A 72,089-nucleotide genomic window follows, 5' to 3' on the forward strand; every position below is an offset into this window, starting at 1 on the left:
GTTGTGCAGTCCGGGATATAGCCAGAACTCAGGCCCAAAGCAGGGCAGTGTGCTTGAGCAATAAGTTGGGCCTTTCTGAGTCTCCATGCTCTCCTTTGTGAAATGCAATCAAAACAGGGCTCACCTCACAGATCAGCCGGGCGTGAAACTCACTGCAGACTCAGAATAAGCCTAGCTAGCAAGGAGTCTGCGAGAAGCTAGGGCTCCTGTTTCCTCTGCAGATAAAGTCAGCTTCCTGGGACAGTGAGATAGGAAACTGGAGGACCAATTGATGCTCAAGACAGCACTTTGTCTCATAGAATATGAAAGAACTGAAACTCAGGGCAGGGGGCAGGGCAGGATTCTTTCAAGTTCACATTGAATTACATCCCCAGTCATGTTGAGAATATCTCTCACAGCGTGTCCATTGTGTCCATGCTCTCTGTTGTTACTATTAATGTCTCTTACTGTCCATACATGACTACCTCTTAGTGTCCATACATGACTCTTCAGTTCCTTCTCAAATTTTCCATAAGGGTACACCAGTCTTCCAAGAACCTGTCTTTTCTACATATCTTTCTCCCTCTACCATCTGAGGACATGTCCCACAGCATCATAGACCACACCTCTTGATGCTAGCTGCATTCTTGCATTCATTATGGTACATTCATTATCTATCTATCTATCTATCTATCTATCTATCTATCTACTTACCATCTATCTGTCTTCTATCTAATCCATCTGTCTGTCTGTCTGTCTGTCTGTCTGTCTGTCTGTCTGTCTCTCTCTCTCTCTCTCTCTCTCTCTGTGTGTGTGTGTGTGTGTGTGTGTGTGTGTGTGTGTGTGTGTGCATGTGCCATAGCATGAGTATGAAAGTCAGAGGATAACTTGGGGGAGTCAGTTCTCTTCTTCCATCATATGGGGTTCTGCAGATCAAATTCAGGTCATCAGGTTTGCCATCAGACACCTTTACCTGCTGAGCCAGCTTGCCATAACAATGCACATGGAGCCATGCACACACACAAGTAAACAGAATTTGTAGAGTATGTCACAGGCTTCCAGGCAAGGCAAGATTAGGATGAGGAGAGAATCGGGAAGTAAGAATGAGTGGAATGAAGACTACAGAAGGATGGGGAAGCTGTGAGGCCATGGATGGTGCTGAAGACAACAGGATTGTCCGTGGAATGATGAGTCTGAGCAGATGGTCCCATGCTTTCTGAGTCTTCGCTGCTGTGCTAAGAATCTCTTTCACATTAGCATAGCTTGGTGAGTGATCACTATGGAAAGGAGCCCAAGACATGGTAAAGGACACGAAGCAGAAAAAGACACCTTGGGGTAAGATAATCAGTCAGACAGGAAACCCTGAACCATGGTGCAGAAGGTAAGGGGAAACTCTCGGATAAAGGGCCTCCTGCGCTAATTTTAGTGCATGCTGAAATACTGTTCTTTAGAAGTGACTTAGACTCAGGCTTGTCCAGTGTCCAGAACTAGGTGACTCAAGGCTCATGCATAAGTTGTTTCTTTGCATCTGTCAGTCATATTGAAACCCTGCCCCAAGCCACATCATGATGCTAGTGCTTAGAGAGCATCCAAGGCTTAGAGGCTCAGGTTTTTGAGGTGGGTCAATTCTAATCTATGTCATCTCTGACTGTGAAGCTGCATGGTGCTTATTAATCTGAAATTTGACTCTTATATACTAATTGGAAAAAATAAAAGTCCATCTGCATTTTTCATGAGGAATAATCTAACCCATTACAGTATGTATGATTGCTACTACTGCTGTTATTATTTGAGTTTTATGTTTTTGATAGAGGGTCTCACTGTGTAACTCTGTCTATCCGTAAACTGTGCCTCCCAAGAATTTAGGTCACTTATGATTTTTATCCTTCCTATGTTCATGTTTCAAACAGGTAGTAGAAGCCCATCTTGCAGATATTGTCTGTACCTGATATTTTTGCTTCTCTATTTGTATAGCACAGACAGACCCTTGCTCCTTCTCTGTGAGGCCTTGGCAAAGCTGTCAGTGTTGTTCTCCTGGCCACCTCCATGCCTGAGCAGTACCATCTCTCAGAAAGAATGAATAGGGATTTTTTTTTAAAGGAAACTCTAAGGCCCATTTCCATGATTCTAATAGAAGCTTTTGGTGACTGATGGTGTGCTGATTACTTGTATGTCAACCTGACATAAGCTCTTTGCCATCTTGGAAGAGTGGACCCCAGTTGAGAAAATGTCCCTGGCAAATTGACCCGTGGGCAAGACTGCAATGCATTTTCTTAGTTAATAGTTGATATGGAGGGCCAAGCCTATTGTGGATGGTGCCACCCATGAACAGATGGCTGTGGGATAAACGAGAAAATAAGCTAAGCAAGCCACAGGTAGCAGTGCAGTAAGCAGCACTCCTTCATACCGTCTACATCAGGATCCTGCCTCTAGGTTCCTGCCCTGCTTGGGTCCCAAGCCCGACTTCTCCCAGTGCTGTATTGTTACCTAGAAATGTAAGATGATTGACATATCACAGCAATAGAAACTGCAACTAAGACAATAGGAAAGGACTTATCCTATCTGAGTAAGATACTTGAGGCCAAACCAAGTATGACACCATGGTACAGAGATTTTCTGACGGGCACTTGCTCTCCTTAGCTCTTGGAATATCTATTGTCTAGGACAGGAGGAAGAGACCTAGAGTTGTGAAGGAGGCTGGAGGGGCATTTCCAACTCAGGAGCAAGTGAAGACAGAGAACTGGCTATGTGAGGTGGGCACTAAATGCCAGCAGCCTCCAGTCTCTTCTCATACATCCTTTTGGGAACAAAGGTATTGTCACCTTAGTGCGAGCCTGGCATTTTCATTCTCTGGGGCTTCTATTTTCATCTGTGAAACATAGTTTTTTCCCAAGGTTGATGTGATGTACATGCTTCCAAATGATGCCTGGGGATGCTGTTATATAACTCTAAACTCATATGTGCTGGAGTAGTGAAGGCAAATTGTTACTGTTTGAGTCTTGCTTCCCTTCCAAAATTCATGTTGAGACTGAACTCAAAATACGTCAGTATTGGAAAGTGTGGCTTTGGGGATATGACTGAGTTTTGAAGGCCAGGACATTGTGAATGGAATCAGGTGGCCTTAGGAAACAAAGACTTGACAGAGGGAGGTCAAGCCCCTTCTCCCTTGTGTGAAGATGTAGCCCTCCTCCACTCTGAAGGTCACAGGATTACAGGAGCCATATTAGAAACAGAGCAGAAACCATGCTGTGCCTTTCACTGCCCACCATTTAGAATTGTGGAAAATAAATTCACATTTTTATGAATCACCCATATTGTTGTATTTGGTTATAGCAGCACAGGCAGAATAAGACACCATTGAAGTTCCTTTTGTCATTCCACAATTACTTGATATCATCTTGTGAAAAATAACTCCTAGGCAGCAGTTATCCTTGTCACAGTTCATCCATTTAGACATGCTGCAATAAGCTCTACTTACAGAGATACTACTGGGTTTAAGTTGGAGAGAGTGTAGAAGTATTGCAAAGCACTCTGGGGTTGACCAGTTATCTGAACTCCAGCTTCTATTTATCAAGTGTTGAGTTGGATGATAAAGTTCGAAGAACAAAGAAAGGCTTTCTGAGCTCATGATGTTGGCCCAGTCTACAGCACCTCCAACAGTAGGCTTGAACAAGATTCCTGTGGCTCTGACTTAAAATAAGTGTTGAGATGATGTGAACACCCCCAGTGTACTTTCCAGAACCTCAGTCTCATGTACTTAGTACCAACCTGAATCATCCTCATCAAGGTACCACAAGTTAGGATGTTAGTCATCTTGTTTCATGAGGAGAGATGAAGTGTGTGGCCCACCATTCATATATGACAGAGTCAAGACACTCTTTTTAGACCCTGGATCTGTGTACATTGTTCCAAGTTGCCAACAACAATGGGCCGGCAGTGATATTCTTCAGTCCTCTGGGGCTGATGTTTTGACTGAAGGGCCCCAAGACTGGCATAGTCCATTAGGTTGTAAGGTCTGTGCCTTCTCTCATGGCTCCCCAGTGGTACTGCAGAAAAAGGGAGCTTGAAGGAATCACTGTTCGTCTTCTCAGCATCCACTGGTGTTCTGTAAAAAGTGACCCATGGGAAAGGTGTCAGGGCCCTATCAGCATTCTTTTCCTACCATGCCTTTCTGGTACCTTGCTTGCCATCTACCTCTTTTTAACCTGGATCTAGCTCCTGGGGCATGAAAAAAGAAGACTCTGAGGGGCCTAAGCACAAGAGCTTCCTTCTAACACTGAAGATGGTATTTTGTTTCTCCTAGGCATCAAATGCCTCCAAAATGTGGTATCTCTTCTACTTCTTTCTTTCCACTTTCATCTATCTATCTTCTATCATCTATCTATCTATCTATCATCTATCTATCTATCTATCTATCTATCTATCTATCTTCTATCATCTATCTATCTATCTATCTATCTATCTATCTATCTATCTATCTATCTAATCTATTTATCATATATCTATTGTCATGTATCATCTATTTATCATCTATCTATCATCTATTATGTTTTTTTTCAAGGTAGAGTTTCTCTGTGTAGCCTTAGCTGTTCTGGACTCATTTGGAGACCAGGCTGGCCTCAAACTCACAAAGATTTATCTGCCTCTACCTCCCAAGTGCTGGGATTCTAGGCTTGCACCAGCACACCTGGCTATCATCTATCTTTCTATCACTTATTCCAGTTTCTTTTTAACCACCTCAGTCCATCCATCCATTCATCCAACCATTCATGTCCCTTAAATTTTGACTTCAAGAATCAAACTGTGCAATAAAGCATGTGAATCAACACATACACTTAAAGTTTAAAGCAAAGTTGCCTGTTATGATGGCTCATGCCTTTAACCCCAGCACTTGGAAGGCAAAGGCAGGTGGATCCCAGGGTTGGAGGCCAGCCTGATGTACAGATTGAGTTCCAGCACTGCAGTATTACACTAAGAAACCCTATCTCAAAAACCAAAACAACAACAACAATAACAACACCCACTCATCCCCAATTAAAAAAAAAGTCAGTATTTCCAGTGAACAAGTAAATTGGATTTGGTGGATGAGTTTGACAGCAAGGAAGAGCCAATAAAATTTCCATAAAACAGACATATTAAATTTCAACTCCAGCATTTTGAGAGAGAAGAATTGACATAGTCACTCAGTTCTGCAGAACCACAGCCTAATGGATAGCCCTGCACTCACATGGCACGTGACAATGATTAGTCCAACCCGAGGTGTGCTTTAGCTATAAAATACAAGGACAATATTTTAAAAGTGAGTTATTTCAGCAAAGTGTTCACATGGACTAAATGTTGAAATGTTCTATGTTTGCTGAATTGAGTGACATGAAATATGCTTCTTAAAAATAATTTCACCCTTTCTTCCTGTACTCCTAACATTGTTGCTTCTAGAAACTTTAAAACAGCACACAAGAGTCTCATTGTATTCCTATTGGACATGTATTCTTCAGAAAAACCATGCTCTGGAATAATATAAGTGGATGACAACATTTTTAGATGCCTCTCTATAATGTCACAGTGATGGAAGGTTTTAAATTTTCTTTCCAAATTTATCATAGCAGGGTCCCTAATTCTACAAGTGGAGAAACTTTGGATAAGAGACAGAGCCTAATGCCTATATTTGTGCCCTTTTTGAATTCTATAATGGTTCCAGAAAGTTCCAATATGACTCACTGAGTCTTGAAAAATGAAGGCTATTAACCTCTTTCTAATTTCCACAAAGATCAAACAAAGACTTTCCTTGAAGGTTGCAAGCGTTTGTGCTCCAAGACTGTCTAACATTTGACAACTATGGAGAAGCCCCCTCCTTTCATGCATCAGAAAGAGTGTGTAAGGTCAGTGAAGAGGACTGGCTAAGAGGCAACAGAGTGGGGCCAGGGTCCCATTCTAAGGGCTAACTTTTTGAGTGGTTGTATAAATTCTCCTCCCCAATTAAGGGTCTATAAGAAGATAACACCAAGTTCCTCTAACTACAGGGTCCCTTATGGTGTTATTGTTTGTATTCCCCTCCAATTCAGATATTGCTGTGATATACTCTAAGGTGGTAGTATTTATGAGTGATTATGTCATGAAGTTAGAGGCCTCATAAATAGGTTAGCACTATTACAAAAGAGGATGCCAAAAGATGCCTCATTTCTTCAACCACATGATGTGGCAGTAAAGAGCCACTTATAAGCCAGAACGGGCCACCAGACACTAAATCTGGTGATATCTGGCTTATGGACTTCTCACTCCCTGGAACTCCGAGATATAAATTTCTGTGTTTTTTTTTTATAAGTCACCCAGTGTACTGTATTTTGTTACAGCATTCCAAACAGACTAAGATAATCTTTAAGTCACATTTTTTTTTCTGATGGAGACATTCTATAATTTATTACCTCTTGTCTCCTCGGGCTGTTTGGAAGGTTGACTTTAATTAGCACACCACTTTTATGTCACAGAGTGTGGCACATGATGCAAATGGGAACTGGCGTCAAAAACTGTCCCTTCCACAGATGACAGTGATGACACTGAGAGTGCAAGTTCATGGGATGAGTGTGTCAGGTTAATGCACAAGTTGTCCAGGTTCACCTTCAGGATGCCACTGAAAAACACTTTCTTTTAATGTGGTAAAACACACACAACATAAAATGTGTTATGTTAGCCATATCATGTGTACACTTCCCTAGTGTTAGGTACATTTACCTCATGAAACCATCTCCAGAACATTTGATAATCTCCAAAGGAAACTCTGTGATCACAAATACTGCTGCTCTGTCCTTCCCTCACCACATCTCCGTTGAGTCTCCGTTCCGTTTTCTGTTTCTATAAATGGTGCACATTTTAAGTAGAATTAGTTGTACAGCAGTATATTAATTCCTTCCTTTGTTGCTGAGACAGGATACATGACAAAGTCAACTTGAGAAAAGAAGGGCTATTTTTTTGACTCACAGAGTCCGTCATTATAGGAAAGATGTGGGGGAAAGGAGTGGTTCTGCTGTGGTGGCAGGAATGTGAGGAGGATAGTTATTGCTCTCATAGGATGATGCAGAGAGGTGGATGTGGCTCAATCACAGACTCTCTGTTTTACAGTCAATCTGGGGCCCCAGCCCAATCAGTGAGCTACCCACATTCAAAGAAGGTCTTTTCCCCCTCAGGCAAACATCTCTGGAAACATCCTCACAAACATGCCTATATGTCCTACTGCTGTGTGATAGTATTCTTAGAGAGACATGAAAAATTAAAGGGAACTGACAACTGAAGAAAGGAAAAGTACAGACAGTACCAAAATCAAACTTGGTAAATCAGTGAGTTTTAATGAGGTTACTTGCAGAAGTATGGATGAGGAGTTACTTATAGAAGCAGAAATGACTCAAAGTCAGCCACAGCAGCAAATCCCACTCCAGCATGAGTGACAGCTCAAAACACTAGAATCACAAGCCGGTTTCTGCTTCTTCCAGGTTGCTGAGTACGTCTCTGGAGTTTCTTTGCAACGTACCTTGTCTGAGAGGGAGTCTTAGCAGCTTTTATTGTTTACTTACTCTTGGTGAGGGAGGGGTCTAATGAATCTGATCAGTTTCATGGACTTGGGGAAGCTATTTTGAGTTGCTTCCTTGTTGTTTTAATGGAGCTTCTCTGTAGGATGAAGGGTTTCACCTCTCCTAGTACATTCTGTTGTTTCACTTCCCTGTAAACAGGATAGCCTAACATATCCCAGCATTTCACTTCCCTTTGCATCCTTTATCTTCAGAAGTTAACCTCCAAGATGCCAGGAGGGTATTGTACTGCAGCACCTGGATGCTGCTGAATCCTATCCCCATCAACACCTATTATTTCAGGAATGTCCTCAGGGTACACTGATGTTATAACATGTCTCAGAACTTCCTTCCTTTCAAAGCTGGATGAGACCACATCCTATTGATATGTTGTCATTTTGTTTATCCATCCCAATGTTGATAGACACTTGGGCTGGATCCACCTTTTGGCTAATGTGATTAATGCTGCCGTAGACACAGGTTAACAAGCATATGCTTTAGCCATCACATTCTATTTATTTGTATTATACCAGAAGCATGATGGATGGATCATGTAGAAACTTGTGCTAACTTTTTCAAGAACTACCACACTGCTTTCCATAGCAACCATGCCATCCTAGATTACCACTGCCAGTGTCCTGAGTCTTCAGTTTCAGCACATCCTAGACAATACTTGTTCATGGTTCCTGTTTGAACATGGGGTGAAGGAGAAACTCTATTAATAGACTCTTTAGCAAGTGATATTTTCTTCATGATGACTACCTAAGTAGGCACCACAGAGGTCATCCGGGCCACTTGGAATGACCAATGCCCAGAGCCACATGCAAGAAAAAAAGACAGGCTGAAGTCTGGAGTCTCCACAAGTTTTCTAAGGACAGGTAAGTACCTGTTTCTGTTGCTTCACACAGTTTCAAGGCAACTGGGAAACAGACGATCTTTCCCTCAAAGGCGGCTCTTTCTGCAGTCTTCCATTTGAGAAAATGGCAACCTCAGTTGTTCAGTAGAGACTTGCATATTTGCCTAAAAACACAACCATAATCCGTTAACGACCCTTGTCAGCTCTGCCTTGAGCATCTATCTAGAAAATGATGCTTTCTCATGTCTTCTTTCATGCCTGCCAGGTCTTACTCTCCATTGATTGGTTTGCCCTAGGGGGACAGAGCGAGCCTCTGAAAAGCAAAGGCCTCTTGCTTTCTCAGATTTTCAGATTCTCTACAGCTGCCCATCTACTCAAGGTGAATCTATGTACACAGAGAGAGTCCTCACCATTCCAAGTTTCTCCTCCCAGGCCTGGTGACAATGTAGTTTCTCTTATTTCTTCTAGTGCTATCAATCACACTGCTTCATGGCCTGCATAGTGTCTGATTCCCTCCAGGGATGTTCCTTTCCTTGTATGGCTTTCTCCCCGGCATCTCTATCCTAGTGTGCCCCACTAGGGTGGGTCATTCCCACCTCACTCTATTAGACAGCACCACTCTTTACCTTGTTGAGCTGGCTTGTTCATTTGCATTAGTTTCCCCAAGGCTGTGGTAACAGCTACCACAAACTTAGTAACTTAAAGCAATAGAATATGTCCCTTTAAATTTGTTATGGAGGCCTGAAGTTGGCATCAAGATGGTAGCAGAGTTGTGCACCCTCTTGTGCAAGATCTTGGAAAAAATATTTGTGGTTTTGGTTGCCCCTGACACCCCTGAATTCATGAGTGCATCACTGGAGACCTGCCTGGGTCTTTATGGGGACTTTTCATGTCACTGGATCTTTTTGAATTGTAATTTCATTAAGGTTCACCAAAATCCACAATGACCTCATCTTGAGATTACCTTAATTATACCACAAACACCTTATGCTACAATCTCTCTCTCTCTCTCTCTCTCTCTCTCTCTCTCTCTCTCTCTCTCTCTTTCTCAAATTAAGTTTGTTTTATATAATCTCTTAAATTTCTAACTCCCACCACAAGGATGTGGGCTCCAGCAGCCAAGAACTTTGAGTCAACATGTCACTACTGTGGTTCTCTGTGGAATCTGAGAGATAACAGGGGCTCCACTCCCACACATGGGCTGAAAGACAATGCCGGTTGACTGTCAGCCTGTTTCCTGGATTTCCGCAGGGAACATTGTGTCAGCAGCTCCTCTCTGGGCTGATAACTCCTTAGGAACTAAATGCCCTACTCTAGGGCACCATCCCTGGAGAACCCATGGAAGCCCCTGGATCTGTTACAATATTTAAGTTGGCCAGTGGACAGAGCCTGGACAGCTCCTACTGTAGACTATTCAACAAACAAATCGTTTGCTCCTCTGACTGGCCTGAGACTCACTGCGTGGTCATGGAAGTGATGACAAATCACTTCTTGGCTTTTTTTTTTTTCACTGTGTAGCAGGATTGGTTATTTATTGATTTATTGTTTAAGAATTTAAAATGCTAGATAAATATGGAAACATAATGCATTTTCACTGGAAAAACAACAACAACAAGAATTTAAATGATAAAATATAAAAAAAGAAAAACTGTCTTTGTAACTGCATGAGTTACGGGTACTCATTTTTGGCTTAGTCTCTTCAGTTTTCTATGCCATGTGAACCTTGAGATTACCATCCATAGTCAATGTCAAATAATGCTCTTTTCCCCCTTAGTATTAGACAGTGGGAATGCTCTTCATCAGTAAAGGCTGTTAATAGGCAGAATTTATGCAGTGCTTACAATGAATGTATAGGTGCAGAGCCAAGCCCTCCACTCAATTTACCTTTTTAATTTTCATGACAGCTTCCTGTGGTTTGAAGGGAGGAATCTGAAGCAAGATAACCCAGTATTCCTCAGGGCTCCATCCTCCTGATCTGTGTGGGTTTGGGCAACATGGATGTATTGGTGTTTTGTGGATTCTGTGTATAACAAATGACCATGAACTTGGTGGCTTGAAAGAATGATTCTCTCACAGTTCTGGGACCAGAAGCTAGAAGTTAAATGCTTGATGAGCCAGGATCCAAGAGGAGAGAGGTCCTTCAAACTTATGGGTGTTGATGTCAGTTCTTCGTCTTTCTCAGCTCATGTATGCCTCTCCTCAGTTCCTGGCACCATCTATCCAGAGGCTTCATTAATGACATCAGCTACTAGGTCTGTGGACTGCCATACTCTGTCATGCCTAGCACGACACGGCTATAACCACTTGTATCTGCAAATACCTTATTTGAAAATAACACCTCTGTCTAAGACTCTAGCTGAGCACGGCATTTGGGGGAAGACACGGGAGTCTTTGTGGTTCACCTCCTGTTTGTCAAGTCAGGCACCAGAGCTTGTCTCATTCAGAGTGCTGGGCAAGGAAAGGAAGAGGGTATATGTTGTGCCTATAGCAGGAACAGGCCTAGCACATTGCAGTCCTCAGGGTGTGTGTGTGGGGGGTGCTAGAACAACAACGCAGTTTATAATGATCTCTATAAGCTCAGAGAGCTATGTGTCAGAATACCTCATCCTAGGGTGATTGAGTCAGCACAGATGGCAGGTCCTGGCGGAATTCTCCAGGTCTAGATCCTTATTGGATAAATCCTAAGAGGTTGTCAAGAGGAGTTACTTGCATGACAGTTGGGGCTGAGAACGTCCCCTAGCCTTAGTCTGCAGCGATGTGGCTTTGAGTGACTGCGGTGGTCAATGTGGATTGTCAGCAATCTAGAAGCACCCAGGAGAGAAGCTGCTGCACACACACCTGGGAGGGCCTATCAGGGTTAGGTTATGAGATGGGAGAATCCACCTTAAAAGTGGGTAATGCCATTCCCTGAGTTGGGCTCCTAGACCCAGTCAAAGAGAGAAAGCAAACAAAACACCAGAATCCATGCATGCATGCATCCATCTATCCATCCATCCATCCATGCATCCTTCTCTGCTTCCTGGCTGTGGATGCAATGTGACCAACTGCCACCAGAATGTCCTCACCTTGATGGGCTGTGCCCTCCATTTGTGTACCAGAATAAACCCTTCATCCCTGAAATTGCTCTTGTCAGGATTCTTATAGCAAGGAGGAACATAACTAATACAGTGACTTACTTAAGGTCCTGAGGCCTCTGTGCTCAGCTCTCACACCACATAACCACCCCCATCTCCTGGTGATACTGTGATGCTGTCTGCAATCTGTCTGTTGCCCTTAGAACAACAGGTAGGATACAACACTCAGAAATGGTAGCTGAATTGACTTTTTGGTTTATATCCATTCTTCAGATTCAATGGGTCTACTTGCTTGTTTGCGGGAATAACTGTCATTTATCATATTATAGAAGTCATGTGTGCGTATGAGCACAGCTGGGATAGATAAGGGAAAGAGACAATATTAATCGCCCATGTGAACTCACAGGCATAAACTCCATTAACTACCCTTCCTGTGTTGCATGTGTTCAGATATGCTGCATAAGCATGCATAAAGTTTTATGTGAATGAGGTGTTGAGATACGTCTCCACTTAGCTGTGAGCTATATATACTTTGTATGGTTTTGTGGAAATACTATTTGTCATAGTCGTGGGACATTTTAGCAAGTGGCTGCACAATGGGCTAGTGAGTCAGCTCTTTATGTTCCAGAGGCTTTGCCATATCATCTTTGTGGTTTTTTTTTTTTGACAATGCATGTATTTCTATACTTGTGAAGTGTGTCTATGTCACCATGACAGGGCCACTTCAGCATCTAGCTCAGTGACAACAGAAGAGAGTGGTTACATCACAAAGAGAATCCTCAGAAAGGTCCCAGGACAGAGCACTCCTCTATTGGGGATCAAATTCTGAACACATGTTTTGTGAGTACATTCAAATCGTTATGCCAGGACTCCCATCATTAGTGGGGCTTGGATATTGAGGAATACATAGTGAAAGTTTAAAAAAAAACTTCTCCTCCGTGCTCTCATTGGAGAGACATCTGTCACAACCATGCTTTCATGGCTGGCTTCTTTTGTTAATCTCTGAGCCTTTTCAGGGAGGTATTTGTTTTCTTTAGTCTAGACTCCTGTACTCAACAAGGAAAGAATGCAATAAAGAGTTATGTTGGCTGAGTTGAGCAAGTAGAGAGATTAATGATAGCACATCAAGCCACAGCTGCTTGACCTGCCACAGCCTTCCAACCGTTATGTACTAAAGATCTCATGTTTGCTGCCACTGCATGGATTACACAGTGTGCTGGCATGCATCACCAAAGAAGCTGATTTAAAGGGTGGTGATGAGAGTTCATAAGGGGAGTAAGTTCCCTTTCATGTGTTCCCACTTCCTGGATCTTACAGGTCCTGGCAGCCTTGTGCTAGCAGTATACATTTTGAGTTTTGAGTATTGGTTGTATATTAGAGATTTGGGGTGAACCTGAACATTTTTGAAAAACACTCCCTTCTTGGTTTATTTCTATCTTGTGGTCTCAATAAGCTTTTTTTTCTTATTACAGAGTGAAGAATTTTAATCAGTGATGAGTGTGGTTCTAATAGCCTTTCTTAGATTCTTTGTTGATTTTTTAAAAAAAAAAAACTAGGATTGAGGATTTATTTTGGTAAAGAGACATTTTCATCATTTATCTTGGTCTTTTCATTTGAGATTTTTCTTGTTACAGAGTCTTGATCACAGAGAAGTTCAGTAGAGTACACACTTTTATTTTTTAATTTCTCATAGTTAATGTTTTAGTCTACCTGGAGGTCATTTGATATTTTCAAAGTGAGAATCAAAGTTGAATTTTTCTCCCACATATTAAAAAAAATCAGTCTTCCAATTTCCATTTATACTTTTCACACCACACACACACACACACACACACACACACACACACACACACACATACACACACACACACAGACACTTCTGCCTTAGGTCTTAAATATGATAGGGAAATTCCTGGGTATCTTTTTACTTTTGCTGGTAGCAGATCTGGCAATTACTATCTATTTTACGGACAAGACCATAAAAAAATAAGAAAGCAAATCAATTTCTATGTATTCACCTGGCTTGTTAGAGAATAGCTAAAAGGACAGCCTGTATCTATAGATTCCTGAAGAAGTGCTGATCCATCAATCCTGTGATACTTTATCCTTTCTTTTATAAGACAATGCAGTCAGCAATATCACCATTACCATTTCTGTCTTTCATTTAGATTTCTGTTGGGACCCAGTAACCACAAGTAGCTATTGAGTGCTTGATGTTGTTAGTACAAACGGCAATATATCCCGAGCATCAAATATATGGGAATTGCAAGAATTAGGATGCAAAACATCTCATGGACAGTTTCTGAGTAATTACCTATTTAAATTAGAATGCATTGGCTATATCAAGTGAAAGTCATTATTAACTTTTATATTTCCTTTTATACGTGGCTTCTAGAAAATTAAATTTAAAAGGACCTATGTGACTTCATTTTGCTGTGGCTGTATCATTTTCTTGAGAGCTAGGTGATTAACTCTCCATGGGCACCTGCTTTATTTTTATTCTCTTTTTTCTCAACACTTTATCTTAGCAATTAGCCCATTTCCTAAGCCATAGAAGATGCTCCCTAGACATATGTTAAGGACGGACTGTAAGTAATTGCATGGACCCACAAATCACAAGACCTTCTAAAAGGTTGTGATCCTCAAGCTATGGCACCCAAGCAATTTCTTTCTCTTGGTTTTTAATGGGATTAGTTAGGACACAAGGATAGAACCCAAATGGACTGTTCATGATTTCAGCCATAGCAGTGGCCTGTTGGAGAGTGGTAATGTTCTCATTCTACCAGTGGGGAAACCTGCTTCTAATGGTGCTTGACTGAGCACAGACAGACCTTGGGTTTCCACTAGTGTCATGGCATCCTTTTCTCTTCCCCTTCCTCCTTCTTCCCTTCTTGATCCTGGTCTTAGCATTGTGGTTAGAAATTATGACTTAGCAGGTGGCCTGGGCTTGTGTCTTCTCTTCCTACTTCCAACTCTCTGCTCATGAAAAAGCCCCTTGCTTCCCTCTTCCAACTCTCTACTCCTCACCTCCCTCATCTAGAGTCTGCCTTGCCGCTGGTGTAGTGGAGATGGTTAAGAGTGTGTTCTGGGATATTCTTTATCCCCTCTGGCAGTTCCAGGGCTCCCAGCGCTCATTCCAATCGCAAACCCTGCTTACTCTTCCCTGTTTCTTCCTTCTCCTCCTGGGCTCCTCACATTGGCTATCTCTGGTTATAGTGACAGAAAGTAGCCTGGGAGGAGACCTGAGCCTATTGGCTGAAGCGAAGGCTAGAGAGATAGGTAGAATCTTGAGTAGTCATTTATTAACCCTAGGCTCTCCAGGCAGCCTTGTAGTATTATGTTTTGTAAAATGGGGCAAAAAAATTCAAGTGACTATCCTTTATCCAAGACTCCAAATTCTGAAGTGCCACCAAACTGGGAACTTTCTGAGCATCAGGTGCTACAACAAGAGATAATTCTACACCTCAGCAGGCTAGAAACAGAGAAAAAAGAAGGCACACTAAATTTACTATATACATAGTTACCCACAGCCTATGGAGATAAAGCGAACATGACACATGAAGGAGTCTTATGTTTAGACTTGGGTCTTTTCTCCAAGACACCTCTGTTTATATAGGCAGACACTTCTAAGTTCAAAATCCAAAAATTCCTCTGGACCGAAGCAATTTTCATAATGAACACTCTGATAACGCTTTACTCTTTGAAGTCACTTGAGAGTCAAGTGATAACACATGTGTCAGTCTTCTTTGTAAATTCCAAAATACTAAAATAAATGAAGAAGGAAGATAACAGACATGCACACATTTTATCCACATGTCTAATGAGACACAATTCAAATTTGGCCAGGGGAAAGTGAGGGTGGCTGTGTCTAAGCAGATGCCTTATTCATTTTTAAGGTATAGTGTAGAAGGATGGCTACCAAGGACTTGGGGCAGGGGAGTTATTGCTTAAAAGGATACTGATGAAAGGTTCTGCAGACAGCTGACAATGTTGATGCTGATGAATTGAGCATTTAAGATTGAATGAAGTAGGGGTTGGGGATGTGGCTCAGCTGGTAGAGTGCTTGCCTAGTATTCAGAAAGCCCTGGGTTCAACCCCCAGCCAGTACCACACAGATGGTGTACAGTGGCACATGTGTTCAATTCCAGCACTCAGAAGGCAGATAGGTAGAGTATCAGAAGTTCACTGTCATCCTCAGCTAGGTAGCTAGTTAGGGGACAGCCAAGGAAACTAAGACCCTGTCACAAAGCCACAAAGGAGCAATGCTAAAATGGCAAATGTTCTATTCTGTGTGCTTTGACAGATTTAAAATATAAAAGTGAAAAGATGGGAGAAAACACCCAGCACAGAACCCTCCCATTTACTTGTAGATATAGGAAGGGAATAAAGAACCTGTGACCCCTGCCAGGGCCACATTTACTTTATGGGAGGTGGGAAAAGGCAAGTGACAAGGCTTTGAGGAATAATTAAATTAAAGATACATAAACTAAGGAGAATCTACATTTTAGATTCCTGGATGCTCTGCCTGCCTGTCAGGGCAAGGTGATGGATCTGCCTCAGGCAGAGGGTGAAGCTAAAGTGGGAGGTAGGCACCGGAGGCAAGGGGCCATGGAGCCAGGTGACAGCAAGGCATGCCAGGAGTAGCAGCAGACATAGAGCATGATGACAAGGAATTGGTCCCAGGATGAGATTGGCACCGTTGGGTCGCAGGGCCCTATGAGTCATCCCTGCACCAAGGGTGCAAGGGAGCTGATGAAGGGATGGGAACCGGAGTGCCATGTTTAAGTCAGCCTCCCTGACGGCTCACTGTGACAGCTGCGTGAAGCATGGGTGAGGACCACACAAGCAAGAACACCAGCAGTGGTAAATGGGCCAAGCGGACAGACAAGGTGTCGAAGATGTCTGGGTTGCCTTGTGAACGTCTTAGTGGGTGGGGGAATTAAATGTTTTCTTCCCAGACGTGTAGGTGGGTGACGATGCTTGGGTGGCCGGTGGGTGGATGCATGGGTTGATGCATAGATATTTCTGTGAGTCTCCATGCATTTAAGTACGTTGCTCATGCCCAGATGTTCAAACTCTGTCCCTGAAAAGTGTCTCAAACCCTCTGTACTGCCTCCTTCCAGGATCCCTCTTTCAGGTTCCCATGGCATCCTGTAATTTCCTCCTTTTGAAGCACTCTATTAAAATTGTCGGATTGCGTCTCTGTCTCTGTACACTTTAATAAAGGAGGGGCCACCTCTTTCTTCCTGGTACTCTAAGTATCTGGCTTATAGTAAGTTTTAAGGCCTTGAGTGTTGATGGACTGGTTACATTAAAACAACCCCAAACCTCTACATATTCTCCTGATGATAAGGCCTGTGGGAGTGGCCTGCTGGGGTAACTACCCTGTTCCTGAGTTTTCCCACCAATACAAATTTTCTTAAAGGGCCAGATACAAAAGTGTCTGAACAGACCCTTGTCCTAAGAGACTTCTCTGGTCTGCAAGACTGCGAGTTACATCATTCTTAGTGCTTCTGCAGTATATGTTTGCAGGAGAAAACACTTCTCAGGGTTTGAGGACTTGGCTCACTCACTCACACTGTCCTTCACTGTTCATTCATTCACTCACAAATCCTTTTAACAATATCTTATATTATGCTCTGCCCACAGGCCTCCAAGTGTTGGTGTATTGATTCTAGACACTGTTCTAGACTAGTAGAGGGAGATGATGACATTCTGGGAGTTGTAGTTCTTCCCTGGAGGTCTGCTTGCAGCTCTGCAGTCTTTCTTCTTGCTTCTGAAGACCTAGGCTAGAGAGAGCTGTCATCACTGAGCTGTAGGAGAGAGCACCCCACCACAGCCAGAGGAGGCTGCTCTGGAAAGTTAGTGATTGGGAGAGTCTACAGCCATCTGCTGAGTGTATCTTAAGATAGGAGATGTGAACTTTAGACTCAATTTAACTTTCTTGTATTTTAAGGGTAAATTGCTTAAAAACATCATTTTCTTTCAGTGCATTGTTCATACATGTATATAAACCATGGAGTCATATTAATATATTCATGTATATATCAATATGTACACACACACACACACACACACACACACACACACACAAACACGACTATTTTATCAGTACCTAAGAATGAAGAGCCAACATTTTCTGAAGCAAGGCTATGACCTGGACTCTTTTTAGTCTGAATTTGAGCTAGGATGCTAATTGGCTGTGGGCCCTCAGGGTAGTTTCATAACTCTCCTAATCATCTTTTCTCCTTTTACAGGGAGAAGCCCCATAACTTCATGGCTTTCTGTGAGAATTATATGAGATTGTGAACACTCTTGGGTACCAACAGGCACTTACTTGAGTAATACCAGTTTTGGCATGTGACCATGAAACAATGGTAGAACTCAGCTTCAGGATTCCAACAAGGAAAAAAAAAAAAGAAGGAAGGAAGGAAGGACATATTTCACCTTCAGATCAGAACGGCTCTACCTCTCAAACCTTGGGATATCCCCAACCTGGTTCTCCTGACGTTTTGTTTCACGGTGTTCGTTGTTCCAGTCCTGTTTTTACTCCACTGCAGTGACTCCCAGCCCTATGCTACCTCAAAGCTGCTGAACCTGGATCACACCAAAAGCCCTAGCTAGGCCTGGATAGATGAGTGAGGCAGCAGCTGTGCCTTGAATCCCAGGGCTGCACTCTGTGCAATGCACAGATTACTTGAGTTCCCAGGGGTGCTGTTTAAGGAGTCTTGGTTCCCTGCAAGGCCTGTGCTGCCAGCTATATGGGTTACCACCACCTGTGCACACACTGTTCTCTGTGAGAATGCCATAACCGGAAGCTGTTTAACCTTCCTGTGTAGAAGACCTGGCCTACCAGCAACACTCAGGCCTGAGCCTGGCATACAACAGGGAGGCCAGATAATTGCAACTTACTGCTTAAACTGAGTCTTTAAGGAGATAGTTCTGGAAGTCTCGACTCACTTCTGATGCTGTTATTGTACACAGGCTGCTGCTGTGAGAGAGGAGAGAGAGAAGGCTGGGGGAGCATCAGGAATTCCAATTAGTTCTGGGCTTAGAGATGACTGAACTATTTGGCCCATGATGTGTTGACATGAAGCTGTTTGTGTAGTTCTCCTGTGGGAATTCCAAGTGGCTCATTTTCTGTCCCTCATTAGAGTCCTGTGCTGGGAAACTGGGGCCTCTCTAGGGCAGACGTGGTGAAATACGCCTGAGTGTGTATACCTGAGTGCATGGTGTGGGGTAGGAAGGATCTATGCATTTTAAAGCTATCTGGATTGTTTGCAATATAAACAAACTCTAGTTTGATTAGTTAAGGGAAAAGGGTGGACTTACTGGAAAGCCCACAACTAGCTCAAGCAAAACTAGAGTACTCCAAGTGCTGAAGTAACCCGGGAAACATGAACAGCAGTTGTTCAGGGGCTCAAGGTGGTAATGTGGACAAAGATACTCTTTCAAGTGCCAGATGGTAAACATTTCCCACTTAGATAGCCTTATTTAACTCAGACCTTGCTGTACCAGAGGTGCAAGATAAGACACAAGATAAGTGAATATGGTAGTGTCCAGTAAAACTTTATTTACAAAACAAATACTGGAGGGATCTGGTGTTCAGGTAATGGATGTGGCTCAAGACTGTAGAGAAGTTGCTAGAAAAGATCTAGGAGACCTTCTAAACAGTCCCCTCCTGCTCTTCCTCTGTCCCTTCTCAGGACTTTACTTCCTTACAAGGATGATTATGACTGGAGACAGATAAATAGTGCTCCATTTGCTACCCCAGGTCTATGCCAGTCAGTTCGCTGACTTGTCACTGTTCTGAGTACCACAGTGAGTTATAATGTGACCTCCATCCTTCTTTCTGATACCTTGTTCTTCCTCTAACTTTTTCATGACCAACATCAAGTAATCTCAAATTTTGATCAACTCAGGACCTGGGAATTCCTCAGGACCTGAGTGAGAGTAAACTGTCTCCAAGTCCCCAGAAAACCCATAGCCCAGGGCCAGAGGGGAAGGTAAAAATGAAACCAACTAATATAACCATGATGCCATGTGGGACAACCAACCAATGTAACCATGATGCCATGTGGTGCAACCAACCAAGATAACCACAATGCCATATGGTACAACCAACCAACATAACCGTGATGCCACGTGGTACAACATAACTATGATGCCATGTGGGACAACCAACCTATGTACCCATAATGCCATGTGGTACAACCAACCAATATAACCACAAGGCCATGTGGTGCAACCAACATAACCATGATGTCAAGTGGTACACCTCATATGGAGTAGGAGGACAAGATGTGCCTGAGGCAGAAAAGGTGGCTCAGGCCTGGAATAAGAGCTCCTGACTCTGTCTGAGGCAATCTGGAGTGAAGTGAAGTGTGATCAAGGCAGGGATAGACACCTGCAACATCACAGAGCATGGAAGCCTCTGGTGCATTCAGTAACAATTTCATTGCTTCATGTAAGATCTGGACACTTAGAGATAGGCCTAGAGTGATGCCCTTGTGGGTCTCAGCAGTTGGAATCATGAAGGTTCTGGAGCGGCTGACTTTGGTAGATCGCGGTTGTTGTAGAGGTAGAGATCTGGCCTTTTCAGGATGTTCTTCTTATGTCCTGGAGATGCCCTCGGTCATTGCCCTCGGTCATCACTGTGTATGGATTCTGTCTAAGGCCAGATTTATATAAAAGAGTTTCATGTTCCAACAGTAGATCAAGAACTTGTGTGTGTCACCTTGGGCAAGTCAGTTGACGTCCATGAATTCAGTTAACACACATGTACAAGGGACGACTCAAATCTAACTCTGAGAGTCATTATCCTGCCAGAATGCATGGGTGAGGAAAATGTGGCACACATTAGGTGTGCAACAGACATAGGCATGGGAATTGATGGTCACTTACATTGATACTCACTTGGGATATTAGGAGGACTTTGACCATTTATAGATATTGACAGGGAAATGGGGAAGAGCTAGAACTTCTCCAGCTGTGAGGTTCATACACACTTGCCATGTAGACTAAAGTTTGAATAAAATTAAAGTTTGCCCCAGATGTGGATGGGGCGCCATGAGAGAAAGAAGGAATCCTTTTGTGCAGCACCACCTTCCTGTCAGGTGTGCCTGGAGCATTTTTTAAAAAATAACGCATGCAGGGCTACTTAAACTGGTCATGTGCTCACAAGGGTGAACTCTGGAGGTGGAACAGAGTCCCCAGTTTGTTTTCCTAGCTTCTAGCTATGTGTGCCTGTACCCTGCTTTCCAGCAGCAGCAGCAGCAGCAGCAGCAGCAGCAGCAGCAGCAGCAGCAGCAGCAGCAGCAGCAAGTTTTTAAGGTAATGTCTTAGACTCTCTAATCCCTGTTGTCCTCCCCTGCAAGGTGGGGACAATAAAGGTGTAGGTGGCATTTTGAAAAGCAAGTAACTGGCTTAATTAGTTCACAAGCTTTTCACAGCCTTAGCATGGATCCTGGCACCTAGGACCTGAAATAGGCTCATTGTTATAATCATGATTTTCAGTATCATCCATGCACACATTTTATTCCTTTTGATGGATATCAACTGGCCACATAACAGGTTCTAGGGGAAAAGTCATCAAGGAGACAAACCTCTGGGTTCATCTGTGAGGGGATTTCTCAACTAGATTAACCAAGGTGAGATGACCCACTCCAAATCTGCATGGGACCATCCTACAAACTGGGGTCCTGGACTGGATAGGAAGGAGAGAGTGGGCTGAGGACTAGTAGTTTTCTTTCCCTGCTTCCTGACGTCAGATACAAGGTCAGCTGGCTCATGTTTCCACTGCTGTGCTTTCCCCACCCCGATGGACTGAACCCTTCACACTGTGAGCCAATATAAGCCTGTTTCTGTAAATTGCATTTTTAGGTATTTTGTCCTAGCAATGAGAAAAGTCATTAATCTACTCCTCAAATAGCATTTATCCTCATCTCCGTTTTGCAGATGGTAAAACCGAGGCAAATGGAAAAAGCAATCGTACTCTTCCCTAAGTCCCTTGTGAAGTATACGGAGCTGAGTTTCAACAGTGAATTCTCAGGCTTAGGGCTGGACCTCTTGTAAAACTTCACTTTTCTCTGCATAGGTCACACATTCCTTTTGGCCTATTTGTTCCTAGGAATTTGAGCATAGGTCTGATGTTGTGGATATACAGAGCTTTTGAGCCTCTCCAGTGCTCTGTCTTCCCATAATGAGGTCTCTGTCAATTGTGAACTCCTGACCCAGTCTCCTGGATGGGAGCGTGTGCGATTGTTCTGACGGGCTAGGATCTGGGCAGGACATATCAATTTGGGCAGCAGGTCAGTGGTCAATCACAATGTAAAACAAAGACAGCGGGGCGGCCTCATGCCTGGAGATTTCTGGAAGCTAGCCAGCCCTTCTTCCCAATAAGACACTCAAATTCTCAGTGTGCAGCCTCCATCACACATTGCATGTGACGGTCAGCAGGTCCTAATTACAACTGGTTCTGGTTAGTTCTCATAGGACCTATTAAGGCCTTTGTATGCTGGCTCCCTGGGGATGTTCTCTGCCTTTGGAAATAACATGGAGAAAGGCTTTTTTTCTTGACCCTTCCTGGGGCACATCCTTCCTGCCAAGACTCATTTCTCCATCAGTGGTTGCTTTAAAAGTCTTTAAAAATTTCTCTAAAAATTAGTACTTGTCATTGGAGTGCAGGGTCTGCATGGAGTGTGCTTGATTTCTCCAATAGGCATTAAGCCTGGGGCCCAGGCATCTGTTTCTCTTTGGGGAGTATTTGCTGGCAAATGGACCTTCTCTTCAGTAAGTATTCACTGGTAGAAACCCTGCCAAATTATCCTTGTGGTCTCTGAGGCTTTAATTGGAAGTTTATGGAGTTCAACACATACCGTCTCCGAGGTTAAATATGTGTTGATTTAGCATTTACCTCTTACTGGCCAAAGCTTTGCTTTAGCTGCCATCTCAATAACTGCACATGGTTTGGGGCTATCTACACGGCATGGTTCTTGACAAAACTATGATTCCATCCAGTCCTGAGAGTCAGTTTTCACTGCAGGGGTTATCAGCATCTCTTTTGGCCAGATGCAGGATCGGAGCTAAGAATGATTCAGTCATTTACTCAAGGCCACACTGTTGTGACACATGCAGAATGGGAAATGATGACTTTTGGATGCCAAAGCTCTTCTCACTGTGTGCTTTGTTTTATGCATTTAGTCCAAACCCACTTACTGGGTTTGGGAGAGAAACCACCAATAAGCAATCCTGCAGAGTGATAACTGCTCAGCAGGAGATCAGAACAGGGCAAACAAGGCTCAAAGGAGGCCAGGCATGGAAAACTTCTGGGGAGGGCATTCCAGCAGCCCCTGTCCAAACTTGACATATTCATTTTGATCCAGAAATTTGATGCCTAGATAATTTACTCCAAAATACATTAGCACATATGTAAGTCAACCGTGTGTTCAAGGCTGTTTGCTTTATCAAGGAACTAGCCAAGAAATGGAAAGAATGCAGACATCAACCAGCCAGTAGAGAACCCTGAAGAACAGTCCTCCACAGCTGTTAAACAAGGTAAAACAATTTGTAAACAAATAGGTCACAGGTCAACTAAGTGGCCAATCAACTGATAAACAGGTAGTTGGGAATTTGAAATGACATCAAAGATGTTTTATTAGCTAAGAAAGCAACTTGTAGAGCAATACACTTAGTGTGTGTTGTTTTTTAAAAAATTAAAAAGATCAAAGACCACTTACCTTCATAGGCCACCATTAGGAAGGACTACATGAGATGGACCAGTTACTTCTGGGAACATCTGGGATGGATGGTGGTCAATCAGCTGAATTCTTCCTGTAGCAGGAGTGAGAATGAAATTTGACTAAGAAAAGGGAGGGAGCCAAATGATAACAAAGGACTCTTAGCTTCCCTGAAGAGGGTGCCCCTGGTACCCAGGCCAGCAAGAAGACAAATCTAAGCATGAAAAACTGAAAGAAGACCAGTGTGGAAGAACTGGGGGAGAAGAAGCAGCGTGGATAGGCCTAGAGATGTCACTCCCAGAGTTTGGATTTTCTTTTTGCAGATTCTAAAGGGTTCGCTGGTAAATATTCTTTGGTAAGGAATGACTGATCCGCCCCCGTTCCAGGTCAATAGGATGAGAGGCATATCTAGGAATACAGGTGCTTCTGAATGTCTGCAGCTTGGTCCACTGCCATGTCTTGGTCCGGTCAGATCTGTTAGAGCAGGAATGTACCAATCTTTCAGTCTGGAACCACAGACTGACATCTCAGAGTATTTGCTGGCTCGTTTCCATGCCTCATGCCCCCATCACCTTGAATGAAGATGTAGGTGGCCTGGGAGAGAAAACACCTTGTGTAGCACACACAGGGTTGGTACAAGTTGAATGGTAGTTCAAGGATGATGAGAGGGCATTGAAATACTCTGCCAGGGAAAATAAGGATTAAGAAAGAAGAGAGGTGGAGTAGAAACTGGATTTAGAAGTCATTGCACTCATCACTTGTGTGGTGGTTTTAGTAAGGATGGCCCCCATAGGCCCATATATTTGAATCCTATAGTGGAGTGGCAGCATCTAAGAAGGATTAAGAGGTGTGGCTTTGTTGGGGTAGGTGTGGCTTTGTTGGAGGAAGTATGTCACTGGGGATGGCCTTTAAGGTCTAAAAGCCCATATCAGGCTTAGTATCTCCATCACCCTCTCTGCCTGTGGATCAGAATGTAGCACTATCCGCTACTGGTTCATTACCTTCCTACATATCACCATGCTCCCCACCATGGTGATAATGGACTAAGCCTCTGAAACTGTAAGCAAGTCCTCAATTAAATGCTTTCTTTTATGAGTTGCCTTGGTCATAGTATCTCTTCATAGCAATGGAACAATACCTAAGACAACTTGAGAGAGGAAGATGGCTCAAATGGGATACAGAGGCTAAGGTGATGGAAATACAGAGGGTTTAAATGGATTTGGAGCTAGGCACCAACCCTGCTAAAAGACCGAGCACATGAGGTCTACAAAAGGGATAATTCCATGCCTTCTACTCTTTTGACTTGAGCGATGGCATTGGATGTCACTGTGAAAAACATTGGGAAAGAAGATTGGGTTGGAGGATAAATGGACAGTTCCCTCTTACTGATGATAGCTTTGAAACTCCTATTGAAATCACAGTGGGATGGTGAACGACATTTGTTTATCATTTGAGGGAACAATGAGAAATAGGGATTAGGTTGCTGTGAATAATCAGACAATATTTATAACCATAGCACCAGGGAAGAGAGAGTTTGTTTTGTAGAAGCAAGGAGTCTCCAACTTTCCCAAGTCATAGAGAAGGGAATGTGGGAGAGCCACAGTGTCTCAGGAGTATTGTATCACTAACGTCAAGGAAAACAATGGAGACCTGTTGAGATGCAAGAACACAAGGTGTCCAATCCATGAGGACAGAAGCTGTAGGCCAGGGTATTGAAAAGATAGAAATAAAACACATATGGCTCTGCTGTGGTAACTGATGTGAACTGGTCTTAAATATTCCATAGTTTCTTGCTAACCCAGGACTGTATTCTATCTCTGACTTTCTATGTGACATTTAATAGATCTCTGATCTTCAGGCCAATGAGTTTTTTCTTTTCTTTTCTTAATTTTAATGCCTTGTCTCTGTCTTTGTTACTGTTCTATTGCTGTAAGGAGATGCCATCACTGCCAGGTCCAAAGGAAACTCCATCTCCCTAAATTAAATTGTGATGGTCAAAAGCCAGCATTCCTCAAGTACTCATGAAGCGAGTTCTCATTCTCCTCTACCAAAGGTGCCGTTTCCCTGGCAAAAGGGACAAGTGGCTGCCTGCGGTGTCTATTCTTCAGCATCACAAGGTACCTGTCAGACATTTCAGAGCCCATGCTGGTATCCTGGCTCATTTTACTCCTCACCCCCAAACTTCTCTGGCTCACATGCTTCCCTCCCCTCGGTGTCCCTATGTTCTGGTTTGCTGTTCTGTGAAGCTGTCATTCAAACCAAGCTGAGTCTGCACAGATGGAGCTCTCAGCCAGGCCCATCATAGCCTCACCAGGGTCCAGATGACTTCTCAGCAACAGCAGACTCAGAATTTATCTTGCTCTGCCCAGCTCAGGCCCACAGGTCTGCCTAGCTCACTGCAGACACATGAGCCTAGTCCATGTTCCTCATAATGTGGCTTTTTTAAATGCTACTTTCTGCTCACTGAACAGATTTGATGGGAAAAGCCCTTCCCACTAAGCGGTTCCCTACATATTAAGTAAGTCTGTTGCTGCAGCTCAGAAGATTTAGATCTGTGTTGGCTGTACTCTACAATAAAATAGGTTCAGGGACACTTACTTGCTTTAAAATATGTTTTTTTAAAAAAACTAATTAGGAATTTTAAATACACACACATACCCCCACACATAATGTATTTTGGTCACATTAATTCCCTGCTCTTTGCCCCAACTCTTCCCCCATCTGTCCCCTAACCCCTCCGGTACCCTCCCCAACCCTCCCTCCCAACTTCAAGTCCTCTTTTTCCTTTTGTGCATGACTCACCAAGTCCAATCTATGCTAGTCCTAGGTGCATGGGTGTAAGATCATCACTGAACATGTTCAACCCTCTGGAGGGCATACCCTTAAAGAAAACCGATTCCTTCTCCTCCTCAGGCAGCTATCAAGTGTCAGAAGCACCTCTGCTAGTAGAGGCTCAGGAGCTCCTTCATCCTCCATCCTACTGTTGACTGGCTTGATCTTGCCTAGGCAACCCCATTTGCTGTGAGGTCACAAGGGCAGTGGTCTTGTCAAGTCTAGAAAAGACACTGTTTCCACACATTAACCGATGAATGGATGCAGAAAATGTGGTAGCACACACACCAGTATACCAGCCACCTGGGACAAAAGAATGAAATCCTCTTATTTATGGAGTCTTGGGGGCGAGGCAGGCACAGAATGACAAGAACTATAAGATCATCCTCCTGTGGATTGAAAAACAGCTGATTTCAGAGATGCTGAGAGAAGAGTGTTAATGACCAGAGGCTGGGGAGAGTATAGGTAGGGAAGCAACAGAGAGTGGACGAGGGGATTCTAAGCTACAGCGGAACAGGAGTTAGATGCTGTGCTGCAGCTTCTAAAAAGCTACAAGAGGCAGGATAGATGATTAAAGGGGTATATAAAAGTGCTTGTCACCAAGGCAGATAACCTGAGTTCAGTTCCTGGGTCCCACATGGGAGACAGAGAGAACTGATTCCCATAACTGTTTTCTGTCTTCCACACATATACTGTGTGATGGAAACATCTGTGTTTTCAGGATTTGGGTGGATGATCGGTGGAGGAGCCTGGGGAGGGGGAATACCAAAATAGTCCAATGGCTTGTCTATCCCTCGGCTTTATGCCAGGGTAAACTGAGGCTCTGTACTCTATGGACAGCCTGAATGGATGAGTAGGGACAAGGGCACCTCTAGCACCCTGCTTTTGGTGAGTGGTAATTTGACTCAGAACCTTCCCCGCTTTGATTCCCAGCCATAAGAAAAGGTTCCTCCCAATTTCCAAATCAGAGTGTTATTCTTCTGGTTTTAAAGTAGAATGAGTTTCTTGAAGAAAAATTAAGCCTGTGAAGCACCACTGCCATTGAGATTAGGGACCAACCCGATGCTTGGGGGACCAATTTGGTTACTGAGGCAGGCCCAGGGTCCTGTACCATCTAGTCTATCAAGAGAAGGTGAGGTGTCTAGGCCAGAAGTGAGGAACCCAAACTCCCAGAAGATCTCAGGGGACAAACAAAGCCTATGGGAGTCAGAGGGCATAAGCCTCAGTGAGGGCTAAAGATAACAAAAAGGGACAGTCTGGGGTCTAGGAACAATTGTCCAGATCCTCATAGTCCTGAGAGCATGAATCTGAGATAGCCCAAGGTAGGAATTTAAGACCAGCTCCTTAGAGTCATGTTGCATTATCCCTTTTTAACTAAGCACTAACTAACTCTCAGACTTTCCTGACTCAAGGTGGAGAAAAGGTGGCTTAGTGTCGAAAAGGGCTTTTAGTTGTTGTCTGTGGTCAATAAGTGAACAGTCAGCATCATAAGGGTTGGAATGGGGAAAGGACAGAGAAACCACCTAGAGAGAATTCAGATAAAATGAGGAACAAATCTGCTTATGTAAAGTAAACAGATTGTGTTGATGTGTCTTTGGCCGGAAGCAGAAACGAGTCGCTTGGACGCAGGGTTCCTCCGTCTCTTTATCCTTCTTCCTGCTAGCACGGCTTTGCTTTCAGAAACATCCCACTGGTAAGAGAAAACATCGGACTCCATCAAACATGAAGATTTGTGTTGACTATCCTAGGAGTTCAGCTGCAGCTTGGATCATTGCTGCTTTACTCGGTGGGGCAACTCTTGGGATTATTTCTAGTTACTCCTGCAGACAGACCTGTGACACCTCAGTGGAGGTCTTCCTCACTAAGGTGGATGGACATTATCTAGTCCATGGGGGGCTAGAGTGAGAAGGTAGATGAAGGACGAACTGAGAGGCCTTTGGACATCAGAACTCCTGCTTTTCAACTTTTAAATGCAGACTGAAGCACATCATGGCCTTTCCTTACCGATGCTGCAGCTTGCAGATGGCTCCCAGTCCTGCAGCTTGCAGATGGCATGCTGTGGGACTTTGTTTTTTTTTTTTTTTTTTTTTTTTGCATCAAAGGTGTTGTGAGCCAGTGTCTACCAAGGACTCCTCTTACATATGTCTGTGTACCATTTGGTTCTTGCCTCTAAAGGCCTCTGATAAATACATCTTAAAATTTCCTTGATAACCTCTCTCTGAGACTTAAAGTCAGCACACATTATGTGGTTTCTTTGGAGACTGTTCATTCATGTTCATGTGTGTGGGCAGCATTTCTCTCCCTGGATAACACCGCTAGGTCTCTTCCCCATTGTTAGAGTGTTCTGGGACATTTTCTCTTTGCTAACTTAAGATGACTGAAGGAAGGATATATGACATTATTTTTGTTGGGAAAATAACATTCAAGATAAGAATCTATTTGAAAATGCTCTAACTCCTTCTTCCTTCCAACAATACAATTTTCAGGAAAAAAAATTTTGTTTTTAACTATTGAATCCCTATACTGTTTTATACAACACAAAAGGCTGCTGATAGCTCCTAGCCTCAGCACCCCCTCCTATATCCAAGTGTGGTAGAAGAGATATTTGCTTTCTAGAGTGAACACAGACCTTGCTGTTCATCTGACCCTGGGCCCATCCCTGATTCAATCTCTGGGGCCTAGGATGTGATATGCAGATTGTCACCCACCTTTGCTTAATTCCAGCTACTAAGGACAAGAGTGAGACCAGTCCCCCTCCCCCAAATGATGAGGTTGAGGGGACAGAAAGAGCTTTCCCAGGAGAAACTCGAGATGTTGAATAGCAAAGAAAAGACTACCATACCACACCAATCAATGAGTCGCCTGCCATTCATTGTTGCTGAAATGGTGGGATGGATGTCACATGCTATGCACCAGGCAGAAACTAGGTAACTTTGTCTGTGGATACAGTTGCTGCTGTGAAAACAATAGAAGTAAGCATTGCTTCCTATCTCTGACGATTTATTTTGTTGGAAACAAGCATGGATTTACAAGGTTGCCTATCTGAGTGTCAAAGCAGTTGGCCAGTTGATGTTCTCTCTTTGTGATGCATGTAGCCTCTCACGTGCCTTGTGAACACATTGAGGTTAGTACCTAGGGGAGCTCTGTGGTCAGTGATGCTGAAAGGGACCTGATTCCTGTCACTAGTCCACTGACCACATAGTTGATGTGAGTTCCAACTGCAGAGATGCCTTACAGTCTTACCATCTGCACCAATAGCTCCAGATCTCAAGCAAACAGTGTACAGGGCCCATCTGAAATCCATTTAGTCAGTATGTAAGGTGGGGACATCCATGACTCCTAGCTCAGAAAAGTACTGGTAGAAACAATCAATGGTAGAGACTGTTCTTGCTTCAGGCTAAGAATCTCCGCTAGACTAAAATGCACTTAATCTAGAGGCCTGACCCCAGGCTCTCCAGTGCTTGGGGAGTTGTTAATGGCTGGTACCATGTTAGAAAATGCCAATAGTAGACTCCACGGGGAGAAAAAAAAAACTCAATCAATGTACAGTGTTTGCTGGTTTCCATGGTGTAAATAACCCCACCACAGTTGACTTTAAGCTACCAGGGTTAAACAAGCAGTTGGGAAAATGATGTGCACAGTGGGTCCCCTCCCATCTGTTAAATTGTCCCTAGGATACTGTAACTGCACGGCCCCTCAGTGATTTCCAGCTTGGCCTAGTTCCTCCAGTATCATTTTTGGATGCTCTGAACCTGTTGTTCTCCAGACACACAGCATGACGTGCAGCTCCACAAGAGTGGCGCAGAGCGATGCCCCACCTCTTCCCCATCACCGTTTCCTCTTTTTTGCCTCTTTAACCTAACTTTTCCTGACCCATCTGAGGAGAAATGCTACAGTGTGAATAGAATATTGTACAAGGTAGGACAGGCTGTGTCCTGCTAACCTCTGGAGGCAGGGGTGAAGGTGCGGTGGGGAGAGGCATCAATAAAGGTTTACATTGTGCAGTGTACAACGTAAACAATCACATACATCCCTTCAGCATCCCTGGATTTCCCTTCCATACAAAGTCTCCGTTATCTTTAACCGAGGCTGGTTTCCCACTGTTCTGCATGCCTGTGGCATCCTTAATTTTCTTTAATCCTCACTCCCTTAAATTAAAAAATTCATCGTTTCTATTTCACTGAAAGAATCTCTTCAATGTCTCTCCCCATTTCTATATTGGAAGCTCTCACTATCCGCTACCCTTTAGCATTGTGGGAATATTAGCCTTGTCAGTGAGAACGAGGCTGGAGTACCCAGTTAAAGTCTTATTTCAACCCCTTCCTGCCTGCACAAGGTTGGTGAGCTATTCAGCCTTTTTGTCCCTGTAGCCTTAACTTTAACCTATCTTAGAAGTGTGCTGAAGGATAAAATTGCATCATGCACATCAAATATTTAGAGCAGTGCCCAAATTACAGGCCCAATTATTTTTTTTATCAGTTTCTTTTTTTTTTAACATGACACATGTGTTTTGTCATCTGTCTGTGTGTCTGTATGTTTTACTGGGAATCCTAAGAAGACCTTTTAAAATCTGTGTCTTACCCCTGTGCTCTGAGTCACTCTTATTTTATGATTTGAAATAATCCTTATAATTCTAATTTCACCACAATTTTAGAAAAAATAATGTAAAGAAAAATATCTGGTGAGAAAATTTCCCTAACCAACTTGGCTCTCCATTATTTTTGTTCAGAAGAAATTATTCTTAATTTGTTCTATGCTTTGTTGTGATATTATTATCTTGGCTGATGACTTGAAGAAGTATTTGCTCCCTTGAGTTTTAGCAACTTGACCTTGATGTTGCAAGTGCACATTTATCCCCTCATGAGATTCTTCCAAACATTCCTAACTTATAGGTTAAAGCCCTGTATCCATTATTTTTAAAAAACAAAACCTTTCAGTCATTATATTATCAATATTTTTGCCATGTTTTCTAACTCCCCCTCTCTGAGCCGATATTATCCATGACATTAATAAAGGTCTATGAAAAAAGTTTATATTGAAATTGGAATAAATGTCATGTATACCTCATTTTGATTTTTAAATCTAGAATATTAACCCATGCCCAACTCCAACCCTTAATTCCTTTATGATTACAACTTGTTTATTTATACTTTTATTCTTATTTTGATTTTATAATTACAGCTTTTCTCTATAGAAGAACAGATTTGAAAATGCTACTTTGCCATAGCAGGAGAGTTTTAGAGAGCGAATTTGAGTACAAAAATCCATGCTAACTCCATCCTTGATAGCTTCAGTAGTGATCCCTGTTGCATGACATTTCCCTGGAAGACTTGAACAAATCTCTATCTGTTCACAGCAAATAGGGCCCAGGTGAAGAGGCAGGTCTAACCAAGTATAGGCTGCTGTACCAGTGAGCTTATTGGGTTGGTTATGGGAGCATGAGTGATGAGTTACAGGAACAGAAGTAGCTAAAAGCCCATCCCAACATGGGTGGCAAGTCATGAAAGCTATACTGCTGGCATTCCCTGCCCAACCTGTGAACATTTGACCTAGGCATCCTTGTACCCCTGGCGACTGTTGGCCCCTTCTATCTTTGGAGAGAGACCCTGTTAATCTTTCAACTTCCTGAGTTTCCAGGTCTTGGCCAGTTTCTTTAGTTTCCTGAGCTTCCTAGCGGGAGGGAATGCTTCGTTTCAGGAAGTTGCTACACCATAACCCCAGAAGGCTCAGACTTTTAGTCCTAGGAAGGAAGGAGGCCACCCTGTTCTTCACTTCCTCTGATCTTTTCTAAAGCTTCTAGAATATTCTGCTTCTGTTCTCTACCTTCCTTCTCTCTAATAAGTCAAAGTCTTCTTTTGCCAATTTTATCAACAGTAGTGATTTGTTATTTTAAAACCACCGTCTAATGTTGGGGAGGGGGTATGCCCTATGAGAGATTCTCCAATGAAATGCTTTTAAAATTGAGACAGAGTAATCTAAATGTTGCACTCACTTCTGTTAATGGAGGAGATGGTGTTAATATGCATTATCTGAGTTAGAATTAATCCCAGATAACGGGTTTAGCCCTGATGTGCAGGTGAACAACTTCACTTAGAAAGTGTCCATCACTTTTAAATTCCCACAGTGGCCTGCATTGCCTAGAACTGTTCTGTCAAAAGTTAATGCAAGTTCTCCTTCGCTTCCGCAATCCCAGGAGCAGAAGAGGGAGAAGAAAGGATAGTGAAACATTAAGGGGAAATATTTTTTAAAAGTCAGTGGTGGTGGAGTGGCATTTAATTCATGCCAGATGACGTTCCCAGAACCTCCACATGAAACTTGAGATAGTACATCAGAGTGGAAGGGGGACTCGCAAAGACCTCAGTTCCTGTTTCCAATTAGTCAGAGGTCATAGGACGGCAACACTCTTGCATTTTCTAGGGACAGCAGATGGCACCTCGGGCAGTCTTTGGAGGAGGTAGATCTGAGGCATCTATGGAGTTGTTCTCTGGGAAAATCAGCAAGTGAGTCTTACCAGGTCACTTAGGGTGGCCTGGCATGGAAGAGTGTGTCTAGACCAATAGTTCTCAACCTGTGGGTCATGACCTCTTTGTGGAGGGGGTCAAACATCCCTTTCACAGCATTTCAGATATCCTGCATATCAGATACTTATATTCCATTCATAACTAGCAAAATTATAGTTATGAAGTAGTAGCAAAAATAATTTTATGGTTGGGGGTCATCACAACATGAAGAACTGTTTTAAAGGGCCACAGCCTTAGGAAGGTTGAGAACCACTGCTCTAGATTGTTTTACACTCAGGCAATAGAGAGCTGCTCTCCAGGGACATAGGAGCCTACAAACACAGCATAGGACACATGTGGTAAGATGCTTCCTGGCCACATCCACTGGCCAAAATGTGGGCACAGGTTGACTGCCACAGTTATCATGGTGAGATAATAAGGGGGAAGTCATTAGTCTGTGAGTGGTCCATTCTCCATGCCTTTAATGAAATTCAGAACCTCTTCCTCACACTACACAACTTTTATTGATTGCAGAGATCTTCCTGGATGTTCATCAGGAACATCAGTGAAAAAGCCGAGATTATCCAGGGAGGCACTTTAAACAAAATCCAGTACAGATGCCAACATCAAAAATGTAAATCATCGTGGGAGAATTGCCCTCATTCCTGTGAATGCATTTCTTAAGATTCCAGTGTTAATAAGGGAAAGTATTACATTTCTTTTTATACTTTTCCTTTCTCAAAGTATGCAAAGGAAATTCAGAAAGTCAGTGAGGATTGCAATAGTCAGAACCTACATGCTTAAAACACATGTGGTCTTGTGTTTAAATGAATAAGGAATATGCCCCATGCATGCATGTAATAGATGGGCTTGCTTGTACCTTAAAGTTCATTTTTGACAGAGTGGCATGTGAATTTCTCTGCATGGCCTATATGTCTGAGCCACACACATTTACATGCTTACATGAGTATTTCAGTGTACAATCCTGTGTCTAAGCAGGGGTGGAAAGAAGCCTGTTTGTATTGGTTACCTAAAGAGAGCCTGCTACGCAGCTGTTTCCAATTCTGCTTTCCCCTAGAAATATTCTTGGCCTCTCTCTTTCCTGAGTCTCTTCGAATTTCTGGGGAGAAACAGAGTGAATGTCTTTGCCAGGAGAAGTGATCTTGACCCATCTCTCAGCCTTGGCTCCTTTCTGGGAGAAATGGTGTCTTCACTATTAGCTTAATTAGGGTGTGCAGCAGAAGTGGATGCTCTATGAGGGAGCTTTCTTTGGTCCCGACTGTGTTGTACACAGACCAGGGCTGGCTGGTCCTCACTATGGCTCCTCATGTGTCTCTGCCTGAAGAGGACAGAAATGAACAAGGCTGGTTGGTCCTCACTTGTGGTCTCTGGTAGATCTCTACAGATGACTCAGGCCACTGTTGTTACTCATTCTGTATCTGCAGATGGAATTGTCCCTGTCCCTGTCTCAGTCCAGATGAGTTCAATGTCTGATTTCCAAGTTCTGTTCACTTCGGGTCTATCTTGTTCACTGTCATTTGGGTTACTCTTGTCACACCAAACCAAGTTGAGGCCAACCCTACAAAGCAGAACAAGTGTTGAGGATGTGAACTCTTGAGACTTCAAGACACAATTCGCCCCTGGAGCTTTGGTGGAGACTTTACTCTCCAGGATAACCCCTCTGGGGCAGCTAAGGCAGCAGGCTAGGGCAGACAAGAAGTTACACTGATACGAGACGGCTTGGGAAGCCTGAGACCCTGGCAAGAGCTAAAGCTGGAGAGACCTTGAGATGGCACCGCAGTGAGGAGAATATCAACCACTGTTAATCCCCAGGGCATCTTTTATATCTCATACAAATAAACTTTGGTGACCACTGTAAGGTAACACTGGTCCACTGCCCCTCCTTCTTATGCCTGGAAACCCCTCTTCTGCCTCCTGTGTCAGTGATATTGATTGTTTCAGGATTGCATCCGTGTGGAAACGCATGGTAACTGTCTTTTTTTATGACTGGATTATTTCTCTCAACATAACATCCACAGTAGTCGCCCATGCTGTGGTGCATCTGAAAACCCTCTTTCCTTTAAAATTAACAGAACCCCAGTGTGTCTATGTGTTCACCCATTAATGGATACATTTTACCTCCTTATTTTGACAATTGAGAATAACTCTGCTCTGAACACAGGTAAAAATATCCTCATAGGGTCCTGTTTCCAGTTTTTTTGTGAATTCACCTAGAAGTGGAACTGCTGCATCATATGGAAGCATAATATTCTGCACTTAGAAATGGAGGAACTTGAATCCTGTTTCCTACAGTAGCTGTGTTATTGAGGCAGTAATGGTTCCTGATAGTCAAGAGAATACAACTTCTGGTCAGAGTGGAGACCTAGCTTTCCAGTCGGGCTGACCAATCAGCTGCCCACCTAGGAAGGTGGATTTAGCTTTGCTAAAGAGACAAATTGAATAATTAGCCCTTTGATGGAGTAAAGTATAACCATGCCTCTTGGTTAAGTCTTCAAGTTTGTCTGAATTACTCATAAAAGCATAACTTTCCCATGTGGCCGCTTGCCTGCTGTGTATCTGACCTCCACTGCTGCCCTGAAGCATATGGCTTTTGGTTCCTCTTCTCCACCCTTCTCCATGCAGCTGCTTAGATCTAACAGCTTGATTGCCCTGGTGCTTTTCTTTCAAACTCTAATAAAATTGTCCACGAGCTTCTGTCAGATCCCAGCCTTAAAATCTTTTTATTAATGAGACTAAGAACTTCAGCAGGGGACTCTGATTTCCTGTATCCTACAGTGGCCACAAAAGGACTACCTGAACTTCCAATCATGTATTTGGTGGCTTGTTTAGGGATATTTCAGAAGATTCTCTGAAGGCAACAGGTGACCAGAGTTCCAGGACATTAAGTAAGCATCTTTTATCTTGGTGGAGAAGAAAGGACAAACGTCCTTAAGTAGATCCAGATTGGCCACGTATTAGGGGCTCAATGGATTAGATGACGATGAGAGCGATTTTAATGATGTTGTGGATCCCCATCTTATTTACTTTCTCTATTTTGGACGTCACTGAGATGCAGTTCATTATATGGAGGAGAATCTCAAGGAGCAAGACAGTTCCTCTTGAGTTCAACCCCCACCCCAACAGCTTCCCACGAGTTTGCTTAGTGTGAAGGGTTCTGACTTCTTGCCCACTGCTTTCTGTTGATAGGATCTTGTCTCTATGCATCTGCACCACTGGACTGGAAACAAAGAAGTGTGATTGGGCTTATAGTTTGTTTTACTGTTTTCTCTGGGAGTAGAAGAAAGGTTGTGGTATGACATGGGGTGCCTGGGAGAGTAGGAACCCATGTTGGAGCTCCCTATTTAGGTTTCTAAGCAACGAAGTTCCACACACCACTGGGTCGATAATTTGAATATCCAAAATTATGGTCACACTTTACTATTTTTGAGTCTTATATTGCTTCCCAGTACTGTAAAAAATTAAAGAGAAATTCTTATGAAGAGCATTGTCGTTGGATTTAGATCCAGTGCCATGCCTTCTTAATTCAGGATCAGATGTCATCCTCGTTACACTCCAGTGTTCTTATTCATAAAATGAGGCTCTTTTGCCCGCCTCTAACTTTTATGTACATCAGGACTATAGCTCAGTAAGAGAGTATTTACTGTGCATGCGTGAGGCCCTAGGCTCAGTTCTGTGGTGTGGTGGTGGTGGTGGTGGTGGTGTGTGTGTGTGTGTGTGTGTGTGTGTGTGTGTGTGTGTGTGTGTGTGTGTCTGTGTGTGTGTTGATGATTTAAATGAAGCATGAAATTGTGCTGTATGTAGCAATAAGAACTGAGTGTTAGTGAAATAGTGAGGGTGTGTTTACAAGGCACACGATCTCATTTGAAAGTTGTTCTCCAAGGTGGCTTTTGTGGCTCAGGAAGCTTTTTTGTTCTTGCCTTTCCAGGCTTGGACTGATTTGTAAGCTTATGGATTCAAAAGAACATTTTCTCTTGAAGGATGTTTTCATTGTTTACATTATGTTATGAACTGTGTATGTATATTCATCACATGTGTGCAGTGCCACCAGAAGTCATAAGAAGGCATTCAAACTGTATTAATCACACCAGGCCTGAGAACTATCAAACATACTAAACCGACAAAGGGCACAGTGTCCTCACCTGGACACCTCACCTGAACAGAAAGAAGACCTAACACTGTGACGGCAACAGCCACAATGACCTCTCACTTGGCCACCTGATCCATGCATCAAAAGACTCAACAGGCAGAGAAACTTCTGAGCATCCCAGGGGCTTCGGCTCAGTGTGGTCCCCACTGCTTGATGCAGCCCTTGTGGACTGCCATCAATCTATCCATCTGGGCCTCGATTGATCCTGAGTCATGGTGAGACCCTGCAGCTAGGCTTGCTTGCCTCCAGCAACTCTTCAGCTGGGCTCTTAAATAGCACCAGTGCAGTGACTGCCTCACTCTGTGTCAGTATCAGCTCTCAGCCTGTGTTTGCTGAAAGGCCTTTTGAAGTTCTGTAGTCACTTAAAACCTTTTGCAGTCATTCTACATGAAAATACATATATGTATGCTTATATTAATGTGAAAGACATAAGATGTTATCTAAGAGTTAATATTTGTACCAAAGTTTGTAATAAGCAAACCCATGATTACCAATAGCCAGCTATGAAGGAAATGCACAAGCAAGTCTGTCCACATTTCTTATCCAGAATACATATAACACTCCTTAATCTTTGAACTTGTAAATTCAATCCTTTGGGAAATGTAACAGTAAAGATCACATCATATATACAGATAGTGTTAAGATGGCTGACTATATCTTTTGACAAGACTACACCAATCCCTTAAGTGTATTCCAATTTATCTTTCTTTTTGCCTAATTTGTGTGTATGCCAGATATGAGGGTTTGTGTGCCTTGTGTATACAGACGTGCACACCCACACATCTGTAGATGACAGAACTTGATACTTGATGCCATGTGTTTTCCTCTGTTGGTTATTTTTGAGATAGGGTCTCTCACCGAGCCTGCAGTTCACTGATTGGTTAAACTGGCTGGTCAGTGTCCTTATGGCATCCTCCTTCTTTTCCTTTCGACATTGAGGGTGCAGGTCTGTGCCTCCGTACCTGCTTTTTATAGAAATGCTAAGGAACTTAGTATTACATCTGCTGAGTCATCTCTCCAGCCTCCAAACTTGTCATCTTCACAAATCTCAACTTAGATTCATATTGACTTACCCTGAATTTTTTTTCTACAGCATAAACCAAGATCCAACCACAGTTGAGTAGAAGCCCCTCGGGGAAACTCCTCAGGCTGAAGCTTGTGACATCAAGCTGTGTCTTCCACTGCCACTGATGGTTTCATGGTTTCAGGAAAACATCCAAACTCACTCAGAGTCTTACCACTTGGGGGTCACTTTCAAGGACAGATAAAGTGTTTAGGTTCAAAATGACAGCAGACTACACCGAAGAGAGATGGCATCTGCCTGTGTATTTTTTTTTTCAGTCACGAAACTCTTAACTCAAATATGTCATGGATGTCTATGTTAAAACTGCTTATGTGACCTGAGTCATTCTTGACTCGGATTTCAAGGAGCTGGTGACACTATGCACAGAGGCATGTTAGTCATAAGAGCAGGCTTGAGATGAAGACTCATCAATGGGTGTGCTTGGAGAATATTAGAACTATGTCCTAAATTTATCTTCTCCTCCTCAGGAGTTAGGCCATGGAGGTGTCTGAGAAACTGGAGAACCATGCCCACAATTAAGTAATGTTTGGAGAACAATACTGGCTTGAACCCATGATTTATGGTTCATCGTCCATGGTCCAAACATCCATGGAAGACATAATTTAGCTGGTTGGGAGGATTCTTGGACTCTAGTTTTATTCTGGATCTGGTTATTACTTCAGGCTGTTGCTGTGACCCAGGCCCAGGACCTTTGGAGGCAGGGGTGAGCTGAGGCAGAGTCAATGACACAGACTCAGGGAGTCAGGCAAGGGGCAGAAGCAAACTCCTTTGTTGCGGAAGTAGGCCATGCCTTTTTACACCTCCCACCCCAGTGTCCCATTGGCTCCCAAACTGTGAGCTGCTGCTATGGATCCTCCTCATTGGTTCCCAACGTGATGCCACCAGTCTCTAAACATGCCTGGGCATGTCCAAGCTGGTCTTGGGCTGACTCTACATGAAGGCCCCCCTTCTGTGCGTACATGATGCCAGGTGGGCCTTGTTCATGCTCAAAGCAGATCTCGTTCCTCCTACGCCAGGCCTCTCTTTGGCTACATTTTCTGATGTCAGTGGATTGAACAGTCATTTTCTAAGGCTCATTTTGTAAACCTACCTGTAGTTTGAGTGAATATTAATCAAGGTAATTAATGTTACTTATGACCAATAACTCCATATGTCAGTAGCTTAATGCACTTCCCCCACAAACATAAAGCACAATGTAATTATATGAATTATATGGCTTTTCCCTCAAGCCCAAGTGACTCAATAACCTTGATAGCTTTGGCATCTTCTAACTGGAGGGTTAGATGTCCCTAGGTCTTTGGAAATCCTTTCCTCTGGGTTCTCCATCCAGCCACTAGATGACTAAAGAAAGAAAAACTTAGAAGGTCATGTTGGTCATTGTAGAATCACCTTGAAAATGCACTTCTGGGTGTGTCCATGAGAGAGTTTCAAGAAAAGTTTAATTTAGGAGGGAAGACTTTGAGCATTAATAAGGGCTAGTCATTGTTGACTGTATCTCTGAAAAAGAAAGCCAATATAAACCCCTCCTCCATTGAGTTGCTTCTTGCTATATGTTTGGTCACAGGAATAAAAAATAAACAAACAGAAAAACCCTACAATTTATACCCAAATTCCATTGTTCAGAATTAGCCACACTGTTTATATTCAAATGTTTTGGAGAATACAGCTTGTGTGCACAGTAGGAAGGTTGTAGTAAATAGCTAGCCAGATTGTGGCAGGATGTTTGGTAAACCTAGGTGGCATTTACTTTGCTGATATTTCATTTTTCTTTGAGATTTTTGTTTAAAAAACACACATTAACTGTTCAAAATTATGTGGATTCCTTTTTAGCACAGAGAGTTCTAGATTTCTTCTTCCTTCTTTAATACCTACACCTTTTCAATGAGTTAACTTTTTCTTTGACAATTGTATGCATTTTTGTAATATATTCTAATTACTGTCACTTCCTTTCTTATCTGCCGCCTCCTTCTCCCACCCCTCCTTTTTCCCCCTACAGAGTCCTTTCTCTCATTCATGTCTTTTTTTTTTTTTTTTTTCTGTTTTGGGACCTGAATTTAACCACTGCTGTCTGTGTGGTCATGGGTTTGGAACTATTCGTTGGAGCATGGTGAGCTCACCAGTTGGCATGAAATTGAAGACAATGACTCCTCCAGGAATATGCACCGAAGGTTTCAGGTATGTCTAGGCTGACCTCATCCTCTGGGTTTTTGTCAAATCCAGTAGACAATGTGGAGAATGACAACAGGATGATGATGAAGCCATAAGTCTTGTCTGGTTTTCCTGTCCTACAGTCAGGTCCAGGCTAAACTTTTTGATCCCGTCTATCAATAGACCTTCAAGATTTTCAGCCTGTTCTGATAACCAGAGCTCTACTGTACAATGAAGAGGAAAGCAAGAGAGCTATAATTAGGGTCCAGTGGTTTATGAAGACAAGGACTCTCATTGCCTGTTGTAGGACAGGTACGCTCTACTAGCCTAAACCAGATTTTCCCATCATTTTCTTCGTACACACAGTTGTATTGTCATAGAAGAAGCTCAAGTTCCTCATTTAAAATTATTCTTTAATAGTTATTGGCTGTTGGAGTCTTAAAAATTGTTTTATAATTTGAAGCTCTTCTTTCTCTCATTTTGAAGTCAAATTTGATCTACAGAGTTGCTTTGATCTTGAATCTTCTGCAAATTTATAGAATAATAGCTAAAAATAATAAATAAATAAACAAAATAAATAAACAAGTAAATGGCATATGGATGTGGCTCAGAATTCTTGCCTCTGACCACATCAATGAACTTGTTAGAGAAACTAATGTTCAATTGATGTTCCCAGAAAGGCATGAGATCTTCTTTTTATTCTTGAGAATTTTATATATTTATACAATGAAGCACGATGATTTTACTCCACCCACTTCTCCCAAGTCCCCTCACATTTATATCAACATGTCCTCATTTCCACTTCCTGTCTTTTAAAAAAATAATCCACGAAGTCCAGTTAGGACTTCCCATATGAACATGGGTGTGGGAGCATCCACTGAAGCATAGGAATCCCACCAGTGGCCAGATCATCAAAACAAACAATTCTCCCTTGTGCAGGACTACCAGCAACAAGAGCTCAAGGGGCGGGACCTTGTACCTATTTAAGCAAGCTGTTAGGAATGAATGAAACAGTTCAGTAGTTCAAAGTGACCCATTCAAGTGTAGCTGAGTCACTGCACACTATTCTCCCTTGGCAATCCTGCACAGGAGAAAATGTTGTTCTTATCGATGAAGAAGAATTCCTTAACCCACAGGGTCACATGGGAGAGTTCTGAGGATCTTGCTGCTAGTAGATTTCTATGAAAATTCAGAGGTCCATAAAGAATTGTGAGAGGAATGAAAGAATTATGTGCAAGAATTATGCGCCTTACCAAGGAGAAGACAGCAATAGCAGAATAAGGAAGCAGCACTGATTCAGCTAGACAGTGGAATGGATGACATTGTCTTGCTCATTTCTTCTTTCTCCTGGTAGCACATTCATACTTTTCCTGGAAAAGGCTATCCTTTCTTGGGTCATATACTATAATTCTGTATGAGTTGACCCTATTCATTAGCCCTAATCTAAATTCAGTCACTACAATTGAGACAATCGATCTAAGATAGCATTTCTTGAGACTCACAGAGACTGATGAGTTCTTCTGAAAGTATTCCTAAGAGAATGCTTGAGGAAGGAGCTGTAGAGAAGAATATCAGCCAAGAAAGTAGACAAATTGAGTTATGAAGCCATATCAATTAGCTTGGTTCTCTTTATCTTTGAACTTTTTTGACCACTAAATAAATACCTAATTCCTCTCCCAGCTGGGTAGATTTAAAGGACTCATCTCTTATAACTGAAAGGAGGGTGACTAATGTATGAGCTCATGTCCATTTGGGTCATAATGATTATAATTACGCCAATAGTTACTCTTCTCTGTACTCCTTTTAGATACCTCTGAACCACTAGCTTCTTCTCTCCTAGCAAGTTGCAAGAGACCCAGTTATCACCGCTGTATTATTGAAACCAACTCAGGTTCTGTAATAGTAAATAAAATTGCTTGTAAGTAGTGGAGTAGGAATTCAAACTAAATTCTCTTATACCGAAGACTGGACTTGTCACTCCATCACATGATCTCTCCTGAAGGAAGAGGCTAAAAAACAAAACAAAACAAAACAAAAAACTATGAGGACAAAGATAGAACACAGGGAGCACATTCATGTTAATTATCAAAATAATTCAAAGGATTCTCTATTAATGATACATATTGTAGGAAGTGGCTATTGTTATAGGAAAGAAAAAATGGACTAAGAAATAATCAATTAACAAGCAAAGCATGATCCTTGAAGAGAAGAGACAACAGAGGCAGATTTTGTGTTGATTTTGTGTGTGTGTGTGTGTGTGCGTGTGTGTGTGTGTGTGTGTGTGTGTGTGTGTGTGTGTGTAAGTACTTTAATGTAAACTAACCTGTGACCAGGGGCCAGCAGTTCAAGTTTTGAAGAGGGCTTGGAAGGAACGTGGGCCACTGTTGGAAGTTGATCTGTTCTGCCCAAATGCACAGACTCATGTACCCCAAATTGTTTGTAATCTTGCCTAAGCACTTACTCCTGTTTGACCAATAAAAGGCCATCACACCTGGGCAGGGTAAATGGGATAAGCATGGCTAAAGTTCAAGGGCTTTTGGCAAGGAGACCAGAAGAGACTGAAGGAGAAGAGCAGGAAGGAGAAAGGCCGATGCCATGGGTTAGGTGGAGGAAGAGGCACATGGCCAGCATGGATGGAGATTTGGCCCAGATGATAATAATTAGCAAGTATTTGGGATTATGGATGGGTGGTAACTCAATAGAAATTATTAGAAGCAGATGGCATAGGACTTGGGTAGGGTTTGGGGTACCTGTCCCAGTATGGGAGGTAGTTTAGGGGATTAATATCTGCCCTGCCCCAGGTTAACTAAGGCTATTTTAAAATATAACAGGTGTCTGTGTTTCACTGATTGCTAGCAGGTTAAAAAATACTTCTGTAATAATAATTGTAGGGCTAATAATAAACATTAGGCCCTACCTATAAATTAACCACAGCAGGCCTCTGCCTCTTATTTTGACTTCTCTACTTGTCTGGTTTATGCTTTTATTCTGTTATGAGCAGTGACTCCCCAATGAACAACATGTGGGGAAGAGCTTCCTGGCTGCCAAATGCATAAAAACCTGAACACATCCAAAGTCTGACTTCTTTTACCTAGTTTTAGCGTTGCTCTTTTCTAAACTGCTCAGAAGATAAGTGAGTGACTTGAATGACCATGCATTTGGAATGAGCCATCTACCTGGGATCCTTAGTACAGTGAAGTGGGTAGGGGACCAGACATACCACAGAAGTCAAAGCACATTAAGGAGGAGACTGTGCCCACTGCACTGTCAGGGACTGGAAATGTGTTGCCTAAGCTGGTGTCATCTGTCTCCGCCACTGACTCAATGGCTCATCCATGCCTCTGGAGGAAGAGGGTCTTATCTCCCTAGTAAAGCATCCTAGGAGGTATCTCTCTGCTCCACAAATCTTTAGGGGCTATCTTAGGCTTGCTTGGGACACCAACCAGACCCTGTCTGGAATCACACCCTGTCTCTAGCCGTGTGTCCTACATTTTTGTCTTAGCACTTTAATTTTGAATGCATGTCTGCATTGAAATCTCCACCCAGATGTCCTTCAGGGAGAACTCAACATGAAGCAACTGGTTCTCAGGAAGGACTGAGAAGGATGAGCTTCTGGGAGGTGGAGAAACCATTGCTTTGTCTAGATGAGGGCTCCCTTCCTGGTGGCAGGTAGAGCCCAGAGGAGCAAGTCCTCAGGAACAGGACAATTAGTGATGATTTGGATACCCAATGAAGAAGCCTGTGTTAGCTGACATGATGGATCATACATTCATCAATGTGAGATACAGAGAATGGAATGGATTCACCATTGCTAAGCTCAGTTGAGCCTGAGAAAAATAGAAGTACAAAGTCCAAAATGACTGACACCTAAGTGCTAAGTGTAAAAGCCAGTTTTACCTCCCAGGTACAAAGAATCTAGTGACTTGACGGGGCGGAGAGGACCTGAGGACTTGTCAGAATACTGGATCTCCCCTTTTCAGGTCAGCTATGCCAACTTCGAGGCTTGGCTGGGAAACAAATGGTTTAAATACCACCCAATCATGAGTCTCTAGACTTCCATGACCCTCTGCATCACTCCTCTCTCTTAGAAACTGACATACTTCCTCTTGCTGAACATAATGGCCTGACTCCTACGAGGGAGCCATAGCTACCCTAGGTGTACCTTCTTCCAGAAGATTTCTACAGACAGCGGTCAGAAGAGCTTATGCTTTTTCAAAGCCAATTGGCAGTGATTGCCACCAAATTTCAGGTTAACATAAATCTGTCTGCAAAGCCATTGTCTTCACTGCCATTTGAATCTTATGTGTTTTCCTCTTAAATATAATTGTTAAGTGATCAGTCTATTGGCAAAGTGTCTTAATTTACAGAAAAACTAGGTGATAGATGTGAACTTTGGTGCACAGAAAGGAACATCACTGTGTGAGACAATGTGCTAAGTGTCTGTTTCAGTCCTTCATGCCTTGACTTACTTAACAGACTTTTATTAAGTTCTTACTCCAGCCCATCACTCGGCAAGGTGCTGAGGTTATATACAGCAAGGAACAAAGTCTCCAGATTCTCATTTCCAAAATGTATTCCTTGTAGGACAAAATGACAGGCAAAGAGTTAAGTGAAATAAATCAATTAATGGATGATAAGTGACAGTTCAGGCTCCTGCCTATAACTCGGGAGAATCACTGAACATCATTCCAAAGAGAGAGGCCCCACAATAAGGCTACATCCCCAGGTAAGTAAAGCATCAGACAGAGAAGTGGAAGGACAACTCATAAGCCTGTCTCTCCTTGTCCAGGTTCGCGCTCAGCCCCTCATCCCACAGAAAGAAATTGTAGCCAGGGCTGAGCAAGGGGTAACACATTACATGCAGACATAGCCTACCTGTAGTTTATAGTTAAAGCAGTATGTGCTGTCATTTCCATTTTGATTTTTTCATCCAAAGATGATTTCCAATGCTAACAAGGCAGAGAGAGCAGGTATTTACACTACCATATACCATATAATGTGTACTGGTACCAGTGAACAGGGAGGGAGGTACGATGTTCTACTCGAGGATGCCTCCTATTACTGGTTTCCTCATAGTTAGTCACAAGTAATGTACATGTGCCAATCTACTCAGTGTTTGCATGCCAGAGCCACTTCTTTACTTACTAAGACCATAAGTAAAGGGCAAATATGACATTTAGAGTTCATCAAAACAAGGAAGAGGATGATTTTTAATGGAGGAGGAGGGAGGGAGAGAAGTGAAAGCTGCATTGTTTTTAACTCCAAAGCCCAAGGCCATAGCCATGAGGCAGAGGAAAGGCTAGGATCTCATCCATGAATAGCAAGGTTGGTCATGGATAACAGTAGTGTCTGCGTCAAGAGGAGATGTCAGAAGAGGATATGGAGACAGGAAAGAAGCAGGTGTAAGGTGGCAGGGGCAGGAGGCCACTTTCGTGAGTTTGGCTTGAACACTTCTTGTTAATAGGATCAGCTGCCTGCCTCTTTTATTAAACAAAGCCTTTCTCGGTTGGTGTGTATTTTATTTCCCTGTCTCACCTTGTTAGAACTGGATCATCATGGCCTGCTACCCTAACTTGCAAATAAATTTACAGTCTTTTCCCTATTTGCCATGCTTTCAGCAGCCTCTAGTATTGTGTGAAATGTTCCTTTTGTCAGAGCTGTTGCCCATGTGCTCTAAGCATTGAACACTTTCCACGTCTTGCCCAAAGGTCAGCATCTACTTTCCTTCTAATTTGTTCAGGAAATTAGTTAATCCTTCTGTCCTACAGGCTCCATGGTTCCCCTCTGAAAGCCGTTCATGTGTGAAGGTGAAGTTTCAACATGGTTGAATTGGATGCCTTCAGCATAAATCCTGGCGTTAGCTAGCGCCCATTAGCCACGGGGAATTAATGATGACTAGAAGGAATTAATAAGTGAGCATTGCCTTGTGTTACCGCTCCAGCCCTTCATGGACTCATCTGATGAAGGCATTTACGGAGAGCAACAGATGAAACTAGTGGTCCTCGCCCTGAAGAAAGCAACTGGGGGAGAGGGTCAGGGATGTAATTTAGGACTCAATATACATTCAATTAAGGACCCTCTGAATGTTTGACCCTCAGTCTGTTGGTGGTATTCTACCCATTAGGAATCAGTATCTGGAGAGAAGGGTGCTTGTGGCCATATCAATTTGTACATTTAACGAACATTGTTTTTCTTTCCCTTTTTTTTTTTGGTTTTTATTTGTTTTATTTTTAAATATATTTTATTAATTTATTCATATTTAATCTAAATTGTTATCCCATCCCTTGTATCCTCCCATTCCTCCCTCCCTCCCATTCCCCCCCCCCATATGACAGTGACTGAGGGGGACCTCCTCCCCCTGTATATGCTCATAGGGTATCAAGTCTCTTCTTGGTAGCCTGCATGGGAGAATGGGGAAATGGAAGGATCCAGAGGGTCCTAGAAACCTATAAGAAGAACATTATGATGGGCAGACCTGGGCCCAGGGGTCATGGTCAAACTATGGCACCAGCCAAGGACAATATGTACAGTAAACTTCGAATCCCTACCCAGATCTAGCCAACGGACAGGACATTCTCCACAATTGAGTGGAGAGTGGGGTCTGACTTTCACATGAACTCTGGTGCCCCATATTTGACCACGTCCCTTGGATGCGGAGGCCTCATAGCACTCAGAGGAAGGATAGCAGGTGAATGTTGTTTTTCACTGATGACTTCAGCCTGAAGAAGCAGAGTACCTATGTGAGAAAGCATCCATCCCTGAATTACAAGGGCTTCTCCAGTGAGCTCAGCTTGGCAATGCCGTTCCACTGCCCCTTACTATCATGGCATTTGGAAGTACAGTTGAGCATGTCTACATTTTCCAGTTAACTAGTTAACCACACCTCTGAGACTGTTTTCAAAAATGGAAAGCTCCAGGCAAATGCTGCAACCTAGTTGATCATGGAAGTGGGTAACTCATTTCTACAAGCATGAAGATTTCACTGGTGATGCTCTAAGATCTACTCTGGAGGATTCACTTTCAAGGGCTCTGAATTTGTACAAAACAAAGAAACTGAAGTTCAGGGCAACTACACGCCCTGGCTCACCAGGTATGCTGATGATGGGAAGAACAGATTTTACCCCAGAGGATCCTCTCTCTGGTATTAGCTGTAACTTACCTACCATCCAAGTACCTGGCCAGGGCTAGGAAAAGGTCTTTTACAACAATATACTTAATGTACTCATCTTAGAAATCAGACTCTGGGAGTCTGCCTTACTGTTAACCATATAACATAACATTATATATATATAATATATATATATATAATATATATATTATATATATATTTCACTTATGGAAATTTAAGGGAAGGGAAGAGACACATAAGCAGGAACTCTCACTAGCTTTCCCCCCTTTCCCTTTTGGCCTTTGTGGTTTATTTTCGTGCAAGAAAGGAAGGGAGAAGCAATTATCACAGTTAAGCCTTTGGGCTGTGCATACTAGTGACCAGATCCCCATAGGAAGACACACCAAGCATCCATACCCCCTCTTTCTTTCAGCCTCCCCTGATTGCTGAAGTTGGAACCAAAGTGGATTCAGGGTCAACCGTGGGCATAACCAATTTGCTACCTTGCTGGGTTGCATTCCCATTTCCTTCTTCTATAAGCCAGACATGGTACACTGAAGTTTAGAGTCTCAGGGCATACATCAGGCCCTCGTGGCCTCCAGCCACTCATTTTTATAGCAACTGGGCATTCAGTTTTGCAGATGAGTGACAGGGCCTCTGTCTCTTGGCAAAGTGATGCTTTGTCTCCATTCTTATAGCTACAGGCAATTTTTAATCCAAAGGAGGAAGGGTAAAATTCAGTTATTATTTTATGTGATTTTAATACCAGCAGAACAATAGGCTGAATCCTTTTTATTGGTGTACATTAATTGTACAAAGTAATGGATTTTCATTATTATATTAGAGTACTTTGATCATGCTCACCTGCTTAATTAGCCCTTTTTATACTCCAAAGTGCCTTGTCCCCATTCCCTTCCACATCCCTGATAATGCCCCCTTTACTTTTAAATTATATTACTTTTTGTTCTAATTTTCATAATTGAGATAAGGTCTGTGATATGTGTTTTTCTGAATTTAGTTTATTCCTCTGAGCACAATCCATTCCCTGGTGAATAGAACCAGCTTGTCTTTAACTGTAAGGTTACTCAGGCAGGGAGGGAAGGGCAGGCCGACTTGGGTTGAGCTCTTCCCTCCGTAGATCCAGTAAGGAGTAAGATTGGATCCAGCTCCATTCTGGGCATACATAAGAGCTCCTAGTGTCCATACATGGTCCTAGTTACAGCCAAGAATGCATTGTCCCTACAGCTGTGTTTGCCACTAATTAATTGCCAAATAAGTAATGTCAGTGTCTGTCAGTACAGTTTAAGCTGAGATTCTTAACAGAACCATCTCCAGACAGATGCTCATGAAGCATCTGTAGCCATGATGGCCGCTGCCTTTAGATAGGAAGCACAGAGAGAGGCAAGGGGTGATGAAAGCAGAGTACAAGAGGCTGAATAGATCTTAGGTTGATGATCCAGTACTGAAACCTTGGAAACGCATATGAGTTGGGGCTGGGTACTCTGGGACGAGGGACCTTAACCAAATGAACACTTCCCGAGATTTCTGTGTTCTCTACTTTTGGAATAGTTGTTCTTTCTCTATGAGTTTGTCATAGGAGCACACTCATGAGTTGAGCAGCTATAATGGATAAGCATTAGGAGATGGACTGTGTGGGGCTAGGGATGTTGAGAGGTGGGAGAATTCTTGCTTACATTGCACAGTGTCCTGGGTTTGATCACCAGCACCACATTAAACTAAACACAGTAGCACATACACTAATCTAGCACCTAGGAAGAGACAAGAGGATTAGAGGCTCAAGGTCATCTTTAGCTACATGGTGAATTGGAGCCCATTCTGAATTATGTTAGACCCTTTATCAAGAAACACCAAAAAAAAATTTCTTTTTTGTTTTTTTCGAAACAGGGTTTCTCTGTGGAGCCTTGGCCATCCTGGACTCACTTTGTAGACCAGGCTGGCCTCGAACTCACAGCAATCCACCTGCCTCTGCCTCCCGAGTGCTGGGATTAAAGGCATGTGCCACCATGCCTGGCCAAAATTTTAAAAAGAAAGAAAAGGAAGAAAATGAAGGAAAAAAGTGGAACGTGTAAAGCACTATGATGTCCCATCTGTCCCTAAGTCCTTCGGGTAGCCATGCGAGCCTGAATTATCCTCCATGGTGTTAGAGATATGGATGCTTCCCAAGCCTACATGAGGATCACCTCTCTATGGTCTCATCTCTCCTTTGTCAAACACCAGGTGGTAGGACTTGCCATTTTGAAGCAGAGGTTCAGAAATGTGTAGTCATGCACCCTAAGCCTCATGACCAGGAAAAGGCCTTATAAAAACATAGATCCCAATCCTTCTGGCTACTGGGCCTCTCTCCCTTGACTACCATGATCTTTCAATTGGTTCTATACATGGCCTTAGTGAAGAACTTCTATTCTTCTTCCACACCACTCTTTAAGCCATGGTGTCTGTTTGTAAACAGGATAGGCCACATAAACTCGGATGTTGTGGAATTAATGGACATGACTGTTAAAAACTGCTGCCAAGTAGGTTTCTTACTTTCTAGTTGTCTGTTTTGGACACCTTCTAAGAAATGAGCTTATTCCAAGGATATGTTCTCAGGTCTTCTTAGAAGATTCCCCCAAGTTGAATGGTAAGGCAATGAGGTGGATTTCCAGGAAGAGGTGCCTTACTAACTGCCAGGATCATTATGAGTTCTAAGAGGTGTGTGTGTGTGTGTGTGTGTGTGTGTGTGTGTGTGTGTGTGTGTGTGTGTGTGTGTTCCAAGGATATAGTGTCACTTCATAAAGAGAAAGGTTGTGTTCAGTATTGCTTAGTATACTTAGATACTGAAAGAAGGTCAGAGAGAAGAAGAATCTAGAACCGGGCTCAGTGGCACACGCTTGCAATCCCAGCACTCAGGGAAGCAGAGGCAGGCAGATCTCTATGAGTTTGAAGCCAGCCTGGCTACACAGAGAAACCCTGTCTCAAACAATAAACAAACAAACAAATGAATGAATCCAGATATAGCCCCGAAAAATGATGTAGAAGAAACCTCAAGTCTAATAGTTGTTTGGATCCATTCACAAGAGAGCCTATTCCACTGTGATTCCCAACAAGCCTTTTATCACACCCATCTGTGGCTTACTCAATAAACTGATTTCCAATGTCCAGCTCGCCTTTCTCCTCACAGTGTTCCTTTTTCTAGGGGGCCTGGCATATTCTCTTTCTACTGATCAGTGCTTCCTCATCACGCAGCAGATGCTGTTGCTGTATAGCCTTCTTTCACCTTGGCTAAGCTGAGGTCCCTGCAACAGCAGTGTGCAGTTGCCACATCTTCTCACATCCGGGTCTGGTGCTTTGTTTCTCAGCCCAAGGGCTTTCTTTGGCTTTATCTTGAACATCACACCGTAGGACAGGTTCAAAATGCCAGCAATTTGGCCACCCTAAGGCAGTCTTCAGCCAGGGAGGGAAGATAGTGGATGAGCAAATACCCAAGTCCTGGTCATTGTGGGGACAATTCTAAGATGCCTTTCAGCACAGTTGCTGCCTGCCCACTGATGCTTCCTTATTGCATTTACTTCTTTCTGGTTATATTATCTTGGCTAATTATCACTTCTTGAGATAATTTCCCAAATAAATTACCTGTTCCCAAGCCCTCCTCATTGTTGGAGTCTATAATGAACACGAGTGATGGTTACTAAAACATACACTAACATCTTCCCATGCCTCAAAGACTTACCTGCTCACACCACTCAAGGTGAAATCTTAATAGTTTCCTCCTTGGAAGGGCAGGCATCTGTCATTTCTCCTTTCTCATAATAAAGCAGAAGTTACAATGGTCTATTCATCACAATGTCTCTATCACCAGGCTGTGTGTCCCTGAAGAGGAGCAGCCATGACATATTTTAAAATTATATTTTTCTTTTCCTTTCCTTTCCTCTTTCTTTCTTTCCTTCCTTCCTTCCTTCCTTCCTTCCTTCCTTCCTTCCTTCCTTCCTTCCTTCTGTTTTGATACAAGGTCTCCCTATATAGCCTTGGCTGTTCTAGAACTCATTATGGCTGAACTCAAATTCACAATGATGTCCCTGCCTCTACCTCCTGAGTGCTGAGATTAAAGGCATGTGCCACCATCTTTGGCTCCAGTCATGACATTTTATGTTTAGATTCCCAGCGGCTAGCAGAAAGGAGACTTACCAGTAATGTTTCCTCTTGATCTGCACAGCTTACTGTTTGTGTGCCTCGGTCCCCCCATTTGTAGTTTATGTTCTGTAGCCCAGACCTGATGTGAGACTCCATGATGACTAGTGATGGCTCAAGTCAGGGGCTAGCTTGGGTTCTTGCCACAGATAGGGCTCCAACAGAACTATACTGTGGGAAGAGCAGATTCTCAAAAAACAAGACTGTCAGTTTCTTCCTCTTTATCAGGATTCTGGTATGTCCTAACTTTCTAGTGATCTTTCTCACATCTGAGGCTTTTCCATTGTGTAAATGCTGCCACAGAGATAGGATTCAGAATTTATTCAGAATAATCCTGGTTGTGGCACATATGCTTTTCAGGATTGAGACCTTTACGGTGAGCCCTCATGTTCTCACTCAGAGGAAATAAGGTCAGATCATGCCCCTGCATATCTCAGAATAAGGCACACGTTGCCCTTCACATTAGCCTACACACACACACACACACACACACACACACACACACACACACACGTAGTTAGGCTGTCACTGCCAACATTTTACTACCTCCTTCTGTGAAACACAAAAACCGCCTATCACCTAGTTGAAAGGACATAGGGCAGCTTCAGCAACTAAGCCAATTCTAATATCACTGTGTTCCCAGCGTCTCTCACCTGCAGAGCCTTGGGAGCACTTGTTGGAAATTTGATTTCCATGATATTTATAGTCCCAGGCATTTTTTTTTTAAATCAAGGAGGAGCTGCAGTGCCTGCCACTCAGAGAAAGGCTTTAAGGAAACCCACAGCCAGATACAACTGTAAGGGATCCAGATCCCAAAGCCTCATCAGGTATAGTGTGTCTAAGAACTTGTACACAACCACCTCCCAAGTCCATGCAGGTGAGACCCCCCAAATCACACACAAGTTAGGGTGAGGCTTATACAGAAAGCCAACAGACTGACTCTGTCTTCTGTTTGTTCACCACCACGGTGGTCCAAATGGAAGGCAGATCGTGCTTTAATTTTTTTTAATGGGTTGTTCTGTTCAAAGTGAGGCGAATAAACGTCTTTGAAGTGCTTGAGTATAACTAGGGCTTCTATAGCATATCCTGTCCCATTCAAGTGTCAGCAAACAAGTGTGGAAGAAAGGGCCGAACAGTTGCAAAAGCCTGCAGCTGAGAAGTATTGCTTTGAAACAGTCAGTGTCTTATGGGCATAATAACATAAGGCTACTATGCTCTTGAATTCACAGTACCTGTGTGTGTGTCTGCATAAAACCATTACAAGAACAGGCCACTTCGCATGCTAGCATGAACAGGGGAGACTTCCAAGGACTCTCTTAGCTGAGAGGCTATTGATAATTAATAGCTACTGGAAGAAAGAGAGTCACTTCTCTTCAGGGCCATTGATAGGTTGCCTATGCTCCAGTGGATTCCCTTACACCCATACACATGTGGGCAAAACTAACTGGACTGAATGGATTATAAAAAGATAATTAAGTTGGGAGAAAAACATGGCAGGAGGGATTAAAGAAGAATTGGAGGGAGGAGTTGAGGATGCATTTGATCAAACTACATTGTATCCGTGTATGAAAGTTTCAGGGAATAAATAAAAACACTGCACTGAAATAATATTATTGAAGTACAGTTCATGTACTATAAAATGCATCCAATTTAAGTACAAAGTTTAATTTTTTGTAATATGTTTACAGAATTGTGGGCCTGGCCATCTCCAGAATCTAATTTGAGAACATTGCTGCCATTCCAGGAGGAAACTCTGTCCAGCCACCAGCCTCTCCACATTCCTGCTCCAACCCTGAGGCAACCAATCTCTTTTCTCTCTCTGTTTTCTGAGCTTCTTCTGTGAACAATACAATCTTTCGTGTATAGCTTCATCCAGTTAGCACTTTTAAAGGATTTTTATTCCTTTGTTGTTGTTGTTGTTGTTATGATGATTATTACTAAATTGGATTCCCAAGGCCAATTACTTAAATTTATAGCATACTCTTGTTTGTTTGTGTGTGCTTGTGCATGTTTGTCTATGTGAGTGTGCATGTGTGCATGTGTGCATGTATGTGTGTGTGTGTGTGTGTGTGTGTGTGTGTGTGTGTGTGTGTGTGTGTATACTTCTTTTATCCCTGTGGCCCAATACTTGACATGAAGGAGGTGAAGGGTTGATTTGCTCTGAGTTGTCATTTCTGAGATACACCATTGCCAAGAGGAAAGCCTGATGGCTGAAGTGGCTCATGGCTGGGCCAGCAGGAAGGAGTTTAGGTAACTGATTAGTTGCATCAGCAATCCGGAAGACAGCACAAGTAGAAAGTACAGTAGGATTATAACTGCTAAGCTGCCAGGCCTATGCCTTATGTCTGCCAGCTAAGTCCCATGTCTCAAAAAGGTTCCACAACTTCCCAAAACAGCGATACCAGTTGAAGATCAAGAGTACCTAGAGATAACTAGTGCAGCCATGCATGCCTGTGAAAGGGAGGCATTGGAGCTGGAGCCATGTGGAATGCATTGTCATAGCTTAAGCTTTCTTATATCTCAGTTCTATTAATCTTGGTACATCCTCCCAACTATTCTCACAGTTGTAGAGGCCATTTAATAGTTCCTATGTTTGGAGCAAGAGTGAATTTGTTTTCCAACCATTCCTATGAGTTTTTTTATGGATATCACCAGCACATAAACTGTGAGTTTACATTCCATTTCAAGAGGGGTCAAGCTGCCATGGATGATTTTGAATGACATGGTCTCGTTTTCTAATTGGAGTTGGAATTTTATCAACTGCCTGCTCTTTTTTTCCTGTCTCTTCACCAGATTAAATTACCAGTCATAGTTCACCTCTTAGTTTTCTTTGGTCAAACTCCTGCATGAACAGATCAAAAATTCACAGGATTCCTCACTTTCATGGCTGCTTAGAAGTTGTCTTAGAACAACATGAAGACAAAGTAGAGAGAGACAAAGTGGAGGGAGGGGGACTGAAGGGAGAGGAAACTACAGTCAAGATGTAATATATGAGAGAAGAATAAATAAGAAGAAAAGGGAAGGAAAAAAAAGAAACAGACAGGCCTACCTCTGCTTGGGTGTTGTCAAGGATGGTCTCTCTGCCTCAGACATAGGTTGTTCTTAAGCCCAAGGACTCCCGAAAACTCCTTCTTATCCTGTATGTAAGATGAAGCAGCTTAGGGGTGAGTCTGACTGTGTCTCACGTCATTAAGCTCTTTAATTCCCTATGCTTCATGCTCACCATTGCTATAACATGCATCATGGCTATAGGTGGCGTTGAGGTCAGGAAGGTGAATTAGGGTAATAGGTGAAAGGGCTGAGCCTGGAAAGGTATCTAGAAGTATAGGTATAGGTATAGGTATAGGTATAGGTATAGGTATAGGTATAGGTATAGGTATAGGAACAGGTATAGGTATAGGAAACCCTAAGTGGATGTGTATTGTTTACTAGGCACAGCCATGTAGAAGACCATAGCTTCAGACCCATGGAAAGTGGCAAGGCATTTTCCACTGGATAATGCTCAAAGGAGTGACAAAGACTTCCTATGCCTCACAGATGTTAATAGTGTGTGCAGAAAATGTCTACCATATTTTCCCCTAGATATCTATAGCCTGACTGGTCATCTATCTCTGCTACCAAGATCAGCTAAACCGCTATCTGACTGTGTACCATAAACCCTGCCTCCTTATGTACCTGTGCATAAGAACCTTTTGTTCAGCTGTATTCAATCACCCTGCCTCTCTGTTCAAGGCTCTATAACAAAGGTTCTCAACCTGTGGGGCAAGGCCCCATTGGCAAACCCCTACCTCCAACAACGTTTATATTACGGTTCATAACAGTAACATAATTACAGTTATAAAGTAGGAACAAAAATGGTTTTATAGTTTGGGGTCACCGCAACATGAGGAACTGTATAGTAAAGTGTCATAGCATTACGAAGGTTGAAAGCAAGTGTTCTTTTTTTTCTCCTTTGGTTTTTCAAGACAGAGTTTCTCTGTGTAGCCTTAGCTGTACTGTATTCACTTTGTAGACCAGGCTGGCCTCAAACTCACAGAGATCCACCTGCCTCTGCCTTCCGAGAAAGCAAGTATTCTATAATAAACATGCTGAGCCTGTGAGAGGTGCTACAGTGTTACTATCAGAAAGCCTAGCTTTCCTGACCCCATTTTTTCTGTGTGCCTATCACTGTTTGTCTTTTCTGCATTCCCCCATTACCTGAGTCAGGCCAAGTCCCTGGAGCAGTGTAAGGATGCTGCAGTTATTGTTCTGAGGAAGAGCAGTGCCCTGGGATATATGAACAATGAGCCATTGACCCTCCCATGTTGTTTCTAATTTGTCTCAGCCAGTAAACCTTTAAAACTCAATCAACACAAAGCTACAAAGTCTCCCACCACCTGCCAATTCTCGCTGGTACCTAGGTTTCTGCTGTGACAGGGCTCAGCCAGAGATGACCATCAGCAGAGAGCATGTAGAGCTAGCAGTTCCGAAGCTTGGAAGTTTGCTCTTTCTGTTAGGAGTGGTGTCTGGGTCTCCTGGGGCAGTCAGGTCCTACCAGTTAGTTTCCAAGCATCACAGGAGCTAAGAGGTATGTGTGGTGGAGCCTGGGTTAGGATTGAGCATCTGTCTACATCAAGATCCGGGGCAATCTAAATCTGACTCCTTCCTTCTTCCAGAAATGCTAGCTAAGTCTTTACTGTATTTCTTTGTTTAGATTAGCTTGAGTTGACTTTTCCTGTCTGCTTTTTAATCTAGAAGACCAATAAAATTGCCTTTCACAATTTATTTCCTTAGAACTGTTAACCAAAAATGCTGTTGGTAACAGGAAATGAAGAATTTGAGTACAATAGGCAGCAATGGGAGACTAGGCATAGCCTGTCAACCTGGAGACTGTTTTATGGAGAGAGAAACTGGAGGACAGTTTGGAGCAGTAACTTCCCACATCTTACAGCTCAATGTCAAGTGCTGAGGGTTTCTTCTAGTTCCTGAGACTGCTCAGCACCATGTTTGTCATTCCACTTATCCAAACAGGGCACCAGAGGCATGGATTCTGCACTGCCTGTTAAGGAAAAAAGACCCCAGAGTCAAACTGATGCCATATGGTGTGGTTGAGACTTCAGCTGACCTAACTCCCAAGCCATGGCTTTAACATAAATGCTGTGGCTCTCGCCACCCTGTCATATTCCTGACTAGTTGGCAAGGTAATTAGGCAGGAGGAAGAAACTATTGAACTTAAATGTGCTGTTTCTGTCTCCAGTGATAATGGAGTGCTGAGCAAGGGCAGTTTTACAAGGGTCAATTATCCAAGATTAAATAAACAACGCTATCAAAGGCAGACCCAGCCCATTCTTTAGAAGAGGAAATAGCTACTTCCATGGAACAGATAAGAGCTTCCAGGACTATGGAGAAGGGAACAAAGTTTGACTCTTCTCTTTACCCAACACACAGTATGTGTGTGTGTTTGTGTGTGTGTGTGTCTGTCTCTTCGTTTTTTATTTAATTAATTTATTCAGAATGCAGCTAAATTGCTTCCCCCTCACTTGTTTCCTCCTGTTTCTTCCTGCCTCCCTCTTTCACGTTATTCTCCTCTCCTAGGTCTGTGACAGAAGAGAACCTCCTCTCCCACCATATGGTCATAGGCTATCAAGTCTCAGCTTGGTAGCCTGCTTATCCTTTTTCTGAGTGCCACAAGGACTCCCCACCAAGGAGAAGTGTTTAAATATAGGACACCAGAGTTCATGTCAGAATCAGTCCCCACTCTCCACACAACTGTGGAGAATGTCTTGTCCATTGGCTAGATCTGAGTAGGGGTTCAATATTTACTGCATGTATTGTCCTTGGTTGGTGCAGTAGTTTAGCAGACCCCTCTGGGTCCAGATCCACCCATCATGATGTTCTTCTTGTATGTCTAGGGCCCTCTGGATCCTTCTATTCTCCCATTATCCCATACTTCTCTCACCTAGAGTCCCAGTAGGAAATCCTCACATCTAACCCAATCTCCTGGTAAGTGAAGACTTTCATGGGACATCCCTTTTGACCTAGCATCCAATTATAAGTGAGTATATATCATGCCAACACTCAGTCTTACAGACAATAGCTGCTAACTGAGAAATCTGATCCCAGGAGCTGCATTGAACCAACTCTGATAGAGCCCAGACAGGAAATTCTGGCACAGAAGCCCTAGTTAGATCTTTTTCCATCCCCCTTTCTGTAATTGCAACAGTGCAGACCATGAATTGATGAGAAATGACACAGGATACAAATCATTATTCTGTTCAGAGAACTAAAAGTGACCCCATGGTGGGCAACACAGGAGCAGGTCCATGAGACAGAGCAAGAAGAGTCTGGATTGTAAGAACTCTGTGCAAGCCGGGGGTACCCCATCACTCACCTTTTGCCTCCTGTCCAAGTCCCATGTGAAATGATACCTATGTATAGGGCCCGCCCCAATCTGGGCCACTTTGCTCTACCTGGGCTAGGAAACTCCTTAACTGAGACGCTTCTAGGGCAACTCTAGGCTGTGTCAAGATGACAGTAAAAGCTAACGTTGGTTTCTGAGTTTCAGGAGGCTCAGGAGTCAACAAGCGAACAAGTGCCTTCCCATAGAAACTGTAAAGTGATGGTGGATGTGGCAGAGATGACAAGTTAGAAGATTTTGAGGTTGCTCTTAGTCTTAATGCAGAAGAGTTCTGTGATTGATTAATGTCTCTCCGGGGTGCAGGGTGTGGAGGTGGTAATTACCTGTGCTATAGAGCAGCTACCTCAGTCAGTGTGGAACCAGCTCATGGCTGCAGAGGAAGGCATAGTTTCATTTTCATTGGTCTTAAATCTGTTCTACTAGAAGTGAACTACAGATTTTCTTTCATCCTTAAACCATACATCATGAATAGATATGAGCTTGCTTATAGCTATCAATAATCTGTGCTCAAGGAGCTTGGTAAGCCCGTACAGCAAATATGTGATGTATCCAGAGTTTACACCAATATTTATCCACTTCTAGCTTGGTTCTTACTACCACCCATTATTACATTCTGTGCTTTACAGCTTCCTCCAAGCAACTATTGAGTAAAACCTTTGTGTGTGCGTGTGTGTGCGTGTGCGTGTGTTAGTTAAGGTTACTATTGCTGTGATGAAACACCATGACCAAAAGTAACTTGGGAGGAAAAGATTTATTTTATTTGGCCTATGTATCATATATAGTGAAACAAAAAGGACTTCAAGGATTGATGCACTTGTGCGCGCGCGCGCACGCGCGCGCACACACACACACACGTAGAAATGAAACAATTAATTTGTAATTACTTTTAAAAAGGTTTCTTAACAAAAGAACAAAATCCCAATTGAATAAATTGAAGTCCTACCACTGTTATAAGGAACTCAAAAGTCCCTTTAATATTCAGCTCTGGACTTGAAAGGGAATAGCTCCTGTGAGGCATTACAAATGCTTGAAAAGGTGACTTCAGGCGTTTCCTGAGATTATCCCAAAGCAGATAAGGAAAGGGTTTTTATTAAAGCAATTAGAGCTAGCTAGGGACAAGGTCTTCCTGGGAGACATTGCCTCTAGGCTACTTTGGCTATAAGTCTGAGCCAAGACAGCCACAATACCTTAGGGTAGTGAAAAGGCAATTTCCTCTCTTCACTGCAAACCCAGGAAGACCCTAGACTGGATTCAGCAAAGATTTCTTCCTTTAATATAGTCTTTTCCACACTGTCTCTAATTCACTTTTTAATTCTTTTCTAATGTCTAATGTATCACATGCCATAGCCTATGATTAAGTGAAATGCAAGGACAGATAAGAAAGATACAAAATAGTGCCCAAGGCTTTATAGTTCAGAGATTGTTCTCTTTCATAATACAGTTCTTTAAGATACAGCATGGTACAATCCACAGACCCAAAGAAACTAAGTAACAAGGAGGGCTGACGAGGGGGTGGGCGGCAGGCAGCAGGTTGTAGGCGGGATGCTGAATCTTACTGAGAAGGGGAAATAAACTAGGTATCAAGGATGGAGGGAGGGAGGGAGCTAATTGGGGAGGGGATGACAGAGGGAGAGAGTAATAGGAGAGAGAACTGAAATTGCTGGAGGTGAGGAGATTTCTGAGACAAACTAGAAACATAGGACAATGGAAACTCCCCATACCTATGATGGCTACCCTAGCTAAGACTCCTAGCAATGAATGGGGGTAATATGGAATTTGAAACAGCCACCTCCTGTAATCACAAAAGTCTTCCGACGAAGGGATTGGGACACCAACCTACCCACAAAACCTTAGACCCCAAATTTGTCCTGCCTACAAGATGTGCAGGGATAAAGATGGAGCACAAATTGAGGAAATGGCCAATCAATGACTGGCCCAGCTTAAACCTGGGCCCATAGGGGCCCACAGAGACTGAACTACCAAACAGAGAGCATGCCTTGGAAGGAACTTGGGGTTCTCTGCAGATATGTAACAGTGGTGCAGCTGGGTCTTCATTTGGGACTCCTAACAGCAGGAGTTGGGACTGCCTCTGACTCTGCTGCCTGCTTTTGTATCCCTGGGCTGCCTTGTCTAGCCTCCATAGGAGAAGATGTGCCTAGTCCTACTGCAACTGGATATCCCAAGGTGGATTGATATCCATGGGATCTGGGCTGAGGAGGGGAGTGGAGGAGAAGGGAGGGGAAGCTGCAATCAGGATGTAAAGATAATTAAGCAGTTAATTTCAAAAACATACGACGTGGTATGTCTGTCTTGAGATACAGCCTGGGTATGACAGGTGGCAGACAGACTCAGGAGGTAGGGGCCAGATCACAAGGCATCTTGTGTGGCATGCTAATATAGCGAGTGTTTCCCTGTGTACAGTAGGCTTCCTTCAAACAGCTTATGGGAGGGATAGACACTATCATATTTTCATTGTATGTATGTAGGCCATTCCATTAGAGCGTGGCATATAGACTGGAGGTGGAGAGACAGGAGGACCAAAGAAGACTGGACAATATTTGATTTCTCACTTCACTGTCTCTGTAAAGACAGACATCCTCTGACCCATTTATATGTAATTCTCCTAGTGCTAAGAACAGTGTCTGCGTGGGAAGAAGGGGTCTGCGGCATTTTTTTTTAAAGCTGATGAATGATGGGACTGTATCCAAGTAGAGAGCAAGGTCTCAACATAGCCGTGGTAAAGTGAAATGACTGAAGGAGGATGACAAAGCCAAGATGTATCTGAAATCCCACCATTGCAACCATGGCCTGATGACTAGAGGTTCTCAGAGTCAGATGGAGGCAGATGGGAGACAGTGAGCCAGGGTGAGTTAGAAAGACCTACAAAGCATGGAACTACTCCTCAGGTCTGTCCTTGTCATGTGTCAGAAACTATTTCTGCTTTCTTCATAGTCAACATTTCCATGATCTTGACCCAACTTTACCTCACTGTTGGGTCCAAAAGAAACTCAAGACAAATGGCAGAGGTGTCTATTAACACATCACAGAAGTTGCTGGCTGCTGGGATCTCTCAGCACTTCTCACTTGGCCCCCCTACCCATCCCTTCTCCAGGCTCTGAGTTCTGCTGCCCTTTCTCCAGCTCCTCTTTCCTATAAAAACCTGCCATTTTGGCTATAAGCTCTCTTGGTTCTCTCTTTCTCCTGGTTCCCTCTCTTTGCTCCCTCTTTCTTCTCTTCTTCTCTTGCTATCCCTGCCCCTCTCTCCTCTCATGTCCCAGTCTATTCTGCTTGCCATGGTCAGTCTGGACTCTTCCAGATGACTCTGGTTGTTTTCTCCCCATATCTACATTAAAAACTTTCTCAGCAACTTCCCCCAAGAAGCCCCCTTTGGGCACTGCTACACCTGTCAGAGCCCTTAGAATCAGCTTCTAACAGACCTGATTTTACCCTTCTGGCCTGACTTTGGCTGGTGTATTAACTAATCTCTATCTTATCCTCTAAAGACAAACTCCTTAAGACCTAAGGGATGTATCTCTGCATCCACAGTGACTCCTAGCAAAAGGGTCTGTGCCTGGTACATGGCAGTAACTCAACAAATATGTAATGATTAAATAATAAGTTGAGTGAGTAAACATATGTGCATAAATAAATGACTGCCTTGGGAAAGAACTGATGGTGTTCTGTCTCTTAGCACATAGCATGGTTTGGACCCCACTTGGCTTCTCAGTTAGATTCTGAAGAGGCAGTTTGGCAAAGAAGCTGAAATGTGAATTCTTGGGTTTGAGTGCATGTGCTTGTCACATGTCCGGACCCGCCGGACAATCAACTGGGACCCTCGGACCCCTAGGGAGAGAATGGGGGACAAGAGATGCGAAGAACGGACAGCAAGTCAAGGAGTCTGATCAAGCTGACAAATTTTATTTTCTCACAGGCAATTATATACCATTGAAGCAGGAGGCTGAGTGGGGTGATCCGGGTTGGTGGTTTTCACAAGATATCAATCAGGCAGTCAGGAAGTTTGGCAGGGCGAGGGCCTCTGTGGTTCTGGGGCTGGGTGGAATTGTTAGGCATCTGGAACCACAAGGCGTTATCTACAGACTTTGTTTAGCTCTTCCTCTGAAGGCCTCTGTAATTCCGGGAATACTGAGAACAGCTGGAGAGCACCTTGAGGGAGGGGAAGAGGTTACAGGGCAGCCTTCTGGAATGTACCCTGAGGCAAGGAGGGAAAGAGGCCACAAGGCAGCCTGCCCCAGGTCCACTCGATGTATTATGCCAAGGTCCGAGATGCTTGCTGTCTATGGTCTTGGCTCCCCACATTTCTCCGTTCCTTACAGAATAAAAAGGCAAGTTAGTCCTTACAGAGAAGGTGAGCATTAACTAGAGGGGGGAGGTAGGGACCTGATCCCCTGTGATAAATAAGGCATCCTTTTTGAGGGGAGGGGCACAAGAGGATCCCATAAGGCTCCAAAGGGGACTCCTTTAGAGAAAATGGGACCCGAAAATCAATGCCAACTCTATGCAATCGGGTTTGCCTCTCAAGGGGCTCGAAAGTGGACAGATATGGTCCCCCCCTTTGCAGTACTTTGTCTCGCACCCCTTGAAGGTGCCCTCGTCCGAAGACGGGCGTTTTTCGAGTCAATGCCTTCTTGCCTATATGGGAGATTAGTTGGAAACATAACAGGGGAAGCCAGTAGACCTTTAGTCCTTGGGCTTTTAGCTGTGGTTAGAAGAGGGGGTGTCTGAATTCCTCCTCCATCTCCTCGGCAATGAGTTTATGGTAATGGACTTGAATAGGTTTGGCTGCCAGGGCATCTACTTGATGTTTAATGAAGGAGGTCAGACGATTGAAGGCCCAGGGGCCAAAGGAGACTACGAGCCAGAGTCCAACTAACGGCCCGAGCAAGGGAAGGCAAGAGAGTAGACAGCCTAGGGGAGGTCACGTTGTCTTTTTTTCTAGGCCTTTTCTAACCCTCCACATGCTATCCTTAACTAGTCCAGTCTTATCCTCATAAAAGCAGCATTCTGCCTTGAGAGCCACACATAGGCCCCCTTGTTGAAGGAAAAGCAGGTTGCCAAATGTCATGTCCCGGCCAAGGGAAAAATCGAATCAGGGTTCATCTCCGACTTCAGGATCATCAGCAAACTCATCCATGTCAGCATCCACTTGATGCACAAACCTCTCAGGCAGCCAGCTGTAGCATCATGTCCCTGTGAGAAAACACAAACAGCCTCCACCCCATATTAATACAGGGTCGGGTCCATTTCACTGTCCAGTTAAAGGATCTTTCCATTTCACTCTAGGGAAGGATGACTTTAGTGTACCAGAATCGATTGGCTGCAGAATTTCCTTTGGCATCAAGCAGTAAAAAAAAAAAGTAAAATAAAGAGAACATGACTCAAAGCATTTTAGGTGATTGGGGGTAAAGCTCCCCCTTCTTTACTTTTTGTAAAGAGGTTTTTATGGTGGAATGTGCTCTTTCCACCACACCTTGTCCTTGAGGATTTTAAGGAGTACCTGTAACATGCTTTATGAAAAAAAGAGTATTTTAACTTTCCAAATTCAGGTATATGAGTAATATCCATTTGTTAAAGTTGGTTAGGGACCAGTCCTTTGGGATTAACTCCCTGATGTACTACAGGAAGAAACTGAGGACATGTGGAGCATGCCTTTACAATGGCTCGAGCTTGCTCTTTAGTAATCCTATATTGAAGTCTTAGACTTCGGCTATTAATATGATGTAAATTATGAGCTTTCTGAGCCCTTTCTACATTTGTAAGGCATACCAAATTTTTGGTGGCTGTATCTGTTAAATCAGTGTGAGCTCTTAAATGTCCTATAAAAAAAGTATTTTTTTTTTTTTTTTAAGAACAGCTGTCTGGATTTGAGAAAATAATTTACTAGCCTGTGATTGGGGTTGGATTTGTCCTGCAGTTCTTAGGCGAGGAACTGCCTCTGTTATATAGCCACTATCAGAATATAAATTAAATGAACAAAAGGCATAATGTTGGAAAACAGTAGCTACCACTTGTAGCTCAGCAATTTGAGCAGACTTAGTAGTATTAGGAATAACATATGTCTGTCTTTCTACTACGTAACTGGCTTTTCCATTAGAAGACCTATTAGTAAAAACCAGCAAACCATCTCTCACAGGCTGAAATTGAATTATCTTAGGAAAAATAACTGGATGTTTATTTAAAAAGTGGAGAAGCCTGTTAGGGGGGAAATGGTTATCTATAGCTCCACAAAATTGTTCACAAGCCAACGGCCAATCGTAGATGTTGGCAGACAACCAATTTTGTTGTTTCTTAGAATATGGCTAAATAATAAAATCAGGTTTTTTGCCAAAATACTTTTTTCCTTGCATTTGACCTGTATGAATCAACTTTGTAACAGTCAAATAATAAGATACTATTACATTATTGGGAGAAGATGGCAAATGTTCCCACAAGTTTTAAGTCTCAAGTAAGTTAAAAAATTTACATCTCTGTAAGTAATTTAGCTTATCGGTAAAGTATGTCCTGTGGAGATCAAGTTGGAACTCTAGAGTTCCGCCTGTGTTAATCCCCAAGTGCTAGGATTAAAGGTGTGTAGCACCATGCCCTGTCACAGTGATCCACCTGTCTGTCTCCCAAGTGCTGGGATTAAAGGCATGTGCCGCTGTGACTTGTTTCATTCCAATTCTAGTTAAAAAAATTTTTTTAAACATCTCAAACAAAAATTAATCTGGGAAACAAGAAAATTTTGAGATCTAGGTAGTTAACTACATTTCCTAGCCTAGTTTAGAAATCTATCAGCCTCCTAGTTCCATCTCTCCAACTAGCCACGTGTCTGCAGCCATCTCTGCTCTGTAGGAGTTAAGCCCACAGATAACTAGGAGCAGTGCCTGTAAAATTATCTGGCTCAAGGGCATTGTAGCCCTAGGTTTGTTTAACTAGTTTGATCTAAGCTGGAGACTCCCAGCTGTAAATGTCTAGTTCCAAGGACAAAACCAGTATAACTCTCTTTTTTGAGAATCTAAGAAATTTTTAGAAATATCTCTCAAGTAAAAATTAAGCAAAGAAACAAGAAAGTTATAAGCACCTTGTAGCTAAGAAGTTTGGGATTAACGCCATTCCCTAGGCCAACTTGGAAAATTGTTAAGTCTCTTATAAGCAAAAATTAAACACAAAAATTCTAAGTTTAAGGCAATAAACTCTATTCCTTAGACCACACTTTTCGGACGAGCCACGTTTTCGTAGCCATCTCTGTTCTGTAAGAGTAGAGCCCCATAGGCAGCAGCCAGGAGCAGTGCCTGAGAAACATTTTGACCCATGGATGTTCCAGTCCTGGCCTTGTTCCCTATGGGCAGCCGCTGTGCCTAGGTCCAGGCCCCGTGAAGGGCAGGCCTGCTGCTGGCCGGCACCATACGGAGGCAGGACTCTCACTGCCTCATGGGTTGTGCGTGTTGCATTGTTTTGGAAAATTAGCCAGTGAGTAAAACTTGGCCCTCTCACAAAATATAGAAAAATGAAACAATATTTAAATAATCAAACAAATTCATAGACATAGACATAATATTTGACATGACAATCATAAAGCAAACAGTCTGATAGACAAGACAAAAAGCAGTTTCGAAACCTTGACAATAAACAGCATATCTAGCGTCTAGACTTATCTTTAGCTAAAGCCAACAAACAAACAAACAACAAAATATATATATATAGGAACCTTTATATGTCTAAAAGCATAACATAGCATTTTTTTTTCAACTCTATCTCACATTTTAAAATTATCCACTTTTTTAATGGATACAGGTTTAGAGGGGCTTGAGGCGGGAAGGGATAGATCTGTAAGTTATGAGTCTAATTCTTTAAGGGTTTTTAGAAGGGTTGATTGCTCTTGTCGGTTTCGGACCAACTCAGTCAAAGTCGCCAAATTGGAGGTGGCCAATGAGCATGCCCGCACCAAGAGGGGATTCACCGCTAATACGCAATCCAGAGGGGATGTCTCCTATGAGTCCCTATGAGGAGAGGATGATCCGCAATGTCGTGCCTCCGAAGGGGCGCGGGAACAACGGTGCAAGGCTTTTTCCTCTTCTTTTACAACATTTTGAACATCAGGCCAATTATGGAGGGTTTTGAGGACCTCATTTATTAGATTCCAATAACTAAAGGCTGAGACGGGCACCTTCTCAGGGCCCGAAATATGGTAGTAGTCCTGCAGGCAATCTCCCACTCTCAACCATTTTTTTTCTCATTAATAGTGCCCTCTTGGGGAAACCAAGCAAGAAAAGAAAATAATTTTATCAGGTCTGTTTTGTTTTTGTGGTTTTTTTGTTGTTGTTGTTTTGTTTTGTTTTAACATGAGTTCCTCGCGTCTTGAGGGATTCATTGAGTCCAGAAACAAACAGGTCATGTTGGGAAATTTCTTGTCCCATAATGGGGGAGTCCTACCTTGTGAATATGCCGTCCTGAGTCTTTCCTTCCCTGTCTGCAGTTCCGGGGGGGCTCTGAGCCCTGATCTTTTTTGTCACCAATTTTGGTCGGACGGTGGTCTCTGCCGGTGGTCATCATGCCGCACGTTGGGCGCCATTTGTCCGGACCCACCTGACAATTAACTGGGACCCTCGGACCCCTAGGGAGAGAATGGGGGACAAGAGATGCGAAGAACGGACAGCAAGTCAAGGAGTCTGATGAAGCTGACAAATTTTATTTTCTCACAGGCAATTATATACCATTGAAGCAGGAGGCTGAGTGGGGTGATCCGGGTGGGTGGTTTTCACAAGATATCAGGAAGTCAGGAAGTTTGGCAGGGTGAGGGCCTCTGTGGTTCTGGGGCTGTGTGGAATTGTTAGGCATGTGGAACCACAAGGTGTTATCTATAAACTTTGTTTCCCTCTTCCTCTGAAGGCCTCTGTAATTCCGGGAATACTGAGGACAGCTGGAGAGTACATAGAGGGAGGGGAAGAGGTTACAAGGCAGCCTTCTGGAATGTACCCTGAGGCAAGGAGGGAAAGAGGCCACAAGGCAGCCTGCCCCAGGTCCACTCAATATAGTATGTCAAGGTCCGAGATGCTTGCTGTCTATGGTCTTGGCTCCCCACAGTCACATTCAAGGGGTTTAACACAGTGCTGAGTGAGTCGTGTGGCTTTCCTTAACACATTATCTGGATGGCTTTAGGTAAGAATGTAATGTTCATGGAGGCTCCAGTCTTTTAGTTATTAAATGAGGAAAAACATAACATATCTCAGTTTTTCTATCAATGGGAGCATAGTATGCTAAGTTATGGCAACAACAGCAATAAAAGACACTCAGTAAAGGTTTCTGAACAGCAGCTGGGCTGAAGAGATAATAAAAGTCTTCAAATTTGAGCAAGACTATCAAACGGAAACGAGCATGGTGTCAAGATCCTTCCTTATCTGTTCCTGCGTGTACACACACACACACACACACACACACACACACACACACACACACACACATACACACGCACAGGACACCCACAGTCACACACACTACACATGTTGAGTGTACACACACACACACACACACACACCCCTTCTGATTTTTGTTCCACATTTCCCATCTGCCTTCTGCATCTGGCTACACTCCTCTGCTGCTTCTGGTGAGTGATTTTGAGTTGTCCAGGAGAAAGGAAAAGGCTTGATAGAGACTTCTACTTAACATTTTACATTCTTGTCAGCATCAGAGAGAGAATTTAGAGACAGGGCAAATAAGTAATTCAAGGAAATTATCACGGAGCAATAGTACAGCCCCAAGGCGGCATTCAGGCATGCTCAGAACAAGCCATGCCCATTAGGGATATTTTACTGTTAAAGTTAACTGAGGGGAGTATAGTTCACGAACTGAGGGGAGTTAGAAGGGAACAGGTAGATTTTGAGTGATCCTGTTCTTCATTGTATGAGAGATCACATGGATTTTCGTCACGATTTGATTCATAGATTCTCCACTGTGTGTGTGTGTGTGTGTGTGTGTGTGTGTGTGTGTGTGTGTGTGTGATGTAAAATGCTGTATGTGTGTGGAACACATGTATATGAGTCTGTGTGTCTCTGCACATCTATGATGAGGACAAAGCAAGGCACTGGATACCTGCCTTATTGCATTGAGACAGGGTCCCTTACTGATGTGGAAGCTCACCACTTTGGCTTTGCTGACTTTTCGGTAAACTCTCAGAATCTGCTGTGTCCCTCTCCTCCAATGTTGAGCTTATAAGCGTGCACATGTTCCACCTTTTATGTTGGTATTGGGGATTTGAAATTAGGTTCCCATTCTTACAAGACCAAACATTCCTATCCACCAAGCCATTTCTCAGCCCTTCTCCATGATTTTTTAAGACACAAGAGATGGGAGGCTGTGGAGCCAAGGCATCTCCATTCTTACAGCTGAGTTTCTGATACTACAAGAATTTTCCCCAGGAAAGATTCACATTAGTAAAGCCCAGTGCTCTCCCTGTAACTCCCTCAGGCCTGGCTGGAATGGTCCACTTCGGAGTTTGTGGTGCAGATGGAGAAAAAGGAAAGAAATGCTGTAAGGTGGAGGAGGTCAAGAGGGAGGGTCATTCCCAGTTGTCTGTCATGAGATGAGTAAGGTTGACACAGCTCTGCCTCGTGTTGCCTATGAAATGCCTATTGTTCTTACGTTGGCACTGCTTAGCCCATGAGGCAGGCCATTTTGGCTCTGGAAGCTGTAACCTTAACACTGGTAATTAAAGGCTGCTGGTGCAAGGCTGCCCTGGCATCTACAAATCCCCCTGCGGCTGCTGGATAAAGGCCAACATTCAGTTCCTTGGCCCTCAGGAGCTCCTGTGGGGTCCAGGAAATGTGGCTCTGGAAGAGTTTTGCATCTCCTAGTCAGAGGAGAGCTGCAAGGGAAGGAGGGAGGGAAGGAGGGTTTTCATCATCACTGGACCCTTCAGAGTCCTGGAAGTACTGAGGACTTCTTACGACTGTTGGGGAAGAATTCTTACTTTCTCTTCCCCCTCTGTTCTTATTTAGCTGGGATTCCAAGGACATTTCTCAGGATGGGAATATCGTGGCCTTGGGAGGTTGTATTATGGTTGCATTCTTTGAAGCCAATTGAGATTTTGTTGTAGACAAAGTGGAAATGGGGAGGGAGATAGAGAACAAGGGAGTTATGGAGGGTAAGAACGGGAACTTGAGTGCTCACACCCTTGGGAGTTTGATAGCATGGCTGTGGGTTTGAATCCAGGCTCACACCCACTCTTTCATTACCCAGGACCTTTCCAGGGACGAGCTGGCCCTCTTTTATCCAGTCTATGACACTCTTAGTCTTGAGCTCAGAGTTTTAAGGAGAAGTAAGTGAGTTCTTTCCATCCAGAAAAAAAAATTAAGTGATTAAAGTAAAACTAAAATAAGAAGATGCCAGTGTGTTACCTCACTTCATAGGCACCAGATACTGGGTAAACTGAGGCCTTGTGAAAGCCCAGTTTCAATTCTATGGCTTATTATCATTATAGTGGAGCCTAATGCCTATTTTCAAAGCTTTGAACCTTCTCCCTCAATGACTTTCTGAGTTGGAATATATGCATGGATTATTGTGTCTCTTTCATTATATATAAAGAAATCATGTTCCAAGGCTCAAGTTATATTAGATACACACACACTATATATATATATATACATACATACATACACACACAAACATATATATGTAGACAAATGTTTTATATATATATGTATGCAAACCACAATGCATACATATTATCTATGTGAGAATATATATGTGTGTTTGTGTGTATACATGTGTGCATCTTTGTCTACATCACGTAAATCATAGATATACTTGTATCTGCCCATATATATAATGTGTAATTTGCAGTCTCAGGTGAGCCCACAGCTCTCAGCTCTTAGTATGGCTCCCTAGGACCCTCACTATATTCTTAGTCACCATCCAAAGAACTCAGAAGGACAATGTCCATCAATCCTGGCTTCCTGTCTCTGCCTAGCTCCCTGACCCTCGCTTCTTTCCTTATTGCTTGCTGCTGCTGACCTGAGTCGACAGTGTTGGAGGGAGAAATGCCTCCTAGTGCTGCCTCTGGTGAGAGGCCAGTGTGTGTTGCTAGGCAGCTGGGCAATCTTCAGGCTGAAATTCCTTCTTCTACCGAGCAGGACTGGGTCAGAGCAAAGTTAATCCACATCCTTTGTGTTCATGCCTGCGCTAAAGCCCCTGCTTCAGAGGATCCTGGCTCACTTGACATCTGTCCTCACCTCTTCCAGTCACACTCTAACCCATGGGCCCCAACACAGGCTGTTGGGGATTTAGATCTAGTTCTTCATCTGGTATGATTTTTTTATTTTTTTATGTTTTTACAAAGCACGTGCTAGACATGGTGGCATAGTACTTGGGCCAATCACGGCCCCTTCATTGTACAGTCTAGGAATCAGCAAACATCTCTGCTTCATGTTAGATAGCTGAGAGGTGGACCCTGGGGCTCCAGCCTGCCATCTGACTGAGAAGTCCTGTGCTGTGCTCTGCCTCTTGGTGTAGTGGCAGAGACGGAGACACGTGTCGCTTCTGGCTGTAGACCCAATGTGTTTCTAGTGTTGTGCTAAGGCCTGCTCTGACCTGGAACCAGAAGTCACAAGCTTAAAGGCTACACGTCTCTCAGGAAGCTGCCAGGGCCCTTGATGTTGGGGCCAGAGATGCCATGTGAGTGATCAATCTCTGAAATATGCCACGGGAGAGGATCAAGCTTAGCCCTTCACAGGACACGTGTTCTACCTTAAAAGCAGCTGTGGGAGACCATGGCTCAGTATTGATAAATAGGTTGATAATGCAGTACACTGGGGACTTTATGGGAAATTACTACCCAAGAGTGCTAATACATACAGCTTGTGTGTGTGTGTGTGTGTGTGTGTGTGTGTGTGTGTGAGTGTGTGTGTGTGTGTGTGTGTGTGTGTGTGTGTCAGGGTGGGGGGAGGGAGCCTGCACTTATTGTCATGCTCTGTTAGCTAAACAGAACATTTAAGTCACAAGAATTATGCTAGCAAGCTACCACTTCTGTGCCTCTACTGTAAGTTACTTTTTATGTTGATGATGGTGTTTCATTAAAGTGATCAATACACATAATAGGTGTGTGTTTGTTTTGTAGGTGAATTTTACAAACCTAGCACAACTACCCAGCTGCGATGGCCAGCTTTAAGCTTCCACCCAGGAACACAGTGACAAAGACAGCCTGATTTTTGGTGAGAGGGGAAGAAAAGTCAAGTGGGGATGTGGTTCCAGTAGCATGGCTTTGGAAGGTCCTAAGACTGAAGTGCCCCTCCCAGAGGGAGCCCTGTGACTGAGCAAGAGAAAGGTTCTGCTCTTCCAATCAGAACCCAGGGTGGCTCCACGTGTGCACTTTAAAGGGATGATCTCTGGTTTGCATCTGCAAAGTTCATAGGGTAGGATGTGGGACCAAAGTGACTCCTTAGATGCCAGTAACAGGGCCGACTCCATCTTTGAGTCCCAGTGAAAGATGAAAACGTGGGCTTGCCTGTCCAAATAATAATCAGTGCAGAGAGAGAAGAGCATACACCAAGTTTAGAGCCCATCAGACCACCACACTGAGTGGAGTTCAGGCTACACATCTGTGAAGTCTGACCTGGGAAGCTATCATTGGTTAGTGGAGTCGATGTTTGCTAAGCAGTGACTATGTGCTTGACATGACCCAAAGCAATGCCTGGTTTTCTTTTTCCTCTGTCATCTTCTTGACAGCCTCATGAAGTGGATATGTGTATGATTCCATTCAACAGAAAAGGAAAACGAGGCACTGAAATGGGAGGTTGCTTGTTCAAGAGATAGCTGGAGAATGGCAGATTCATACTTAACCCAGGTAGTCTGACTCCAAATCCCACAGTAGAGACTATTGGGTCATGCATTATTGTTGCTATTACCATTAAATTCATCTCTACTTGAACTTAAACACTTTCCACCATGTGGCTAAAATGGAATATCCGGAACACCCCAAAGTCACAGAGGCTGAGCTTCCCACATCAAGCCAGGTTCACATGTGCCTACCTGTGTTGAGAGGTCTGAGATCAAGAGAAGAGAGTTCACCGGAGGACACTCCTGCCTGCCATCATCCAATCACAGAGGCTGTGGGGACTGAAAGCACAGGACTTTATTCTCTGATTTGAACTGGGCGATAGGGCAAATCAATCTGGCGCTTTGCTCATATTACCCTGCTCGGCCTGACTCAGCATTTTCTGACCCCAGCTTGAGTAACTGATCCTTTTTCCTGTCACATAGTATCCAGAGAGCCAGGTGCCCCAAGACACCTGGGGCTGAGCCAGGCGCCCCAGGAGTCCCGAGGCTGCAGTGATTTCTCTTGAGACCAGCCGGGTGCCAGCTCTCATGCAGGAATACGTTTTCTAGGTGGCTTCTGCTCTTGCCACAGAGAAGCAGTCAGTGCCCCTGTGGTCCAGTCTTTTCAAGTACTCCCAGAGATTCCAGG

The 72,089-nt window shown here is 43.3% G+C and overlaps 1 long non-coding RNA gene across 2 annotated transcripts; it reads right to left on the minus strand.

Moving 5' to 3' along the window:
• Positions 1–6,708: 6,708 nt before the first annotated feature.
• Positions 6,709–26,170, minus strand: LOC311578347. 2 transcript variants are annotated; one of them, XR_014772852.1, is made up of 4 exons: positions 26,009–26,170; positions 23,207–23,300; positions 8,425–8,558; positions 6,709–6,828 (listed from the first exon to the last, which is right to left on the minus strand). It is a non-coding gene; the product is annotated as an uncharacterized lncRNA (long non-coding RNA). The 2 variants fall into 2 exon arrangements; XR_014772853.1 differs by lacking the exon at positions 6,709–6,828 and adding an exon at positions 8,092–8,224.
• Positions 26,171–72,089: the final 45,919 nt, after the last annotated feature.

This window comes from Acomys minous (assembly GCF_964271855.1).
Source record: "Acomys minous genome assembly, chromosome: 12".
Classification (NCBI taxonomy): Eukaryota; Metazoa; Chordata; class Mammalia; order Rodentia; family Muridae; genus Acomys; species Acomys minous.